This window comes from Apium graveolens, chromosome 6, assembly GCF_009905375.1.
Source record: "Apium graveolens cultivar Ventura chromosome 6, ASM990537v1, whole genome shotgun sequence".
Lineage (NCBI taxonomy): Eukaryota > Viridiplantae > Streptophyta > Magnoliopsida > Apiales > Apiaceae > Apium > Apium graveolens.
The window spans coordinates 170,226,257-170,298,345 of record NC_133652.1 but is presented as its reverse complement, the minus strand read 5'-3'; the positions used below and the strand labels follow the sequence as shown (position 1 = coordinate 170,298,345).

Below are 72,089 nucleotides of genomic sequence, written 5' to 3'. Positions count from 1 at the left end.
CAAGACATATGACCGGAGATAGAGCCCTACTATCAAATGTGGTTGAGAAAGCTGGCCCTGTGGTTACCTTTGGAGATAACAGCAAAGGTCTGACTGAGGGATATGGCTGTTTGCAAGCTGGTAATGTTATCATTGAAAATGTGTATGTTGTACAAGGACTTGAACATAATATGCTTAGTATTAGTCAGTTCTGTGACAACGGCTACAATGTTTTATTCGACAAGCTGAAGTGTCAGATTCTGCACAAGAAAAGTGAAAAACCCTCCTTGATGGGAATCCGGAAAGGAAATCTGTTCGTAGCTGACATGAACTCTGGAAGCAATCCTGAAGTCAATTGTTTCTATGCAAAGGCATCGTCAGATGAGAGTTGGCTATGGCACAAGAGACTTTCTCATCTCAATTTCAAAATAATGAATTCTCTTGTCAAAAGAGAATTGGTCAGAGGTCTGCCTCAGCTGGAATTCTCCCCAGAAGGACTATGTGAGGCTTGCCAGAAAGGAAAGTCAAAGAAAGCAAGTCATAGAGGCACAGACACATCCTCCATAACTGGTGTTCTGCAATTATTGCATATGGATTTATTTGGACCAGTTAATGTTCTTTCGATGTCAAAGAAGTGTTACTGTCTTGTGATAGTTGATGACTATTCCAAGTATACGTGGGTTTTATTCCTTCACTCTAAGGATGAAACACCACAAGTTGTGATTGATCTTATCAAGTTGATCGAGTTAGATTCTAATGTCCCTGTTAGAGCAATTAGGTCAGATAATGGAACAGAATTTAAGAATTCACTTCTCAATGGATTCTGTACAGACAAAGGGATTACCAGACAATTTTCAGCTCCTAGAACCCCTCAGCAAAATGGAGTGGTAGAAAGGAAGAATCGTACATTGATTGAAGCTGCAAGAACTATGTTAAGTGAATCAGGTTTTCCAATGTACTTTTGGGTTGAAGCTGTCAATACTGCATGTTATACTCAGAATCGAACTCTAATCAACAAAGACTTCATGAAGACTCCTTATGAGATAATGAATGAACAGAAACCTTCTATCAAATACTTTCATGTATTTGGTGCCAGATGCTTCGTGCTCAATGATGGAGATGATCGTCGTGGTAAATTCGAGGCAAAGGCATATGAGGGTATTTTTGTTGGATATGGAAGAAGATCATACAGGGTGTATATCATTGATCAACACAAAGTAACTGAAAGTGTCAATGTTACATTTGATGACACTAAACTCCCTAGTATCCAAATTGAAGATCCTTTTGAGAAACTGAAGTTTGATGATATGTCAAATTCAGAATCAGAACATCATCAAGAACCTGAGGTTGTTGCTGGTGAAGAACCTGTTAATCATGATGATACTCAAGGTAATGGTGATGGAAACATTGGCAATAATGGAGATACCACTGCTACTGACGAAGAATCATCAAGTCAACCTGACAACAACTCAGGGGGAGATGCTGAAGGATCAACTAGTAGGACACAACATCCCAATAAATTTCAAGGCGAATCATTAAGATCAAATCTTCCAAGACAGACTGTCTGGAATAAAGCTCATCCTTTTGAGTTGATTATTGGTGATCCAGATGTTGGAGTCAGAATAGACGTGTTACTCAAAATGAATGTTTGTTCTCAGGATTTCTTTCTGAGATGGAACCTAAGAAGATTGAAGAAGCACTGACTGATCCAGATTGGGTGATTACTATGCAAGATGAACTCAATCAGTTTGAACATCAACAAGTCTGGAAACTGGTACATAGACCTACACACAAGAAAGTTGTTGGTACTCGGTGGGTATTCAGGAATAAACTAGATGAAGATGGTGTGGTTACAAGAAACAAAGCAAGACTGGTAGCTAAAGGATATTCTCAAGCTGAAGGCATTGATTATGATGAAATCTATGCTCCAGTGGCTAGACTAGAGGCCATCAAGATATTTCTGGCATTCGCAGCATTCTCAAACTTTAAAGTTTATCAAATGGATGTCAAGAGTGCCTTTCTGAATGGAAAGCTGGATGAAGAGGTGTATGTAGAGCAACCTCCTGGTTTTGAAGATCCAGATCATTTGGATTTTGTCTACTTTCTTTTCAAGGCTATATATGGTCTCAAACAGTCTCCGAGAAAATGGTATGACACTCTCTCTGAATTTCTTATTGAAAATAGCTTTATTAGAGGTGTCATAGACAAAACTCTTTTTTCTAAAAAGCATAAGAATGATACTATATTAGTCCAAGTCTATGTGGATGATATAATATTTGGGTCTACTAATGATAATCTCTGTAAGAGATTTGCTAAGTTAATGCACAACAAATTTGAAATGAGTATGATGGGAGAGCTGAAGTTCTTTCTTGGATTACAAGTAAATTAAAGGTTAGATGGAACTTTTATTTGTCAATCCAAGTATCTCAAGGAACTCCTCAAAAAGTACAATCTAGAGGATTCTGCATCAGCAAGGACTTCATCAACTACAACTGTCAAGCTTGGATCATGTGAAAACTCCATTAAGGTAGATGTCATAAGCTACAGAGGTATGATTGGCTTGTTACTCTATCTTACTGCAAGTAGACCAGATATTATGTATGCTACATGCTTATGTGCAAGGTTCCAAGCGGATCCTAGAGATATTCATCTCGTTGTTGTTAAACGAATCTTGAGATATCTTAAGGGAACACCAAATCTAGGTATTTGGTACCCTAAAGAATCTGGTTTTAACCTTGTTGGATATACAGATTCAGATTACGCAGGAAGTGTTGTTGATAGGAAAAGCACCTCAGGGAGTTATCAATTCCTAGGTAGCAGACTAGTCTCATGGTACAGCAAGAAACAGCAAACAGTTTCCAATTCAACGGCCGAGGCTGAATATATTGTTGTTGGAAGCTGTTGTGCTCAGATCTTGTGGATTAGGAATCAGCTACGGGACTATGGCTCTGTATTGAACAAAATACATATTCTATGTGACAATACAAGTGCAATAGCCATCACCAAAAACCCTGTGCAGCATACAAGGACCAAGCACATTGACATCAGGTATCATATTATTAGAGAGCATGTCATGAATGGTACTGTTGAACTATTTTTTGTTCCAACAGAAGAACAAATAGCAGATATTTTCACTAAACCACTTGATGAATCCACATTTACCAGATTAGTTGGTAAATTGGGTATGTTGAATAGCTTTACTGATTAAACTAGTTAATATCTGAGATCTGTTCTTGAATGAATTTACAAATGAATTTTTCATGAATGAAAAATTCATTTGCAAATTTATTTTATCATATTTATCATTTTTTCTTGCTTATTTCTATGTAAGTTTTATTATCTTATCTTATTTATTTATTCTACTTTTAAATTTTAATATCTCAGAATAATTTATTTTCTCTAAAAATATTTTTCTATGAATTTTATTGGCTAAAATTCAACAGAAATCTGTTTTTGGAATAAAATATAATTATTTCTGAGTATTTTAATTTTGTAAATATATTCTGTAACTGTAATTGTAAATTCTGTTTATAATTGTTTTATTACTGCAATGACAATCGGCAAAACAATTGAAATTGTCTTGCTGAAAGTCATTTCAGTGTATATGTGTTTAATTTTATTTTCAGTTTAATTTTATACTGGCATGACAATCGGTATGACTATCAATAGTCTTGCCAGTAATAAAATTTATATCAGATATATTTCTTTTTTATTTTGTACTAGAATGACAATCGGTATGACTATCGATTGTCTTTCTAGTTTATTTAGTTTAATTCATATATTTTATACTGGTATGACAATCGGTATGACTATCAGATTGTCATACCAGTTATATTTTTCTTTTTATAAATTCCAAACATTTGCCTGGTATGACAATCGGGAAGACAATCGGTATGACTATCCTCGATTATCATACCAGTTGTCCTACTTATTATTTTTTTTTTGTTTTGTGATTGTATTCAGTTCTAAATCGATTCAACAACTTTGTTTCTCTCTCTCTTCGATCAAATCGCCATTGTTGTCTTCTTGCTCGAGTTTTTACTCAACACACTTAACTGTTATATATATACATATTCGTGTGTATACATACAGTGAGAAAGTGCTGCCCATTTTTTTATTTTATTTTCACTTCATTTTTTTTCTCTTCAAAATCAGTTTTTGTTTGTTTTTGGGTATTTTTATTTAATTTTGTGTCTTGTGCATTTTTCAGATCTAATATTGTGAGTTAAGAACATTAACGAGATACATTACTTTCTAAATTTTTCGGATATAATTGATTTAATTCGAATTTTCGTAATATTATTCTTAAAATTCAGAAAGTGTATGTTTTATTATATTTTTAATGGCTCTCAATTTCCAAATTTTCTCGCATAATCATGTTGGTTATTTTAATCCAGAAAAATGTGATGTGGAAAAATTTAAGTCGTGGATTAGATTTTTAAATGACCATTCGATTGTTAGCTCTGCTATTAAATCAAATGTGTTATTAAATGTCGATCTGCTTAGACTGATTTGCACAACCTCTACTGTGGCCGATGATTCTAAATCTTTTTCATTCACCGTGGCAAACACACAGTATGTAGTTGATGAAACAGTCATCAATCGAGCGTTAATTTTTCCAAAGGACAATTTCTGTAATTTACCCTCTGAAAATGATATTTCAAACTTTTTCCATGCCATTCACTATCAGGGGGTGATTAATTTAACCAAGTTATCTAAATCCAATTTGGTTTCTGAATGGGATATTTTCTTCGATCACTTCCACTCTGCAGTATATTGGTCTTGCGGTTGTTTTCAATCAAAGGATCAATTTTGGCAAACTACTTTTACCCATTCTTCTGAGACGTCTCACTAAAGCTTTACGTGATCATTCTACGAATCGTAGGGTTTCGTGCTACTACGCTCGTTTTCTTATGCTTATTGCAGAACATCTTCTCACACCTGAGCATAAAGCTCTTTTTGCTAACTCATCAGTAACTGAACCCCCTCCCGTAAGCAAAAAGATTTACACACGCCAAGACACAACCTTCAAATTCATGCAAGTTCCAGTACTTGTATCTGCTTTCATGGCCACTTTCATTACTTTACCAATTTTTAATCTTCCCGGTCATGAACAGCAAGCTCAACCTCTAGTGGTTCAAGCCACCCAGGCACAAACATCTGATGTTCTTCCACTGCAGGTAATAATTCCTCACTCTCAAACTATTCCTACTTCTGTTGAAAGACCCCCAATGGTTGATAGGGCTGACCATGAAGTTGTAGAACCGCAGCTTCAATCCCAGGTCAGAGAGCCAAACATAGAGTCACAACCTATCTCAAACCCTCCCTCACTGTCAAAAATGTTACCGAGAAGGTTAGTAGGATAGTTAGTTGTTGGATGTGAATGAACCCTCAGCTCTGCCTCCTCCCAAGAAAAGAAGAACATTTACTGAGGCATCTGAAAGCCCATCCTTGTCCTCCCAACAGGACATGGACTTTGATATGGCCAGTGAACAGTTACTAGAGACATTCTCTCAACAGGATGAATCTATTGAAATTCGCCATAGGGCCATGGCATCTTATACTGAGTCAAGCACACTTCCATTACTCAGAATGGAAGCATACAAACCAATAGATGATACTCAGGACACAGAGCGAGGAGTACACATTGAGTCGGTTACAGTGCCTGCCATAGTTACGGCAGAAGAGCAGTCACATGCTTCTGAGGGAAAATCTGACTCTCAGCCACCTTTAATAGAGTCATTTTCTCCCCTCCCAGATCAAACACCTCTGGCTCCCTCACGGGATTCTCCACTCGCAGATTTATCTGGAGAAAGTGGAGGGGAACTCGGTCAATCTATCCTTGAAGCAATTCAGACATCTATTTCACATGAAAAGATAGGTTTGACTGAGGATCGGGACTCGCGAATTCCCATTGCACCACCACTGACCTCTCTTGAAGAGGCTAGGGTGATTTCAATTGCAGGTACAGAAGATCAGCAACAGGATGGCTCCTCACGAGCAATTATATTGAGAGATACACAAGCACGTGAGTTGAGTGAACCAAACATGAGAGATATTCAGGTGAGCACACACACAAACACAAACACTGAAAATCTGTTAGCTCAAATTGCTGCTCTGAAAGAATAACTTGCAAAAAGTCAGGCTGAGGCTCAAACATTCAAAGCACAAGTGGTTGAACGGTCTTCTTCTTCCACCTCTGTCAACAATCAGCTGGCATTCATTAGAAATGATATCTCAGCTTTGAATTCCACTGTTGTACCAAAGCTTAACTCAATCCAGGCATCTCCAACTTTATCAGCTGAAGACATTTCAAACTTCTGCTCTCTCCATACAAGAATGACTTCTCTTGAAGACCTGGTTGAAATGAATCATTCACTGGACTCCTCCAGATTTCTAAAGATAGAGACGGGCATGGAACATCTCAATGAAGGGATGAAGCACTTGTATTTCATGATCAAAAATTCTCACTGCCCTAATGAAGAACAAAGGACTTTTTTGAAGGGCCGTCTGGTGGAGGCTCAGGCTCTGGAGGTAATGGAGGTCAGGGAGGGTCTAAAGGAAAATCTGTAGAGGATTCCTCAACTAAGGGGGAGAAGCAAGGGAGAAGTGGAAAGGGAAAAGAAAAATATTCTTCTGTTGGAGATACAAGGAAGGCTGATGATGTCTACTATAGTGGAAAACAGGATGACTTTGATATTTTTGACATTCCCACTGAACCAGTCTTGGAAGATAAAGATGGTTTCTTTGAAGCTGAGGAGGAAAGTGATTTTGAAGAATGGGAGGAGGAAGCTCAAGTGGATCCTGTTTTTGAGAAAGGGAGAAGTGGAAAGGGAAAAGAAAAAGATTCTTCTGCTGGAGATACAAGGAAGGCTGATGATGTCTACTATAGTGGAGAACAGGATGACTTTGATATTTTTGACATTCCAATTGAACCAGTCTTGGAAGATAAAGATGGTTTCTTTGAAGCTGAGGAGGAAAGTGATTTTGAAGAATGGGAGGAAGCTCAAGTGGATCCTATTTTTGAGAAAGAGTTTCAGCAGCAGCAGTAAGAGTTGAAGAGAAAAGAAGTTGAACTCAAAAAGATATACCTGATCATTGACATGAGGAAAGACATTCAACGAACAGAAACTCTTGAAAAGCAACGTCTTCATGACATTAAAGCTAAAGAAAGGAGAAGAGATGACAAAGTGAAGATTGGTGAAAAATGGGATGAAGCTAGGAGAGTACTTGATATGCCTCAGCTGAGTACAAACAATGATAGGCAGTTTCTACACCTTCTTGACAAGCTGGAAATCTCTAATCCAAACAATGACGTGTAGATGAATACTATCAAGACTGAAGTCTCAAGGATCATAGCTGCCTTTGACATATCTCTAAATAAAATGAGCATATTTGTATATTGTCGGAGTGAAAGATCTTTCAAGGTATCACTTCATCTGTTTGAGAATCATTCTTTATCAGAAATTTGGGCTCTTCTCAACAAAGTCAAAAGAAACTCAGAATTGAATGAAGTCCTTCGTGAAAGGCTAAAAGAGTTTGCTAATAGGGCTAGTCCTCAAGTGGTCAACTTGCCTTTTCAAGTAAGATTCTTTAAGTCGAACTGTCTTCAAATCTGCCAGCTCGATTCACAATCTCTTAAAGACTACTCTGCTAAGCATCTTGTCTGGATGGAACATCACTTAAGAACTGTTGGATACTCATCTGAGTTGAAAACTAAAGTTGTTAATCTGATTCAAGCTTATTGTGAAAAGAATATTAAAAGGTACAATCAGTTCAAGAATAAGCTAAAGTCAGTTGGAGTTCAACCAGTCAGACCAGCCAGCTTCACTTCAGAAAAGGATCGTGTCTTTGACAAGGAGTTGCTTCAAGATTTGGAAGAAGGTGAATTCGAAAGGGAAGACAACTGAATTCAATTAGCTCAAAACTTAATGTAATATGCTTAGAGCTTTATGAATCAAGATAGACAAATGTAGTCATATGTTCAGTCTAGAGGAACATCTATCTTGTATTCATTTGTAAATTTCTTTTGGAATCTGGAAAATGTTAAATATAATCCAGAACTTTTCTGCTATTTACTTTGCATTTCTATTTATATCTTTTTCGTATTTGTTAGTTGAGTTATCCTCTAGGTATTTGTTATTATTGTCTAACAAACAAATAGGGGGAGATTGAAAGGCATATGTCATAGCTTATTTGTTTATTCGAGGATTTAACTCAACTCAAATAAGGATGTAACAAGTAAATAGTGGTTCTATCGTCAGAGAGATCTCTCAAAGTAACATATGTCAAAGGATTAAGTAACATTGTTCATCTACAGACTTGAGGACTTAATTCACTGGAAGAAGCTCAAGAAATTGATCAAGCCTCAGTGATATAAATCAAGATTGTGGATTTAATCAAGTGACAGAGATCTCGTCAGGGTATCAATTAATTACAGGGATTTAATATGAAGAAAATCAAGACATGAAGAAACATCACAAATATTAGTCATTCATGAATCAGACAGTACATCGAGTGTCAACATTGAAGTGGTGAAATGGATTCATAAGTCTCAATGATTTTCAGAAGATTGTCAGAAGAGTAGTTGTTGTTCAAGATTAGTATTAATTCTCTATTAATTAATTAAGTCATATAATTTAATTAAGAAAATAAATTATATCTGCAAAGATTAATTTATTGATTAATTGAATTAATTGGTTAATTAATTCTGAATTAATATTATGCATTTTTCAGAAATGATTTTGAATTAATATTCAAAATTAAATCAGCAAGACAGATATTTGAACTGGTATGACAATTTGATTGTCATACCGAAAGTCTTTCCAAGTCTTTTTAGATTGTCTTGCGGATAGTCTTTCCAGTTCAATCAATAGTCCTACCGAAAGTTCTACCAGTTCAATCAATAGTCCTACCGAAAGTTCTACCATCTAAAAGGATTGTCTTGCTGAGCTAAAAGGATTGTCTTGCCAATTAAATCAAGGGTTGATTTAATATAAAAGAACAGAAACTGAAGAACACAGAATAGCATTGAATATCACAACAAACTGAAGAACACAGAACAACAGAGAACTTATTGCAATTTCTCAGGACATTAACTTCTAGTATTTATTGTTAAATCTAAACCACTAGAAATCCTTTTCTTGTTCTTGTGTAACTATCTAGCGGATCAAAATCCCTAGAACTTAATCTCAAATTGCTTTTAGCATTTGATCCTTTTTATTTCAAAAATAGAAAAAGTTCATGTCGAATTTATTCTAGATTTGGAATAATTTATTTGAGATTAATCACTTGTAAACGATACCGTTGTTGTAACACCTTTCAAGTTTAATAATAGTTTTATTTAACTTGAATTTTGTTTCACTTTTTTATTCCGCATTTTATTCGATTAAACGGTATAGTTTGTATTCAACCCCCCTTCTACAAACATATTGAGACCTAACAACCAGACATCATGTTTGCAACATTTTTGTGTGCTAGATTTTAAGCAAATCCTAAAGAATCTGTGTCCTTGTAAATTAAGAACTCGACTTCTATCTTGAGAGAATACAAGAAAATCTAGAGGTGTTTTTTGTTACTTGTGAACTAAGGACCCGTGCATGTTTTATAGACTAGCAACACGGGTTTGCAAGACTTGCACTAAAATGTACTAAACCATTTTCTAAAGTAACCTTTTTCTATTTCCATTTCTGGCTTAGCAAATCTGTGTAGAATCTAACAGGTCTGTGACCACCCTTTATCCACTTAATCTTGGCCCTTGATCTTGTATTCTTCAAACTGCTTTGTAGACTTTACAATTCAGAGAACAAATTGTTTGTTGACTTATAATCTTGAATCTTAAACTTTTCTGCATTCTGAATTTGAGAAGTATGTCGAGATCTCCAATTTGGTCTATAGATAAATGACATCTCGATAAGTATAATGACTTATCAAGATATCTGAGTTCTCTATAGTATACTTGACTTGTCGAAGTCTCTAGATCCTTGCATGTGAAATGACTTGTCGATATGTCTGAGATCATTACATGTAGAAATTACTTGTCGATATCTCTGAGATCTCCATATACACAATTTGACTTATATATATCTCTGAGATCTCTACATGAGAAATTGACTTGTCGATATCTCCAATTTTTCACATCTTCATTTGGCTTGTCGATATCTTTGAGTTCTCTACATGCAAAAATGACTTGTCGATATCTCCCGTTCTCTATATCTTCATTTGACTTGTCGATATCTCTGAGTTCTCTACATGCAGAAATAACTTGTCGATATCTCCAGTTCTCTACAGCTTCATTTGACTTGTCGTATGGCGAGTGAAAATCCATTTTTCATTTTATACAATAATGATATATACATTGATTATTGCGTACTTGTTAACACACCCGATTAAGTAGGATTTTATGTAATATTTACATTGATGAATTAAAGTTTAATAATTTTTGTGTTAATTTAGATTTAGTATGACAAATATTACAAGCTTATCATTCATTGCTTTGGACATTTCTGGAGATAATTATTTATCATGGGTACAAGATGTAAAGTTGCACTTGGTTTCAAAGAAATTAAGCGATACAATAAAGGAAGAGAATATATCCACGACTACAGAAAACTTTACCTCTATAATTTTTCTCTGATACCACATGCGTGAAGATTTAAAATCTGAGTACTTAGAAGTCGAGGTTCCCTCTATTTTATGGGAAAATCTAAAGAATAGGTTTGATCACCATAAACTAGTTTATATACCTGTAGCTGCAAATATTGATTGGGCTAAACTAAGACTTCAGGATTTTAAAAGTGTCCGAGCATATAGATCTGTTTTGTTCAAAATAAGTTATAGGCTAATTATGAGTGGTGAAAAAGTTATGGAGTAAAGAAAAATTGATAAATCACTATCAACTTTGCACCCCAACAATATCAGCTTAGGACTGATGAATTGGGAGCGCAAATTTACTAAGTTCCAGGATCTTCTATCAACAATCCTAGTTGCTGAATAAAATCATGAACTGGTAATTAAGAATCATCAATCACATCCAACAGGATCTGCCCCATTACCTGAAGTAAATAACATGTCATTCCAACAGAATGTACGTGGAAAAGGGTATAGAGGTGGACGGGGCCAAGGTCGGTACCGTGGACAAGGTCGGAGCAAGGGAATTTTCGTCCTTATAACAACTCTGACCACCGGAAGTGGCAATCTGAATCACAGAGTAAAATAAAGACACCACTAGGAGAAAAAACTGAAAATGCTTGCTATAGGTGCGGCTTGGATGGGCACTGGACACGTAATTGTCATTCCCCAAATCATCTTGTTAATCTATACCAATCTTCTCAAAAATTAAAAGAGAGAATGGTAGAAACAAATTTCGCCAACAATAGCATGGATGATTTCTGAGAATCACTACTAGAGGAATAAGCATTAATGTTCTGAATGAACCTAACGAAACTCCCATGTGGGAGGTTGAATATTAGTTTAATATAATTACCATACTGGTGTATATTCGTGCTTTATTTTATTTGAACTATGTAGTGTGTAATGTTCCTATCGAATAAATTCTATTTTTTAATTATATATAGAATGGATTCTGAAGATATATGTGTTAGGGCGAAAACACGCGCTAATATTCACGCAAGTATACGCGTTCGCAAGTAATATAGAATATTTTCTAGTTCGTTCCCTCAGAGACTCAGACTAAATTATTGTCTAATTAAACTCACTCACCAATGTATGATTACTTCTCAATGTTAAGACACTAACACTTAAAATTGTTGATTAAATATTAACTATAATTAACTACTTAATTAATCACTTAACTAACACTTCAATTTATCAATAATAAAACACTCATGAGATCACAACTTTATTATTACTTCCTTCTATAGCCATTGTTATTACCTTTAGCATGTGACATTGATGATATTAATCGAATAACACGAAACTGATAAAAGCCAACTTTCATTTACTAATACCATTCTACCAAGCATCCACAATTAAGATAGAAGTTGAATAGTCATCAATTATGTTGAGTTCCTATATGTCTACAGAAATTGACAACACAACGATTTAAGCACAAGTCATTCATTTTGATTACATAGGGCAAATAAAACTGTTAGAGTTACCCACTAATCATGCACAACGTACATGAACCTATGCTAGCATGGCAAGTTCTAAATCTCAAGATCCATCGTCACTTCACAAGAGATTAACACCCTATCTTATATGTTCGCGACGCACATAAGACGAATACGCACAACCAATACTAGATATCATGCAATCATCACACATTAAAGTATTAAACGATTAACTAAAGAATTCCATAATAAATCCGTTGCAACCCCATGATCACGATTAGCCCATAATAGAACTTATCGTCATCATGGGTTCATATAAAATCATGATAAACAAACACAAGAAAATAATAACTAAACTAATTATATTAAAACAGAGTACGTCACAAGAGTAATTAAGTTCAAAGCAAGAAAACTAGCATCCAACGTTACAACGAAACAAGAATCACAAGAAGATATGCTCCCTCTTCGTTGCGGTGTGCTAAATCGGTCTTCTTCCTTATCTCCTTCGCTTCTTGCGTAAAAACACAATCTTCTTCAATCCACACTTGTGAAAATGTCTCAAATCTACTTATATAATAGTCCCATAAAACTCAGATTACATAGAAGTGGAAACCAAACAGAAGTAGAAGTCCTAAAATAATTTGTCTTTTTTCCCGACCCTGCGCGGCCGCTCAGCATAGCTGAGCGGGCGCTCAGCTTGCTGCGCGGGCGCTCAGCTTGCTGCGCGGCCGCTCAGCAATGCTGAGCGGGCGCTTAGACCTCTACTGGAAAAAAAATGATTTTGCTCCGTTTCTTTGCCGTAATCTGCCCGTTTCTTTCCTCTCGCAATGGTGAACACATGCCAAGGCTTATTCTTGATGATTCCTCCCCCGAAATGCAACTAAAACCCTGAAATGCATAAACACTAGAAAAACGCATCAAATACACAAAATACTTGATTTTAAGACACCAATTTAAGCCATTTTAAGACGTTCTAAGTGGTATAAAATGCAACTTATCACACCCCCAAACTTAAATCGATGCTTGCCCTCAAGCCTCACAGACTCAAAAACAAATAAAAACAAATAAAAGCCACATCTTAACGAATGCAGTTAGACAACCAAAGATCAATAAACTCATGCAAAAGGACATACAGCCAGAAACGTGGTGTGTGCAAATGCTTAACAGATATGCTTCGGAACTAGACCAATTACTATGACTAGACTATCCTCAAGGCAATCCTACGATTATACAAAGAATAAAAAATTCTAGGCACAAAGTGATATACAACACTACAAGAACTCTGGAGCTTATTACGGAATCGTGCTTTTTATTTACAACTCAAATGCTTATTTGACCGTGCAATGAGTGAGGTCCACAAAAGACTTATACAATGGTATCCATGTAACGAGCGTTAGGTTAGCGGATCCCAGACTCTAAAAGCCTTAGGTCACTAGGCACAAAGTCCCCTAAGAACTTAATAACTCGAATACCAAAGAGCACACTCTTGATCAATTAGGCATAAACTAAATTTTTTTTTTTATAACTTCTGAGCAAGTGCGTTTTGCTCCTTCTTGCTCAACCCTAGACTACTCGCACCATATGCGAGCCGGCTACTAGCCATTTGACGTCTAGCCACAACTAGCAACAACTTCCATATTTTTTTTCTCCAAAATTTTTTTTTTTTCTTTTTCATGCCTTTATCACTAAGAACCTATAATCGAATTCTAAGCATAATAAGTAGATTGACCTTGAAAACAACCAAATCATAACAACAATCTAGCCCTTACGCATTCTCTAAGACTTAGTGGACTTACAATTGTTTCTAGCATGCATATCAACCTACACGAATTAATATCACTTTAATGCTATCATTACACTCGCATCAATATCACAATTCAGTCGATAAATCATTACAAAAGGGATCATGGTAAATGCATGAGCTACATGACATTCATAACAAAAAAAAACTATATGGCATAAATTATGCAACTATATGAACTAAACTATCATGAATATGCAACTATATGACACACACATAATATTTCTTAACTACCACCCCCAAACTAAAAATCTTCACTGTCCTCAGTGAAAGTAGTAGAAAGGAACACAGGGTATACCTACTCGGAGTCATCATCATCATCACCCTCAGTGGGTGGAGTATCAGGCGGCGGGTATGCAGAGTCCTCACCAAAAACTGGCCACTGGATATCAGCTCCAAGGCCTCGAAAAGCAGTCTCTAACGCAAGGGTGAGCTCCTGAGCAAACCTGTTCTGCGTCTCATACATGGCATCCATCCGCCGTGAAAGCCTCATATACTGAGCGTCAACCATCCCAGCACCCTCCTGAGCTCTCGAAGAACCAGCCTCATCACGTCCTGGCCTAGCCATAGTAGCACCTCGTGCTGGACGCCCTCTTGGAAGACGATAACCCAGCCCATGCTCCCCAGGCTCACCACCGGTCCACTCCTGCATCCCATTCAGAGTGCCAGAATCAATCGGAGCTGCTGGCAACTGCAACTGCTCATGAGCCGGCCAGTTCACTCCCACTGCTCGGCATAGCTTCGTAACCGTAGATGCATAAGGGATGTTCATATGCTTCGCTCCCCTCAAAAACTTCAGAATTCCTTGGTAGATAAACTCACCAAGGTCCACATAGTATTCCTCATTCAGAATTCCCCACAACAACTGTGCTCTCTCAACTGTGACCTCGTGTGCATGCGAAGAAGGCAAAATATTAGCACAAATAAATGCATTCCATGCACAGGCATACCTGTTCATGGCGATCGCTGGAAAGTGACGATACTCATTAGTGCCGGTCCTGCAGGTCCAAACTGTGCCCGGTCGACATTGAGTCGCACAAATCAAATCCAAGTCAAAATCCTCGGCAGTCTTTTCATTCCAGTTCTCCTCCTCGGGCTTCCTCTCTCGCTGTCCAATCACACGGCGAATCGCCGCAGGATTATAATCAACCGTCAGCCCACGGACCACAGAAAACCCATTCTTTTCGGCCTTCGCGTTCGCGTAGAATTCGCGAACAACGCTCATCGGTACCGCTTCGGGTGACTCACAAAAAGCTATCCACCCCTTCTCTGCAATCATGGGCAGCAACTCACCATCCCTCCCCGATGGTAAAAACCCCCTCTCCTTCAGAATCGGCTTCCCCAACAGCCTAGTGTACTCCTCCTCCGCGGCTCTGTCAGTTAACCGAGGTCTTGCAGCAGTACCCCTCGATGAATCAGCAGTAGGAACTGTGCTGCTGCTGTCAATAGTGCGTGCTCTCTTGGGTGCCATTGATTCGTGAATAAAAGTGTGTAAGAACTGATTTTTGATGTTTGTGAGAGGGTTTAAGTGCAGGAAGTTTTGTGGGAGATATGTAGGATAGGTGTATGTATATATAGGGTGTGGATTAGATTAGGGTTTGGGAATTAAGGGGTAAAATGATGGGGTAGTGGGAATAAATCGTGGGTTTATGGGCTAAAACTGTTTTTGTGTTTTTTTTTTCTTGAACTGTAAAAAAAATTCTGGTACTCGACCCATGAGCGGTTGCTCAGCAAAGCTGAGCGGGCGCTCAGCTTGCTGCGCGGTCGCTCAGCAAAGCTGAGCGGGCGCTCAGGGGGTCACTGGAAAAAAAAAATTTCAGCCCGTGTTTTCAAATTTTTTTGTGTTTTTGGATAGGTTATTAACTTCTAAGGGTTCCTGTAACAACAATTCATGGGTTGCCTCCCACGCAGCGCTTCTTTTTCGTCATTAGCTTGACGTTTCGTACCCTTCTCAAGTAGTCAACAAAATGGCACTAACCACTTCTCGGTTTGCCATGTCCCCATAGTAGTTCTTCAACCGCTGACCGTTAACCTTGAATGTTTGGTCCGGATCATTCTCAAAAATTTCCACCGCTCCATGTGGAAACACAGTTTTGACAATAAAAGGTCCAGACCGCCTTGATTTCAACTTCCCAGGAAAAAGTCGGAGCCGAGAGTTGAATAAAAGAACTTGTTGCCTTAGCACAAATAACTTAGGATGTAGCTTCCTATAGTGCCACCTCTTCACCTTTTCCTTATACATTTTGTTATTCTCGTACGCTTGAAGTCAAAATTCATCAAGTTCATTAAGCTGAAGCATTCTTTTCTTACCAGCTTCTTCTAAATCCAGGTTCAACTTCTTCAATGCCCAGTAGGCCTTATGCTCAAGCTCCGCAGGTAGATGACATCCCTTACCGTACACCAACTGAAACGGTGACATCCCAAGTGGAGTTTTGTATGCTGTTCTGTAAGCCCAAACAGCTTCATCGAGCTTTAAAGACCAATCCTTCCTTGACGGACAAACAAGCTTCTCTAGAATATGCTTTATCTCTCTGTTAGACACTTCCGCTTGACCATTTGTTTGCGGATGATAGGCAGTAGCTACTCGATGATTCACATTATAACGCTGCATCATAGAAGTGAACTTACGGTTGCAAAAATACGATCCTTCATCACTTATGATTACCCGAGGTGTTCCAAACCTTGTGAAAATTTGCTTATGAAGAAAATTTAGCACTGCCTTTGCATCATTTGTCGGTAAAGCTTTAACTTCGACCCATTTTAAGACATAATCGACTGCCAGCAAGATGTACTGATTATTGCAAGACGAGATAAAAGGCCCCATGAAATCGATTCCTCACACATCAAAGACCTCGACTTCAAGCATAACATTTAATGGCATCTCATCCTTCCTTGACAAATTTCCCACTCTTTGGCAACGATTACACCTTAAAACAAACTGATGAGCATCCTTGAACAAAGTAGGCCAGAAAAAACCTGCTTGCAGAATACGAGCTACCGTCTTCTCACCACCATAGTGTCCACCATAAACCGTGGAATGACAGTCTCGTAATATCCCCTCCGTCTCACAGAACGGGATACATCTCCTGATGATCTGGTCAGCTCCCTGTCTAAACAAATATGGTTCATCCCACATATACCACTTCACCTCATGCAGAAACTTCTTCTTTTGAGGGGATGTCAAATTAGGAGGCATTATATTGCTGACGAGATAGTTTACAATATCTGCAAACCATGGTTCTTCCTCCTGAATTGCAAAAAAACTGCTCATCCGGAAAAGATTCATTGATTAACGTCCTATCCTGTGAAGTAGAATCGGGATTCTCCAATCTAGAGAGATGGTCAGCTACTTGATTCTCAGTACCCTTTCTATCTTTGATCTCTAACTCAAATTCCTGAAGTAAAAGCACCCAACGAATGAGTCTCGGCTTCGAATCCTTCTTGGAAACTAGATAGTGAATAGCTGCATGATCAGTGAATACTGTTACTTTCGTACCAAGTAGATACGATCGAAATTTCTCAAAACCAAAGACTATAGCCAAAAGCTCCTTCTCAGTAGTGGTGTAGTTCAATTGGGCACCATTTAAAGTCTTACTCGCATAGTAGACCACATGGAAGAGGTTTTTCTTGCGCTGTCCCAGAACTGCGCCTACCGCATAATCACTCGCATCACACATCATCTCAAATGGTTATGTCCAATCTGGTGCTGTAATAACTGGTGCAGTGATCAAACTCTTCTTGAGAGTCTCGAATGCTGCCAAACATTCATCATCGAATTTGAAAGGCACATCTTTCTCAAGCAAATTGCACAACGGCTTAGATATCTTTGAAAAGTCCTTGATGAATCGCCGATAAAAACCCGCATGACCAAGAAAACTACGGATTCCTTTCACAGAATTAGGTGGGGGAAGATTTTCAATGACTCCCACCTTGGCCTTGTCCACCTCCAGACCCTTGCTAGAGACCTTATGCCCAAGGATAATGCCTTCACGCACCATAAAATGACATTTCTCCCAATTGAGCACCAAATTAGTTTCCACGCATCTTTTGAGTACGGCGCGCAGATTATTCAAACATTCATCATATGAGTGTCCAAAGACGGAGAAGTCATCCATGAACACTTCGACATTATTTCCAATCATGTCAGAGAATATAGCCATCATACATCTCTGAAAAGTGGCTGGGGCGCCACATAACCCAAACGAAACTCTGCGAAAAGCAAACGTGCCAAATGGACAAGTGAAGGTAGTCTTTTCCTGATCCTCTGGTGCAATACAAATCTGATTATACCCGGAATAACCATCCAGAAGACAAAAATACTCATGACCCGCCAATCTGTCAAGCATCTGATCAATAAATGGAAGAGGGAGGTGATCCTTCCTTGTGGCTTTGTTCAATTTTCTATAATCCATGCATACTCTCCATCCTGTAACTGTTCGAGTAGGGATGAGCTCATTCTTTTCATTTGCGACCACAGTGATACCTCCTTTCTTAGGTACACATTGTACGGGGCTCACCCACGAGCTGTCAGAAATAGGATAAATGATGCCTGCATCCAGCCATTTCAGAATTTCTTTCTTCACCACTTCCTTCATGATGGGATTCAGTCTTCGCTGCTGTTCCACAGTTGGCTTACTACCTTCCTCTAGCAGAATTTTATGCATACAATATGAAGGACTTATCCCCTTGATGTCTGCTATGGTCCATCCTATAGCCGATTTGAATTCTCTCAAAATCCTTAAGAGCTTGTCTTCCTCACTACCTGAAAGGTCAGATGAAATAATAACAGGTAACGTAGATGAATCACCTAAAAAAGCATACCTCAAGTGTTCAGGTAATGGCTTGAGCTCCAAGGTAGGTGCTTCCTCTATTGATGGTTTGAGCTTCCCTTCAGCATTCTTAAGGTCAGAAGTACCAAGAGATTCAAATGGTATGTCCAGCTTTCGCTTCCAGGGAGAAGCGTTCAGATATTGTAATTGCTCGTTGCCATCTTCATCATCGCTGTCAAAATCCCCCACTAAGGCCTTTTCCAATGCATCAGACATTAGCATGCGATCGAGTTCCGAAGTAACCGCAGAATCAATCACATCCAATTTTAAGCACTCCTCATCTTCTGTAGGGAATTTCATTGCCTTGAATACGTTGAAGGTCACATCCTGATCTTGGACCTGTATAGTAAGTTCACATTTTTGCACATCTATCAAGGTACGGCCAGTAGCCAAGAAAGGCCTTCCCAAGATTATGGGAATCTTCTTATCTTCCTTAAAATCCAGAATAACAAAATCTGCAGGGAAGAAGAGCTTATCCACCTTAACGAGCACATCCTCAACTATGCCCCTTGGGTAAGTAATGGAACGGTCAGCCAATTGTAGCGACATGTATGTGGGTTTTGGATCAGGCAGATCCATCTTTTTAAAGATCGACAACGGCATCAGATTAATGCTTGCTCCCAAATCACAAAGGCACTTGTCAAAAGTCAGATTGCCAATGGTGCAAGGAATGGTGAAGCTTCCTGGATCTTTTAGTTTTGGTGGTAACTTTTGCTGCAGAACAGCGCTACATTCTTCTGTGAGAGCAACGGTTTCAAGGTCATCCAGTTTCACCTTCCTTGAAAGAATAGTCTTCATAAACTTCGCATAACTAGGCATTTGTTCCAGAGCCTCAGCGAAAGGTATATTGATGTGAAGTTTCTTGAACACCTCCAGAAACTTCCCGAACTGTCTATCCAGCTTTTGTTGCTGCAATCTCTTAGGAAAAGGTGGTGGAGGATAGAGCTGTTTCTCCCCTGTATTAGCCTCAGGCAGAGTGTGTTAAACAGTAGTCTTCCTTAGTTCCGCCGCTTTCTCCTTTTGCTTAGATTCTTCATCTCTTATTTCAGCGTCTACTTCTTTTGCCTTTTCAGCATCAGCCACTTTTCCAGACCTTAAGGTAATAGCCTTGACTTGCTCTTTAGCTTCCTTCCTTCCTGGTACTTCCGTGTCACTGGGAAGAGTGCCAGGTTGATGATTGAGCACTGCATTGGCTAATTGACCGATTTGATTTTCCAAGGTCTTGATAGAAACTGCCTAACTCTTGCACAACAGCTTAAGTTCCTCAAAATCAGCACTAGTAGGTGCAGCTGTACTTCCCTGTTGAGGATATGATTGCCTTGTAGCATACTGCTGTGGTTGCTGGAATCCAGGTGGGTTAAACTGTTTACTCACTCCTTGCTGATATGGTGGCTGAATAGCATTCTGATTATTCCCCCAGCTGAAATTTGGATGATTTCTGTTGTTAGGATGATAGGTCACTGGCACAGGCTGCTGTTGTCGCTGATAATTATTCACATACTGAACAGATTCGTTGACAAGAGAACACTGATCCGTAGCATGAGAACCTGCACAAAGCTCACAAACCATAGCTATTTGATTAACTCCATATGTAGCCAGAGAATCAACCTTCATTGATAGCGCTTGGAGCTGGGCTGCAATAGCGGTGGCTGCATCAACTTCCAGAATACCTGCTACCTTGCCTGACGTCATCCTCTGAGTTGGGTTTTGATGCTCATTTGCAGCCATCGTCTCTATAAGATTATACGCCTCAGTATAGCTTTTAGCCCATAAGGCGCCTCCAGCTGCTGCATCGAGCATGGGCCGAGATTGGGCCCCCAAACCATTATAGAAACCAGTGATCACCATCCAATCCGGCATTCCATGATGTGGACATTTTCTCAACATTTCCTTGTAGCGTTCCCAAGCCTCGCACATAGATTCTGTAGGTTGCTGCGCAAACTGAGTAAGAGCACTCCTCATAGCAGCAGTCTTTGCCATCGGATAAAACTTCACCAGAAACTTTTGCGCAAGATCTTGCCACGTAGTGATGGACCCAGCTGGTTCAGAATGTAACCAGTCTTTAGCCTTGTCCCTCAGTGAGAATGGGAAAAGCCTCAACTTGATAGCCTCATCAGTCACGCCATTATACTTAAAAGTGCTGCAGATCTCGACAAAATTCCTTATATGCATGTTGGGGTCTTCAGTTGCCGCTCCTCCAAAAGAAACAGAATTCTGCACCATCTGAATAGTGCCCGGCTTGATTTCAAAGGTGTTAGCTTGAATAGCCGCATGAAGGATGCTTGACTGAATGTCATCAATTTTAGGCCGAGAAAAATCCATAAGAGCTGGATCAGCTTGAACAATACGATCACCCATGTTTACTGTTTCTTTCTGCTCAGTTCCTGAATCCGAATCCTCAAAATCTAACTTTTCCGGAATATCAAGAACTTCGTCTGTCTCCTCAGCTGTATCTAAAGTCCTCTTGCGAGCACGAGAATGAGTTTGCATAAACGCTTGCTAAAGTACCTGAAACACAACCGGAAAAAATAAGTAACTACTACGTCCTAATCACTGAGTCCTAATGACCAATGATGGTAAGTACATAAACTAAACAAATATGCCGAATCCCCGGCAGGGGTGCCAAAAACTTGTTAGGGCGAAAACACGCGCTAATATTCACGCAAGTATACGCGTTCGCAAGTAATATAGAATATTTTCTAGTTCGTTCCCTCAGAGACTCAGACTAAATTATTGTCTAATTAAACTCACTCACCAATGTATGATTACTTCTCAATGTTAAGACACTAACACTTAAAATTGTTGATTAAATATTAACTATAATTAACTACTTAATTAATCACTTAACTAACACTTCAATTTATTAATAATAAAACACTCATGAGATCACAACTTCATTATTACTTCCTTCTATAGCCATTGTTATTACCTTTAGCATGTGACATTGATGATATTAATCGAATAACACGAAACTGATAAAAGCCAACTTTCATTGTACTAATACCATTCTACCAAGCATCCACAATTAAGATAGAAGTTGAATAGTCATCAATTATGTTGAGTTCCTATATGTCTACAGAAATTGACAACACAACGATTTAAGCACAAGTCATTCCTTTTGATTACATAGGGCAAATAAAACTGTTAGAGTTACCCACTAATCATGCACAACGTACATGAACCTATGCTAGCATGGCAAGTTCTAAATCTCAAGATCCACCGTCGCTTCACAAGAGATTAACACCCTATCTTATATGTTCGCGACGCACATAAGACGAATACGCACAACCAATACTAGATATCATGCAATCATCACACACTAAAGTATTAAACGATTAACTAAAGAATTCCATAATAAATCCGTTGCAACCCCATGATCACGATTAGCCCATAATAGAACTTATCGTCATCATGGGTTCATATGAAATCATGATAAACAAACACAAGAAAATAATAACTAAACTAATTATATTAAAACAGAGTACGTCACAAGAGTAAATAAGTTCAAAGCAAGAAAACTAGCATCCAACGTTACAACGAAACAAGAATCACAAGAAGATATGCTCCCTCTTCGTTGCGGTGTGCTAAATCGGTCTTCTTCCTTATCTCCTTCGCTTCTTGCGTAAAAACACAATCTTCTTCAATCCACACTTGTGAAAACGTCTCAAATCTACTTATATAATAGTCCCATAAAACTCAGATTACATAGAAGTGGAAACCAAACAGAAGTAGAAGTCCTAAAATAATTTGTCTTTTTTCCCGACCCTGCGCGGCCGCTCAGCATAGCTGAGCGGGCGCTCAGCTTGCTGCGCGGCCGCTCAGCAATGCTGAGCGGGCGCTCAGACCTCTACTGGAAAAAAAATGATTTTTGCTCCGTTTCTTCGCCGTAATCTGCCCGTTTCTTTCCTCTCGCAATGGTGAACACATGCCAAGGCTCATTCTTGATGATTCCTCCCCCGAAATGCAACTAAAACCCTGAAATGCATAAACACTAGAAAAACGCATCAAATACACAAAATACTTGATTTCAAGACACCAATTTAAGTCATTTTAAGACGTTCTAAGTGGTATAAAATGCCACTTATCAATATACATCGCTGATTATGGTACAACTAATATTATTCTATAAAACCAAAAGTATTTTACCCTTATAACCAAAACAGAAGCTCAAGTTAGAACGATTTCTGGCATATCTAATATAATCGAAGGTTTTGGAAAATATAATTTCATCTTAACTAATAGCACACATATACATATTCCAAGTGCATTATATTCTAGTAAGTCCACTAGAAATCTTCTTAGTTTTAAAGATATCGGACTTAATGGTTTTTGCATCGGAACCACTTCTGAGACCAGTAAGGAATATTTTTTATCACTTCTTCTAATTCTAGCTACAAGAAAATATTAAAAAAGTTTCACTCGCTTTCCTCGTAATTATATATGGTGAAAAATAGAATTGTTGAGTAATACAATGTCATTGCTTCCAAACTCATAGATCCGAAATCATTTACACTTTGGCACGAAAGATTAAGTCATCCTGATGTCTCTATGATGCGTCGTATTATAGAAAATTTTATTGCCAACAAAGATCTTCCATGCTCTACATGTTCTTTAGGAAAATTGATTACTCGACCATCTTCGACTAAAGTTCAGCTTGAAAACCCAAGTTTTCTAGAAAGGATCCAAGGCGACGTATGTGGACCTATCCACCTATCATCTTGCCCATTTAGGTACTTCATGGTATTAATCGATGCTTCACTAGATGGTCTCATGTTTGTCTTCTCTCAACTCATAATGATGCTTTTGCAAAATTACCTGCTCAAATAATCAAATTACCAGCTCAATTCCCAGATCATTGCGTTAAGTCAATTCGTTTAGATAATGTCGGCGAATTCTCATCTACAACCTTTGTCGATTATTGCATGCCTGTAGGAACCTCAGTTGAACACCTAGTTCCTCATGTGCATACACAAAATAGGTTAGCCGAGTCCTTTATCAAAAGACTCCAACTTAGTGCAAGACTGCTGTTGTTGAAAGAAAAATTACCTACATTTATTTGGGATCACACTTTACTTCATGTTGCTTATATTATTAAGATTAGACCAACTTCCTACAACAAACATCCTCCTCTACAACGGGAACTTGGTCAAATTTCTAATATTTCTCACTTCAAAACTTTCAGAAATATTGTATATGTACCGATTGCTACACAGCAAAGATCGAAGATGGGAGTTCAGAGAAGAATAGGTATCTACGTTGGTTTTGATTCCACATCTATAATTAGATATCTTGAGCCTCCGACTGGAGATTTATTTACCGCAATATATGCAGATTATCATTTTGATGAGTGTATGTTTCCTTCTTTAGGGGGAGATAAACATTCAAATAAAGTTAATCCTGACATAACATGGAATGCATCGGAATTACATTTTCTAGATCCACGTATCGGTCAATACGAACTTGAAATTAAAGGAATTATCCACATACAAAACATCGTAAACCAAATGCCTGATGCATTTAACGATTCTAGAAATGTAAAAAAATCTTATTTACCTACAGTAAACACTCCAGCTATAGTAGATTTACCAATTCAAAAATTAGATACAAAAGAATTGGTAACAGAATCAAAGTCGCGCCTAAAGCATGGTAGACTGGTCGATGCAAAAGATGTTGCACCACGAAAACAAAAATTAAAGAAAATTGATTTTTGGTTATTCTTCCAAAAAAGCTCAACATCTCAGTTGATTGGAGATGCAGATGCTGGATATTTGTCAGATCCTAATTTTGGAAAATCACAAACTGAATATTTATCTACATATTGTGGTATAGCCATTTCCTGAAAATCCACGAAGCAAACTACAGTGACAACCTCAATAAATCAATCAGAACTAATTGCAATTAATGAAACCAGTAGAGAATGTGTTTGGTTGCGGTCTATCATCAAGAATATTCAAGAATCATGTGAATTACCAGACATCACAGGAACTCCCACTATTATTTGAGGATAATACAGCATGCATAGATCAACTCAAGGAATGATATATCAAAAGAGACATGATGAAGCACATTTCACCAAAATTTATTTACACTCATGAGTTTCAAAAGAATGGTAAAATTGATGTACAACAAATTTGATCATGTGACAACCTTGCTGATTTATTTACGAAATCATTACCAAATTTAACATTTTGAAAGTTACGACATAATATTGGAATACGTCGATTCAAAGATATGTTACAACAAAATTTTAGAGAATGATTAGTTTTTCAGGGGAGATTGTACTGTTTTTTCTTGATCAAAGTTGTAATCCCACTGATTTTTTTCTTTGACAAGATTTTAATGAGTTAGTTTACGATCCATTTCATATAACAATCAAAGCGGGGTGTTACAAAGTGATTGTTACTGTAGAAGCTGGAATAACAAGACTATATATAGGAGTAGAAATTTAGATATCATTTAATGTTGTTATTCTTTGCCTTGATTATAAATAGCTTCATCCGGAAGGAGCAAAACTTGCACCGAGCAATTACAATTTTCTATGCTCTGTATCTTCCTCCTGGTTCTCATTCTCTCACTCATTAATATAATATATAATAAGTCAGTAGCTCATCTCTTATTATTGATAGTATATTACAACATCGTTAATATATTTTTGTTCTTTTTCAAAGTGCGAGAATTCAAAGTTTTTAGCTCTCACAGCAGCTACCCTTGATCTTTGGGATTAAAATAAATTAAAGCAACATTGATATACTTTAACACCAAAAAAATAACATAAATTTATTTAACATTTATTTATAGTAAGTATAATCTAGTAAGAGAAATTCTAGGTCCCAAAAAAAAAGGTTCAGAAATATTGTAAGAAAAGTGGACCCCGTATATACACATGAGCAAAATTAAAACTCCACGGTTGTGTTTGGTTGGGGTTGGTTGGATTGGAAGCCATAAGGATATTTTTGGCTTATGTTGCTCACAAAAAGTTTACAGTCTTTCAAATGGATGTAAAAAGTGTTTTTCTTAATAGAGAATTAGAAGAAGAAGTATATGTTGAACAACCTCCAGGTTTTGTAGATTCAAAATTTCCTCATCATGTCTACAGACTTGATAAAGCACTTTATGGCCTTAAGCAAGCTCCAAGAGCATGGTGTGAGACATTAGCTCGGTTTCTTCTGGAAAGTGGATTCAACAGAGGGACTATTGATAAAACTTTATTCTCTCTCAACCATGGAAAGGACTTACTTTTGGTACAGATATATGTTGATGATATCATTTTTGGTTCTACAAATGACAGTCTTTGTAAAAGGTTTGCCAAGCTAATGCAGTCAATATATCAAATGAGTATGATGGGAGAACTTAGCTATTTTCTGGGCCTTCAAGTCAAGCAGAATGAAGAAGGAACTTTTAGTTGTCAATCAAAGTACACCAGAAATTTGTTGAAGAAATTTGGAATGCAAGATTGTTCAAGTACATCCACTCCTATGGCCACTGCAACAAAATTGGATAAGGATACTAGTATATCAGTAGATATTACTGATTACAGAGGTATGATTGGCTCATTACTCTATCTAATTGCAAGTAGACCTGATATCATGTATGCTACCTATCTTTGTGCAAGATTTCAAGCAGATCCAAGAGAATCTCACTTAACAGCTGTGAAAAGAATTTTCAAGTACCTTACGGGTACAGCTGATCTAGGATTGTGGTATCCTAGGGAATCAGACTTTAAGCTAATAGGTTACTCAGATGCAGATTTTGCAGGATGCAAAATTGACAGGAAAAGCACAAGTGGAAGCTGCTAATTTCTTGGAGGCAGATTGGTTTCTTGGTTTAGCAAGAAACAAAAGTCAATTTCCACATCAACTGTAGAAGCAGAATACATTTCTGCAGGAAGCTGTTGTGCACAGGTTCTTTGGATGAAGAATCAGTGACTGGATTATGGGTTAACATATTTTAAAATCCCTATTTACTGTGATAATTATAGTACTATTGCTATGACAGGTAATCCAGTTCAATACTCAATTAAAAGCACATCGGCATTAGGTACCACTTCATAAGGGAACATGTGACGGAGGGTACAGTGGAATTGCACTTTGTTCCAATAGATCAACAACTAGCAGATATCTTCACAAAACCACTGTGTGAAGCTACTTTTACAAGATTGGTAAATGAACTTGGAATGGTTTCAGGTTCTTTCTCTAAATCTGCTTAGTTTATGTTCTGATACATCAGACTTTATGATCAGTATTTTTAGATATTACTATCTTTGTGTATTCTGTGCTTAAATTGAAATTTTCTAAGTGCTGATTGTTATCTGATGTGAATTTCTAAACTCATAGTGATATGAATGTTTCTGTAACTATTCAATCCAATGAGGATAATTGTGCTAGATGTTGACCTAGTAGTCTTTAATATACTAAAGATCCCATGTTTGAAGTAATTATTTATGTGGAAATTTTTAATACAAGCAAATTCTGATATTGAGATTGGTTAGGTTTATTTTGTGTATCTTATTACTAAGTCAAAAACTAGAATAGTGCTTCTTATCTGTTAAGTTCTGATGTTGGTAAATCTTATGGATGTACTAAGTGCTGATAAACCTCACTTATCAAAAGAAAAGGAAAAAGAAAAAGAAAAGAAATAAAAATCTGGTACTCCTTTGAGATCTAGAGAAAAATACATGTGGAAGGGAAGACACAAGTGCATTGCTGGTATTAAGTAATATGCATTAGAAAAGCAAAATAAATTTTCTTGGTGACTTTTCACATTCTCTGATTACTGGAGAAATACTCTGATAATAGCATAAATTCTGATAAGCAGTCGTGACTCGCTTATACTGAGAAGCCACTGTAAAAAGGAATTTCAAAAGATGCATAAAATGAGCACAAAACAGTTGAGGTGGATTAATGCATAAACTCATTTTAGAGTAGACTTCAAACTAATGATAGATTTTGAGCAAAGTTCTAAGTTATGCGTTATTTCTAAGATGTACTGAAGTGAATCAGACTTTACTCTTTGTCTGATATTTAGCTTAATGAACACACTTACGCTCCATGTGAATGATGAAAATTACTGTGGTGATCAATATTATTTTAGATGAACAGTTTAAGTGTCAATTGCATAAATTATGAGGACAAGTTCTGATGGAAGTTCTGATGATTAAAATCTGTTGAAAAAATATAAGTATTTGTGTAAAGAATTACAGAAATAAACATCATTTTTTGAGTTAAGGAGCCATATTCTGATGACTTTTAAATTCTGATAATAATCAAGTTCTGATGCTGACGTGGCAGTATTTATTTGCTTGGTTTACTTTTAAGTCAATACTTGAACGGTTATATTTTTCAGAATATTAGACTATATGAGATAAAGCAGTAATAATCATTTGTTTAGTGGGAACAGTTTCTTTTTGAAAAACTGAACGTGCAAAGTAATAATTACTTATTTACCGTGCCCATTAACTTTTGTCTTAACTGCTGCATGGCTGACAGGTGTAAGGTCTGTTCCACTTCTCAATAATTGTTGTCACGTGGGTTGTCTAAGTAAAAGAAATAAAAGATTTTCAAATCTTTTATTCACATTTCTATTCAATTCACTCTCTCTCTGTTTCTTATTCTCTCACATTTTCTGACGGTTTTCTATACAGATATTTTCTCAAACACCTTTCAGACACTCTAACTTCTCACTTATTTTTTATGGCGCCCAAGGATTTAATTATTGATGGAGCCAAATTTGTACCAAATAACTATGCTGCAATCTTGAATAAGGCTGAAACTCCATCAGATCTGCACTTTGTGCAAGATTTATTAGCCAATAGTGAGATGGGGTATGCTTTGACCCAACCTCAAACTATTTCAAGCAAAAAAGTGCTGACATTTTGGCGAACTGGGCTTTTTGATAATGGTGGTGTTGCTGGTTCACCAAGCATAATTTTCACATCAGGAGATATCGAGCATGTGGTTACTCCAGGAGCAGTTCGTAAAGCTCTCCACTTACCTGAAGGTTGTACATTCTCAACAGTGGAGGATCCTGTATTACAGCAGCTTATGGCTAGTCTGGGCTATGAGAAAAGTTTTGGAAAGCTAGGTCAACTGAAAAGATCAAATATCAGAAAGGAATGGAGTTATTTCTTTGATTGTATCACCAAGGCATTCGCCAATAAATGCTCCAACTTTGATGTTATTCCCATCATGAGTCAGCAAATCGGGTATGCCCTTATCCATCAAACTCATTTTGATTTTGCAAGTGTTGTGCTAGGTTTTATAGGGGATAGGATGACAGAGGATAGGAATGTAGTATACTTTGCTAGATTCTGTCAGCTTATATATACTTGTTGTTGTGCTGATGAACCCCAACCAGCCAGTGATTTAATTTCACCCTTTAAGCTTGCAAAAAGGGCCTTTAATGATTTGTTAAATGCTGACAATAAGAAACAAGTGTTGAGACCCTTACAGATTCCTCAGTCAGTAAAACAAATATTGGTAAATATTGATCCACAAACTTATACATCTGTTTATCCTGATGTCCAACCCACCAACTCATTACAACCAACACAACAGCCATCAGAACATACCATCTCTCACCAAACTCAAACTCAACCACAACCTTCAGCACATCCAGTGAAGCCTTCTTCTTCAAGAGCAAAGAGGACTAAGATAGTACCTCAGTCACAGCAGAAAAGGAGGATAGTTCTGAGAGATGAGTCAGATACTGAGGAACAGGTTCCACTATCAGAACATGTTGTTGTAGAAGCTGAGAAGATCTCTTCTAAGAAAGATACTGAAACTGGGAGTTCTAGGCCCCTCAAAAGGCTTAGAAAGCTAAATTCTGATGATGAAGCTCCCAAAGTGTCTACTTTAACTAAAAGACTTAAAAAGCAAAGAGCCAGGAGGGCTGTAAGTGAATCATCACATTCTGAAGAAATCCTGGAAGCAGCATCCAGGGAAGGGGGTCAGGAATCTCTGATCCCAACAGAACCTATAGTAATTGAATTACTTCACACTACTGAATCAGCTCACAAGTCTCCTATTCAAGAACAAGAGGATATTCCAGAGAAAGTGCCTACACCTAATGTGTCTCCTATTAATGATCCAGTACATGCTGAAGATCCAAGTACAAGTGATGAAATAGATATTCACAACTTGGTTGTACCTGATGTTCTGTACTTGGAAGCTCCACCCACTCAAGCTACTCCACCAACAACACCACTTCTAGATGCTGATTTCAATGCAGATATTTCAACAACACCAGTTCTGAATCTAGATGATGAAGATCAGATTTTAGGTGGGCATCAAAATTTGGATGTTGATCAGAACTTAGTTGCAGATCAGAATTTAGAGGCTGATGTTGAAACCTCTATAGCCTCACATACTGTTATTCTATCAGAGGATGCTGATATTGCAGGCTCTGTAAGTTCTGATACTGACAATGCTGAAATTACTGGTGAAGCTGCTACAAATGTAGATGCTGATACAGCTGGTCCATCTGGACATGCACCACAACAAGCTCCATGCAAAGCTGATCTAATCAAGAAGTTTGTTAGAGAGGATGCACCAGTACCTTGGAGTGAAACTCCTAGTGGAAAGGAGTGGACTAAGGAGTGGAACAAAGTTAATTTTGTTCCTACTGAAAAAATTATTGCTGAGCACCTGGCCAAAGCTGATGAAATGCTGATAAATGATGATTTCAAGGCACAGCTGAGAGTTACTGCATTGAGTGCTAGGCACCTTCAAGGTCAAAACTCAATAACTCATGCCAAGATAAAAAAATTCAAGAAACTTTGATTCAGCAAGATATGAATGTCAAATTGGAAAAGAACAAATTGTTTAAGCCAGCCTTTAACCGAATTGGGTATATTGAAAAGACTCAGGAGAAGCAACAAGATCAGATTTCTGAAATTCTAAAGAATCAAGCTTCTCAGCAAACTCAACTCAATGAGATCCAATCCTCAGTGGAATTGCTTGTCTCTCTTCTTCTACCTGCTGATTCCAAAAAGGGGGAGAAAGTGATTAAGTCCAAATGCAAATCTATTCAACCACTGAAGGGTAAGGATGATGGAAATTATGACCAGGGAAACTCTGAAAAGGGTAGAGGTCATGGTCAAGGTCAAGGTTCTTCATCTAGGAAAGCTGAAACTTCTACACAGAGAACAAGCTCTGATGCTGATAGAAGAATAAGTTCTGGTAAACAAGTTCTGACAAAGCCTGATGTTCCTATACAGGGTGAAAGTCAAGAATCACAGAAGTTTATGCAGACATTGAAGTTTAAGGGGAAGGAAACAACTGTTTACTATCAAGGCCCTAAGTTATAGAAGCTGGATGAAGAAATTTCAAAAAGACTATTTCTCAAAGAAAATCCAGGAATGGACTTTGAAAGTCTAAAGGAAGAAGAAGCCAGACTTAAAGCAGAAAATGTCACATCCAAGTCTAAAGCTTCTATTGTTGAAAAGAAACTTCCAAAGCCTAAGGGTATTGTGATTAAGGAGAAGACAAATTCTGAGGCAACCAAAGCCAAATCACAAGTGGAGGTAGATACAAGATCCAAGGGCAAAGCAAAAATTGATGAACCTGTAAAGGTATACATGCCAATCATGGATGAAGAAATAATTAATGATGAAGATACTAGTCTGATTTTGAATAAAAAGGATATTCAAACAACCTCTGACAGAGCTCATGTTGTTCAAGATCAGGACTTAGTAAAATCAGATATTATAGTGAAGCAAGCAACCTCTGACATAGCTCAAGTTGGCTTGATATCAGAAGATAAAGAAAAGGAAACCTCTGACATTGCTCATGTTAAACCTTCAAAGATGCTACTACCAGGATTCACAAAAGCTCAACAGACTCAACCTTTGAAGACTACATCAAGTGCTTTTGATGCAAGAGTTATTAGAGGAAAGGAAGCTACAGACAGATTAGGATTGGGTAGTTCTAAAGAGAAGAGAATAAACAATACTACCTATGATCCAACTTCCTTAAGTGAACCAGGAGTAGGAGCAACTCCTGAAAGATTGAATCAACTTGAATCTGTACAAATGGTTTACCACTCTATTTTGAAAGAAGATATCATGTTATACTTTATGACAGATGGGAGGGTATTCCAGATTAGGGAGAATGCTATTCCATTGAAGTATTTTGAAGAACTAGAACATGTTCTATTTCTACATCAAGTGAAAAACAGATCAACAGATGGTGTTGCAGGTTATTTAAAATCAAATATTCAAAGACAGGAGAGGCTTTACTCTGTAAAGTCTGACATCCCATATTGTCCTATGTACAGATCTCACAGTGGAGATATTGTTGAAATGAAGCTTAATACTGCTAAAATCATCACTACATGTTCTGGTATTAAGGGACTTGAATTCAATCTAGAGTCTAAAAAAGCCTATATCATCAGACTGGATCGGGATATAAAGAAAGCAAAAATAAATGATCTCAGGGCTGCTATCTTTCAAACAGGTGAAGATATAGTTGAACTTAAAGATGCAAAAAGGAGGATGAAGAATGAACTTGAATATGCTGAGAGAAGTCTGTTAAGGAACTATCTCAGAACAACTCCTGACATCAAAGAGATCGGAAATTGAAGCCCAGTCAAAGATCTACAACTTCTGAAGGATATACAGACTGAAGCTGGTATCAGACTTTAAGGATGGTAAAGCTGTAAGGACTGTAAGTTGTAGTTATCTAGTCAAATTCTCATGCATTTGTACTTAATGTTTTTGACATCATCAAATATCTGTTGAACTTGTATATTATGCTAATTTACAAGTTGGGAGATTGTTAGATATATTTTTGATGGCATGTCTAATGATGATTTGTGTTTAGTTTTCAGATCTTAACTAACAGGACAAATCAGGACTTAACTGGAAATCAGTACTTAAACTGAAGTCAGGACTTAAGATATCAGAACTTAAGTTATCAGAACTTAAGTTATCAGAAGATATTTATCAGGAGATAATATCAGGACTTAAGGAGACTTTCAGATAAGGAAGGCGGTTGATTGAAGGAAAGAAGATTAAGACTAAAACAAGAAGAGATATGCATAAAGAAGAATTCTATGAAGAATAGAATACTTGGAAGAAAAAATAACTAGTTGATATATTTTAGGATGCAGACTTATGTTCGATATCAATTAGAAGATTATCTTGTAACTGTGTGTCTATATAAACATAGCATAGGGTTTACACTATAAGTGTTATCTTAATCGAGAATATTATTCATTGTAACCCTAGCAGCTCTCGTGATATTTGTTTATCACTGAGAGAGAACGGTTCCATTGTAATACTGTTTTATTAATAAGATTATTCTGTGTTTCATACTTGTGTTCTTAATTCGATTTGATTGTGCTAGACACTGTATTCAACCTCATCCTATAGTGTGTGTGACCTAACAATAATGTAGGTGGTTAAGAATGAAATGGGTGAAAGAATGAAAAAATTTTAAAAAATTAATCATTTTCCACTTAAAATCTCATTCCATTCCATTACATTCATCCCAACCAAATACAACATACATGCATCTTGGAAAAAAATTTCAAACTTTTTTCGGCCCATAGCAATTCTCATCAAGTCTAGTAATCTGAAGTCGCCGATAAGATTTGTACTCCCTCTGTCCCATTCATTTCTATACATTTTCCTTTTTTTGGATGTTCCATTCAATTGTATACATTTCAAACTTACCAAAAATAGTAAAAAAATTATAATATAAAAATCAACTACACCCACTATTTTCTCCCACTACACTCAGTTTATTCATTAAATAATGAAAGGTTCCACCACTACCAACTTTATCTTTTTTCACTAAATTACTCCCTCTGTCCCATTCATTTATACACACTTTCCCTTTTTGGATGTCTCATTCAATTCTATACATTTCAAACTTATCAAAAATAGTAAAAATATCATAATATAAAAATCAATTACATCCACTACTTACTCCCACTACACTCACTTTATCCATTAAATATTGATCGATCCCACCACTTTACCCAACTTTATACTTTCTTCTCACTAAATTATACTTTTTCCTTCTCTCTCATCCCACTATCTTACCAAAATTACCAAAAATAACATTATTTTCCTAATATGTCTTGTCCTCCGTGCCCAAACCATTTGTATACAAATGACTGGGACGGGGACAGAGGGAGTACACTTTTTCTTTCTCTCTCACCTCACTATTTTAACAAAAATAACATTATTTTATTATGTTTCTTGTCCTCCGTGACCAAATCATTTGTATACAAATGGCTGGAAGGAAGCTAGTAACTATATAATATGGGCATCTCCAACACTGATTCAAAAATTTTAATTTGGGATAGATTATCCCAAATTCTTCTTCAACAGTGATCAAAATTTACTTTAAATATAAAATAATAATTTTATTACTTTTGTAATTTTAGTTTATTGAATTTAAAATTAATATGTAATTAATTAATGAATGTTAATAATATTTTACATGTTAGTGAAATGATATGTTTTTAGCTAATTAAGTCTATAATTTTAATATTTTTTAAGTGTAATAAAAGAAATTATTTTTTAATTTAATTAATTTATCATATATAATATAAATAGTTAATCATGTTTAAACATTAAATTTAAGAATAAATAGTTTAATATTATATTTGCGAATTATAATACATAAAAGATAATTTGGATCAAAATTTAGATCACACCTCATTGAGTTTGTCAAAAATTTAGATCAGAATTTGGATATATTGGTAATTGGAAATGTCCTCATAAACTTACTAGTAAGAGTAAAAATACAATTTTAGAAAGAGCAGCATTCCTATTCCAAGTTACATGTTCTGCTTCCGCCAGTCTAAAAACAAGGTTGTACATCCTAAAGCCATTTTACTAGTCATGTATCTCTAACCATTTTCACCCCGTCTCCCTCTCTTTCCATATCAAGTCATGAAAGATCAAAAGTAATTTCAATGCCGCACATCGAGGCACTTTACCTCCTTTTCGCAATCCGCTGCAAATGATGTCAACACATCTTCAGGGGCGACTCCTCACTTTCGGGTTACAATCTTAGTAAGCACAAGAGACAAAACTATAACTTGTATGTTCATGTTCTTATTCATCTACTCTTATTTTAACATTTTTTATAACTTGAGATAACTTCCAAAATCTTGCAGAACTCATCTAGTAGGAAGATATCAACATCCACTACGAAAACATCTACTAAGAATGCAGCATCCAATTAACAATATCACATTAACAGTCTGCAAATGCTTACCATATTAAAATAAAATGGCAACAAAAAGAAATTAAATGATCAAAAAATTAAACATATCCTGCAAAAAAATTTAAACATTAATTCTACCCCAGCTGCATAATCCAAAATATGTACAGTTACTTTATACTTCTTGCAGATCCTTCTAATAATATACAGCTCAAATATTCACGAGATTCAAACAAAAAAAGAACTCCCGAATGGCATTAGCAACAGAACCGTAATTCCCTATCACTGAAAGCATAGCCCTTTTGGTAGCTCTCACTGAAGTGTAGAAGAACTTGAAATTTTCTGTCAGTGGGCTAGGAATAATTTCAGGATCCATAGCAATACTCAAGACCACGAAAAACACAATTTTTTATGCAAGTTCTAAACCCATGAGACTCGTATCGTACACCCGCCTCATGAACAGCAAGAGAAAGATTTCATTCATTTGTATGATATGCTGGCATATCCTAATATTCTAAATCACTGTTCCCTGGTGTTTTAAAGAGGTGGAAATAAAAGGAGGTATATATTAAGATTAAAAGCATGAATATGAAAAAAGGTAACAAGTTTGATAAATAAATGCAGAAAAGATTTTGAAATTTGTGGATATACAAAACAATATTAACTTATTTGCCGTCCAAATAGTCTGTTCATCCCACATTTCAAATGCGCATATCTTCGAGAGCACAACAAAAGAAGATATCTTGTTCTTCTTTTAAGCCCTCCTTTTTTTCTTGAATCTCCATTAGGAAACACAGCGATTAGCGAAGCCAAATTTACTTAATAGGTTAATCCTATGTTGATCAGTGCAGTGCACATACTGAATAACTAGGTGCTACGCTATTTTATTGACATTTAGGCAAAATCTAATACTCCGCCAAAATTACTACATAAGTGTATTGCTTGGCTATATTTGTTGACAGTTAGAATGAATCTACTGTTCCACGCATCCGCACTAATTAATATTAATTTATTTCTGACTTTATCCTTTCATCCTTTCCATATAAAACAATCTTGCTACATTATCTCCTCCACCAATCACACTATTATATGTATACATCTGATTCTCTTCAACCTCAAATATCATGTAACAACCTCACTAGCCATCTCATTAAACCAAAAACCTATTAAATCTTATACCCGAGCCAATTCATTACAACATCTAAACCCTTCTAAAGAAACTAAAGGAACAGATATAAAAATGTAGATTATTAATATGGATCACCCTTTCACTGAGCAGAGGGTCTAATAAAATAGAAAGGAAATAGTAAAAAGCATGCAAATCCACAGGACTCCCTCATCCCAGAGCTAGCATTAAGAGCAACACTCACCTGATAATATCAAACTATCATAGCAGCAATTTGTAGACATTCCACTTGAATCTATAAGAACATAGGCATAATTCAAATTAATTCCAACTCAATTAACAGCACAAAGAATAATATGGGGAGAATAAAAGGGTGCACCTACCTATTCCCACATCTAAGAGAGCAACTTCCAAACAGGCATTAAAAGAAAAACAAAAAAAAGTCCTCCAACCAATAACTTTCAAGTACATAAATCGTTCGGGCTTAAGGTCAATATGGATTTGAACGGTTTCCACCACGGTAGTTCCTATCTGGCCCAGAAGATCCACCATCTCTATAGTTGTCTCTGCGTCCACCACCACCACCACCACCATAGCCACCTCTTCCACCTCCTCCACCTCTTCCACCTCTGTTGCATACAATAGGTAGATTAGATCTCTTACAGTATATGCATAAACCGCACAAAGACCAGACATAAATAATTAAAAACTGTCACCTTTTCCGTCTGCACCTAAGTATAAAGCTAGCTATCAAATAATTACATTTGTAGAATCACTAATACAATTCCATATCCTAAAAAAGGGTAATTAAATATTTACCGGTGCGTATCATTACTCCACACAATCATCATTGAAGGCCAATCTTTTTGCAGACATACATTAACATCAAACACATTAACAGAATTTCACAAAAACTACAATTGCAGAAAGATTTATGATAATCTGGAAATATGTGAGAGTTCAGTCAGTAACCATTTTCTGAGCAACTTAACAAGCAGAAACTAACCCAACTTTATTAAACCATATATTGTCAGAAATCTTACTAAAGTGGCTTTTGCATCGGTCACTAAAAATAGTACTCCAGATTATATATATCATGTCTTTTCCACCATCTCTCTTTCTTAACTTCTTTTATTCATTCACCCGTCCTGATTATCTTCTCAATACTCACTATGTTTTGGCAATTCTAATATATTTTATATCTAATTTCTGAAATATCAAAAATTAAATTATATGAATTCCAAATAGATTTTGTATCAGGGCAACTTTGACTAGCCGCAGCTCCATTATCATGTACTCTGGTGTTACTTGTTCGAACCAGACAGCCAATTCAGTCTCAAACCTCACAGATACGTCTTGACTTCAGCTTGATTGAATTGATCTCTATTCGGATTTAATATGCCCCTTCTACACCAAATAAAAGTTTCCAAAAAGCAACCACTCAATTTGATCTGTTTTGCTAACTTCAGAACAACTGCACTTCACTATAATCTGCCTCAGTAGCACTCTTTTTCAGTGATGGAAGTACTTTAAATTCAACTCGCGTCAGAGAATAGCTAAAAAAAAAGTATATTCAACTGTAGCCTACAGGCTTATAGCCAGTATGTGAATGGTAAAGATCACCTCTTTGCTAGAATATATAGTTCAAAATTAAAATTTTGAATAAAAATCTCAGATTATAAACTACTATTACACTACTGGCAAGCACTACAGTGAAACAATGAATTTATCCTTGTTTATCACTGTACAGCTTGTCATTTTCAATTTAAGCAGTTAGCGATTTTGGCAACTGGATTAATACTATCAAATAACAAATGGCAAATCACGATTTGAAGTAATATTCCAAGGCAAGAAGCTGGTGAATGATGATATAAGCAGACACAGGGAGTACTTTAAGTTTTGTCCACATAGACTAATCAGAAGGTCTGGGCTCAACTGTCCACACCTTGTTCAACAAGAAATTGTCTGATTTGGAATCTGAAGGAAACTGAATTTGGAACAAAAATAGTAAAGACTTTAAGAGTTTAGGTAGCCGGGCTCGTTTTGGGAATTAACGGGTGATAAATATATCATTATACCTTACATATAAACACCAATAATACCTGTATTTTCCATGACAGAACAACATATGTTCTAGCTTCTGATCTCTATGCTATATTCTCACAAATAATTTGTTGTTTCTCACGCTAACTATTGTCAAAAGAATCTAAACTTCTATTTTTGTTTATTTTACTAGTTGTATACAAATCAAAAAAATCTCTTAACTGGGTACTTGTTCTAGATTAAAATTCCATTTATCATGCATAAATACATGATTTAATGTCTTTCACGTGTGCCAGGATACGATGAGGAGAAGGAGAAGTACATGACAGAATCAAGGCTCCAAAAAGGTCTTAGGCATGTATTTCTCCTTAAATACTAACACTTCTCTTAAGCAGAAGTCCTTGAATCATCTCTTTATTTTACTTGTTAATCAAGCGACTTGAACCTTTTGACCCAGGTGGTCTTCTATTACACATTGTACCTCAGTCCTTCCAAACTCCTCAATTTTAAAATACTTCCCAACTCAAACTCTCAAATCACAATCGAAGTTCAGCAGTGCATTAGGCGCACTGAGGCACAAAACCTAATGGGGCCTAGGACAGAGGCACACATACAATTCTTTATAGGCTAGTAAAACTGAAAATGGTTTGATGAAAGGCGACTAGGTTGATGCAGGATGATATTGTTTGGAAAATCCGAAGTGAAAATAAGTTTACTCAATAGAGGTACACAGTTCCACTCATACTAGGGGCTTTTAGATGTGCATTCACCCTCTAGAAATTATTTTAAAGTTACTTCAGAAAACACTATAGAATAGTTTTTATAATTACCCCTGTCGAGCTAATCCACAGCTGCTAATACATATTTGCAGTTTTTCACAAAATTTATCTACATTCACTAAAAATTTATCATGTGGTTTTTCCTTCTCTCCAATACAACAGTGTATATATAATATAATAATGCACTATTTTAATCCACTACAGTTTTCAATAGACATGTAAATGCCCTATCAGCCCCCTTCCACGAATATGGAAGTACCATCCTTGAATCCAATCACAAGCAGATGTAAAAATTTCGGCATAGAAAGGAAAATAACTAAAAGCACGAGATACTATTTGGTATCCGAAAATATCTAGGCTTTACAACTTCATGCCACTGGTGTCAACATATTATAACCTGGAAACAAGTTCAATCCTAAAAGATTTAAAATTCAATACACTGAAGCATCATTTACCCTTTGCATTATGACAGAAGTAACGATTAATTCAGTACGTGGACAATTAGAAAGATAAATTATAGTGGTTTCAACTGTATATCAATAATACAGTCTAAAGGCAATCAGTTTGCACGATATCATTTGTCCAACCATGTTGATCAGAAGAAATTTGCATTGTCCTACTACTCATTTCGTAACTTACAAGTACTTGGCATCGAAAACTTCATTAACTTATGCTATTTTTGCACATATAATCTAATATGTATCAGTACTTGTCATAAACTTGTTTCAACTTTGAACTGTGCAGCTCAAACCCTACATAGCCTGTTTTAATTTTAAAACACATAAGCTAATTGCTGTGACATGCATTTAATCAAAAAGTCATGCATATCAAGTAGACAGGATCCTTAACAACTGCATATTCGCTAGCATATACTCCATACCACTATTTCATGCCTGAAATCTACTAAATCAACAAAATAAATGGTTTAAAATATAAAGTAAAGAGTATCACCGGAAGTTCAGAACCCACATAATTGATATAACTCAAATTGACACACGCTCAGTACAGGAACAAATACAAGTAAGACAACTAATGAACCATAAACTAGGATGGGAAAGAAAAATACTAGCAAAACCATTTATAAAATAAAGATTAGAAAAATTACCCTTGACCGTGTGCAGGAGGAGGCCTTGGTGCCGATTTCTCCGCCATCCCAACTGTGATTTTATAGCCTCTCATGTCATGATCTGATAAAACCAAACATTCATAAGAACTTAACAAAAAAATAATACTTTGAAATAGAAAAATTAAATTCTGATCAAGATATACTATTATAGAAGCCCCCAGCAGAATGAGCTGCAGATGGATCTTCATAGACCACACAACCATCGCCTTTGGATTTGCCTTTTTCATCTGTGTAAATTTTGATGTTCCAGGGCCACTGATCCTTGTAACCTCTCTTTTGCTTGATTCTTGCAACCTAACAAAAGCACGCTCTAAATGTCAATATATATCAGAAGTAAAAATGACAACTAGCACAAAAATGGTACAAATATATGAGTGAGTGAATTGTAGCCAAGGAAAAAAGTAGAGCAGAATATGCTTCCTAATGACTAATGAGCAACCAATGTTTCTTCATAACTGATACAGTTCAGATAAACAACACCAACCATGATCTCGAACAAGATGTTACTAAGAAATTTCATGCACTGCAACTATGAACAAGATTAACTACACCATTTAATGCATCTGATGAATGATTGAGTAGAAGTAATTACTTGTCCAATCATTCCGAAAAGACCTTGCAGTTCCTCAACAGTGACATCTGGAGGCAAATTAGATATGTAAATTCTAGAATTGTCGCAGGTATCATCACATTTATCATCACATTGCTTCACTTTCTCTTCAGTTTCAACGGGAGCAGCACCATATGAACCACCAGCATTTCGTTGCCCACCAGGTGGTCCGCCCCGACCAGCACGAGAGTCAGGAATAGCATCACCACCATATGATGGAGGATACGAAGTAGGCCCACCAGTATAGCTTGTAGGTGGAGGAACTGCATTATCAGCATCATAACCAGGGTTTGCATTGTAAGTGTTCGCGGGTGGTGGGTAATTGTTGCCAGAACCACCATAAGATGGAGCACTCTGATTATAACCACCACCATCTCTTCCTCCATAAGAACCACCACCTCTTCCACTATCAGAGTTATCACCTTTACCTCTACTATCACCATATCTCCCACCACCACCACCTCTGCTGTAATTACCACCCTCACTGCCATGATTATCACCAGAACCAGCAGGAGAAGGTGCACCACACTTGTTACACTTGTCTCTTCTTGCAAAATTCATGTTCCCACAGCTGCACAAGCATATTTAGTTTCAATAATACGGAAATAAATAACATATGTAAATTCCAAAAATCAAAGTAAACATGATTAAACCAAGTGTATAACTTTTCAGCTAAAATAAAAAAAAATTGGGAATACATTGTGATAAAGTAAATACCTTTACACAGTAGTGATTCCTCAAAACTAATACCAACATTATCAAATCCAACAAAATTGGAATTTGGCAAATGCAATCAGTATATAAAGCTAAACAAAATAAAAATAATAGATACTCGGCAGACAAAACAATACCTTGCGTTAGGGCAACGCCAATCACCATCCCTGCCGCTTCCACCACCGCCGCCTCGACCACCTCTGCCACCGCCTCCACCTTGATATCCACCGCCACCGCCGCCTAAATCATTCATAAAATTAGCTTCATATAAAAACAACACAGACATCCATAATCCAAACACATATAAATTAAATTCATTTATTCCGATTTCAACGACAGCACTAACTCTGCGTACCAAATAATCAGTACAAGCGAATTACTTCAATTTAAATCAATTTCAACCTCAAGGCATAAACTCAATCTAACTATCAATCCTTCAAAACATCAAATACAGTTAAACCTCCATAAACTAATAATCTCGCCAGCGCCACATTTTATTAATTTATCAATTATAAATATATTGAAGTTCTTGCAAAGATATAAATTAACAAAATTATATGAACAGAAAAGGAAATTACCTCTACCCTGAGAATTACCACCATAACCACCACCGCCTCTGCCACCGCCGCCACTACCGCCGCCACTTCGATTTCCATAACCTCCACCGCCACCGCCATCACGGCCGCCACCGGCGTATCCTCCACCGCCGCCACTTCCATCGTAACTTCCTCTGCTACCTCCGCCATAGCCTCCGCCATCACGGCCGCCGCCGTATCCTCCACCACCACCTCCATATCCGCCGCCGTAAGAGGGAGGAGCAGATCCGTCGCCTTCGTGACCGTACATACCAGACATGATTATGATCTAGGGTTTCTGAACAAGAGAAAGGGGGAGTACGCTAGAATATGTTTTTTTTAATTATATAATATATATATATATGTATTGTGCTAGGGTTTTATTATATGGTAGGGTACCCCTGCCTTGCCCCCAACAATACGGGATAATAAAATGACGTCAATTCCCTTTTTATCCGACTAGTTTTACAAATTAATATTTTTATATTATTTAAATTTATTATAAATTTAAATAATATATATTTATAATAAAAAAATTAAAATATTATCTTATTAGTATGTTTATTAATAATAATTTAATAATAATATAAATATTTGTTATTGGCGGAATTCGAACCTGAATGATATAAATAATAAAATAAATATTTGTTGTTGGTGGGTTTCGAACCTGAGAGTTTTAGTAGTGTAAAAATAATAATATAAATATTTATTGTTGGCGGGGTTCGAACCTGTGAACTTGAATAGTGTATATTCTTCTAGTATTTGAATCCAACGGTCCTGATCACTTGATTAAAAAAATCTGACGGTCATAAATAAGGATAACGAATATAATTTTAAAATTATTTATATAAATATAAAATAATAATAATAATAAATTTATAAAAACAATAATATGATAACATGTTGTCGTAGTTTAGTAGAATAAGTATAATATATCAAGTAGTTTAACAATTTAGTATTTTGGCGGATATATAAACTATTTTGTTTTAATAATAGGATAAGTTGTGGAATGTGGTTGTAGTTTAGTATGATAAATATATTATGTGTGTAGTAGTTTAATATTTTAGTAGTTTAGCGGATATATAACACTATTTATTTATTTTTTTAATAACCAAAATTAGAGAATAACCGTTGAACCAAATTATAGTCCATTACAATTATTATTGTATAGTATAAATATAATATAGATATAGATTCCTAAATTTCGAGCCGCTTGAGTAAACAAAGGGCCTGTTTGGCACGGGCTTATAAGTGGCCTAACGACTTATAAGCCCGTAACGACTTATAACTCTGTAACAGTTTATCGAAGAGTATTTGTCGACCCAACTTATAAGTTCCTTTGTAACACCCCCAAATCCAAGGTCGTGAATTCGGGTCGTTACGATCACTTATCAATTAAATAATTCTCTTTTCACAATATTAATCGACCTTTTATTCAAACTCACACACGCACAGGTTATATGCTTGGAAACAGTATCAAATAAATCATCTCCACTTATCTACCTGACGGGGCTGGCGCACAAAAAGCCTACGGAACTCACGAGCGTTCCTTACCCGCCTACGGTTAGCAGTCCTGGTATGATCCATGCTGGTAGTCTGTTGTGATATGATATATAAAAGTAAGGGTGAGCATTATAGCTCAGCAAGGTATATATCAACATAATTAAGTATGTAAGGATAAATAAAACCAATAATTATACTTTGTATCTCCAAAGCGTTCTAAAAGTTTATATGCTTGTCAAATTTATAGTATTCTCAAAATCAACTACAATAGTATATCCACTGAATACTTGTATTCATCTCTTTCTCAAAATCATTTTATACCCGTACTCATTTTATTTCAAAATCTCAAGATGTTATTCGAACCAAGATTCTCAAATGGTGTGATATATATTCGTCAACATCCCAATTTAAAACTCAGCCTTATCGGCAGATTTCTCAAATGGATCTTATATATAATCATCAACATCCTTATTTAAACTCAGCCTTATCGGCAGATTTCTCAAATGGATTTAATATATATTCATCGATATCCTTGTTTAAAACTTAGCCTTATCGGCTCTCTGTTGTATATTTCACAACAGTTTTTTTTTCCAAAATGGAAGAAAGGTACTATACTGGAATAAAACACGTATCGGTGATCAGCCGAATACGAAATTTTCTCTACTAGTAGAAGGAATACAAACCTAGCCGCCTTTGGGCTCTTCAAGACACTACACGGTGGTTGCCCATTGCCGTGCAAGTCCGAAAGTCAATGGTCACATAGACCATATAACCGTACAATGCGCCACTCCGCGCTTGCATAATGCGCCACTCCGCGCCTGGTCACTGCCCGATACCACTCTGTGCCGGGCAGACCACATTCCAGTCCAAAAACAATTATATCTTTTGCTCAAAATCCTTTTTCGAAGGAATAGGTTGTTAAAAGTTGACCTTTAAATCAAATGATTTATTCATCACTTTGAATTCAAAATCCTTTTTCGAAGGAATAGGTTGTTAAAAGTTGACCTTTAAATCAAATGATTTATTCATCACTTTGAATTCAAAATCCTTTTTCGAAGGAATAGGTCATTTAAAGTTGACCAGTAAATAAGATGATTTATTCATCACTTTTAACTCAATTGATCTTTGGGAGTTGTCGGAGTTTTGAATTTAAAATCATTTTCAAATCCCTATATGTAGTATGGTGACACATATATTACTCACTTGTTCTTTATTGAACGAGAAAGCAAAATTCTTATGCTTCTAGACTAAGTTCCCTAAGGTTTTGATACATTTCAAATGATTAATCTCTTTCAAGAGTTTTGAATAATTTAGAAAGTACCTTTGGGAACTATGTCTATTTTTAAATAAGTTTTTAGAAGTCCGAAGATACTAAATATCTAAGGTCTCATAATAATTTAAGAGGGATTCAATGAATTGATAAAATCTTATAAATAAAACATCTATATATAAGGTTCAATGAATTAATAAAAACCTTAAATACAAAATATTTCTGAATAAGGTCCAACGAATGGAGATACCTTAATCAAATAATCAAAACCGGATTTGGTATCCTAATATTGCTCTTTGAATAGTTAAATCTTTATTAAATAACGTGAAATGATTTATAAACTATTCAGTATATTTTTAAATACTTTCTGGATATTTAATAATCCCTTAAGTATCGCTTTATAAAATAATCAATCAAGTAAGGGTGTCCCTTAAATGAATAAACCAATATTTCTCGAAGTTTAACTCAAAATCTCAATCGTTCGCTTGAAATATATATTACGCGAACGTACTTTGTTTATCGAAATAGAAATCTTTCGCGTCCGGCTCTCTCCGGAATTAAATCGTTATTAAAATATCTCCGACTCCCATTATCATATATTATATTTGAAATACGTATCAATTTCTCATACTCGTGTAAAACGAAATTTATTTTCGTAAACAATCGCATAATTTGTATGCATTGATATCATAGACAAGCATATATATTTGAACTGTAAATCATGGCATCAATATCACAACAGTATATATATAGCATGGATAGTATGAGATAGGGTTTCGAAAACTTGCCTCGAGTAATCGAAGTGGTATGGTCTCTGGTGTTTGGTTGGCGATCTATAAACAAGAACCAACGGTCTAAGTTAATACGTGATTAACGTCTCGCTCTTATTAAGCAACTTTCGCAACTACTCAAGTATAACGAATCTCCGATCGTCACATTCTCAACACTTATATTCTCACTTTATAACATGGTCGAGTTTTGAAATCGATCGTTCGCTTTAGAAAGTCCATTTCAAGTTTTAAGCTCGAACGTGAGAAAACGCGCGTCAAAACTAGGTTTTTATGCGTTTCTCGATTGCGCTCGCTTTACCAAAACATTTTTATAAAATCGAAAAATTAATATATTCTCAAAATTCTTTTTGGAAAGTCTTCTCTACTGTCATATCCATTTTTCATAATTTTTCCAGAATCTCAAAATTATTTTAAGTCCTTCAAAATCACCATGCTAGTGGACTTAAGTGCAGTTGGCTAATCGCAAAAATGTTTTACACTAAAATGACCATAACTCCTAAACCGTAAATCTCCTCATGATGATCTACACATGTATATAAACTAAAAAACAAGATCTATCTAGTCATGGCTAGTGGTTTTCAATTTTTAACCATTTTCATGGCCGAATATCCTGCAGAAAACAGATCAAGTGCAAGAATGCCCAAACTCAATTTCTACTACTTGATCTTAACACAATCACTACCTATAACCATCATAAACACAAGTACTTCTCAAGATACACCCACATACACCTTATATGCTCTATCTAGTACCACATACATGGATTACAACTCAACATCTCAAGCCTTTAGCAAGAACATAATCAATACAAACTCAAACAAACACAATCCTTTGGATCTTAACACTACAACAAACATAACTCTTAAATCCAACCATAAAACCTTAAAGGGTTGAAATTTATACCTTCTTGGACACTAGGAAGGTTAGTGCTAGGATTATTGAGGCCTGGTTTGCTTAGAAAACACTTAGAAGGGCTAGATACTTAAGAAACAAAACCAAGAAACAAGTTAGAATTTCGGAGTTACTTTTCAGCACCTCATTCAAACATTTTTATAAAATTGAAACAAAATAATATGAGTCTGAAATTTGGTACGAAACTTACCCATGATATAGAGAAGCTATGGTAAAACTTTCATGATATTTGAATGAGTATATTTTGAGTTATAAATTTTTCTTTCTCCCTTGCTCAGAAAATCCGAACTGCTGGAATGAAAAATGGGAGAGCTTTAAGTGAGGGAAAAGGGGTTGTTTTCTTTTGTGGATAAAGTGTGGGAGTGTATAATGAATATATGGGATGTATGCAGCAGATTTGACAATAATTTGGCAAAGGTATGGGTTGGTTTGATTGTGTGGTGAAGTGAGAAAAGGGAGAAGTATGGCTTGTGTACTTGTTTGTCTCCCATCACTATTCAACACTATTCCACTAACTATTCTAGTTAGCTTCTAATCATCTAGTTACACTCCTAACTACTAGTTAGGACTTTGTTATGCATGGCCAACTTGCATGGGATTTAATTTCTCATTCTTTTATTTATCGTAAACGCAATCGTCGTTCCATTCCGATAGCTTCTACGTATAACGACTTGTTTCGTAGCGATTTCTTTTATCGCTAATAATCCTATAACCAATTACATTCCTTCTCTTCATCATAGAAACACCTTGATATATTATTTATTTCACGTAGTATTCCCAGTTCTACGCCATTCTTTACGGATACGAAAACACGTAGTATAATCGTGAATCTTCGAATTCCGTCGGCTTTTACATTCACTTATTTTATCGATAAACAAGAATATGATCTCGGATTCTCAAAATTCCACTATTCATTTTATGATGATCCCCATACGTATTACTTAATCAGCTCAAGTTACTATTCACAGAAGTTTTAAAATATTACAAAAATCAGGGTTCTTACAATCTCCCCCCTTAAAAGGATTCCGTCCCAGAATCAACTCACAAATAGATGGGGGTACCTTTCTCGCAGGTGGCTCTCTAATTTCCAAGTCGACTCCTCGACCTTGGGATATCTCAACAAGACTCTGAATAGCTTGACACTCTTGCCCTTGAGTACTTGCTCTTTTCAACCAATGATTTCAACTGGTTGCTCAATGTAGGACAGATCTAGTACTTACTCATGTTTCACTATATTCTTGGTATCCACATTATACTTTCTCAACATTGGCACATAAAAAATATGTATGAACCTGTTGAAGGGTTGGAGGTAAAGCCAATTCGTATGCCACGGTTCTATTCGTCACAAAATCTCAAAGGACCCATATATCGGGAACTCAGCTTCCTTTTTTTTCCAAATCTCATCAGTCCTTCCCATGGTGACACTTTCAAAAATACCTGGTCACCCACTTCATACTCTCTGTCTTTTCGTGCTAAGTCGGCATATTTACGTTGTCGGTCTTGGGCTGCCGCTAAGCATCCTCTGATCAACTCAACTATGTCCCTCGTTCTTTACACCAAGTCGAGACCTAGTAACTTTCTTTCACCAACTTCATCCCAGTACAAGGGTGAATGGCACCTCCGACCATACAGCGCCTCATGTGGGGGCATTTCTATACTCGCATGATAACTATGATTGTAGGCAAACTCTATCAAAGATAGGTGTTCATCTCAATAACCTTAAAAATCAATTACATAATTTCTCAACATGTACTTCAATGTCTGAATGATTCACTCACTTTGTCCATCGGTTTGGGGATGGTATGCAGTACTCGCATTCAGTTTGGTTCATAAGCATTCCTGAAAGCTCCTCAAAAAAATCTGGAATTGAATCGGGGATCTCTGTCAGATACGATAGCTACAGAGACTCCATGTCTTATCACAATTTCCTTGATGTATAGGTCTGCTAATCAATCCACCATGTAGGTTTTCTTGATTGGAAAAAAGTATGCTGACTTGGTCAGTCGATATATAATTACTCATATTGCATCACGGTTAGCCTTAGCTCGGGGAAATCCTACCACAGAATCCATGGCTATTTGTTCCCACTTTCACATCGGAATTCCTAAGGGTTGTAGGAGCCCCCTAGGTCGCTGATGTTCCACCTTTACTCTTTAACAGGTCAAACACTTACTGACCCAATTGGCCACGTCTCTTTTCATGTTGGGTCATCAATAATATTCCTTTGGATCTCGGTACATCTTGGTACCTCCAGGATGAATTGAATATCTAGAATTATGTCCTTCGCGTAAAATTTCATCTTTTAATTCTCGAACATTCGGAATCCAAATCCGGTTCGCATACCTCATAATTCCCTGCTCATTTTTCTCACATTTGACTTCTTCTCAGTCAAAGATTCTCGCTCTTCATTCGTCTTCTCTTCCTAACAATGTCCCATCTTTTCTAACAATTTTGGTTCTAATTTGATCTCAAATAGTCCATCAGTCCCTTTACCGGTGACTTCACCTCCATCTCCATCTCCTCGAGTTCTCTCACTAGTTCCTCCGGCGTTGTCAACATCTTGAGTCTCTCTTTACTACTAAGGGCATCGGCCACCACATTGGCCTTCCATGGGTGATATAAAATATCACCGACATAGTCTTTCATTAACTCTAACCATCTCCTCTGTCTCATGTTGAGTTCTTTCTGAGTAAATATATACTTAAGGCTCTTATGGTCAGTGTAGATCTCACAATTTTCTCTGTATGGATATTGTCTCCAATTTTTCAAAGCAAAACTATTGCTGCTAATTCTAATTCATGAGTAGGGTATCGTACTTCATGTTCCTTCAGCTGCCGTGTGGCATAAGCAACCACTTTCCCATGCTGCATGAGCATGCATCCTAATCCTTTATGTGACGCATCACTCTAGATCACAAAATAACCCTTTCTATCGGCAATGCTAGCACGAGGGCTGTTACCAAACTCCTTTTCAATTCCTGAAAACTTTCCTCACATTTTTCATTCCACACAACCTTTTCCATTTTGTAAGTAGGCCTAGTCAAAGGTCCTGATATCTTAGCGAAACCTTGTACGAACCTCTCATAAAACCGGTTAATTCCCAAAAAGTTCCTACTTCCGTAGGTGTGGTTATTCTTTCTCATTGGAATACTGCCTCAACATTGGTAGGGTCAACTAACACTCATTCACTGCTCATCAATTGTCCTAAGATCTGAACTTCATTTTGCCAGAATTCGCACCTTGAGAATTTGGCAAACAACTTTCCTATTCTCAATGCTTCTACCACTATCCTCAGATATTTCGCATGTTCTTCATCCGTTTTAAAATAGACTAAAATATTATCAATAAAAATAATGACGCACGCGTCCACTCGATTCACAAAGTCCATGAAAGCTACTGGGGCATTCTTTAGCCCGAACGACATCACCAAGAACTCATAATGTCCATACCTCGTGCGAAATACGATATTTATCCCCTGTTTTAATCTTCAGTTGGTGATATCCTGTTCTTAGATTGATTTTCGAAAAGTGTACAACTCCTTCAAGTTGGTCAAACGAATCGGCAATTCTAGAGAGAGGGTATTTGTTCTTAATAGTCAGCTTATTCAGTTCCCTATACTCTGTGCACAATCGCATACTTCCATCCTTCTTTTTGACAAACAACATTGCTGTGCCTCATGGTGACACATTAGGTCTCATCATTCCTTTGTTCAACAGTTCTTGCAACTGTGAAGTCAATTCTTTCATTTCAACCGGGGCTAGCCTATATGGGGCTTTTTGAAACTGATGTCGTTCCTGATGCTAATTCGATAGCGAACTCTATCTCTCGGTCAGGTGATAATCCTGAAAGGTCTTTGGAAAACACATCCTCAAATTCGTTAACAACTGGTATGTCACGTACATCGGGGCTTCTCTCTTGGTACCCGCCACGTATGCTAAATACGCTTTGCTATCTTTCCTCAATAATTGCTTCGCTTGAGCAATATTCAAAAATTTCTGGGTCTGACGCTGACTCTTAATCATAATTTCCTTGTCGTTAGGCATTCGGATTTTAACTTTCTTTCCTTTATAATCAATCTGAGCACCATTGCTCGACAACCAATCCATTTTTAAGACCACACCAAATTCTCTCAACCTGAAAGGAATTAAGTCCAACTTAAAGTCCTTCCCTCCTAGTTCCCACTTGCAGATTAGATGAATCTCATTAATTGGAACAACCTCTCGATTCACTATTTCTATTCGCAATAATTCTCGCGTTGGAATCACATTAAGTTTTAACTTGGCCAAAAATCTCGCAATATAAAATACTTAGTTGCTTCAGAATTAAACAGAATATTTGCAGTAACCAAATTGAGTAAAAGGTTACCTGCTATCACGCCCTAGCTGGGTTGGGGCAATTGCTAGAACAATGTCCTGGTTGGTTGCAATTAAAGCATCTCAGTAGCTCTTTTCCCAAATTACATACCCCGGGATGTTTCTCCCCACATGACTTATGATCTGGTAGGGGTGACTGGAACTGGTTATGAAACATAGTCCTATATTGACCACCTCCCTGGGCGATACTCTTGCTTACCGGTTGGCTAAACCTGGTACCCACTGCGGGTTGGGACACCGCTCCCCTCTCAGTCCTAATCGGAAACTTCTGGGTATCGCTCTGCCGCCTTGGCTTCCGAACTCCTCTTCTTGCTTTCTTCCTCTTTTTGACTTTGCTCACTCTCTGCCTCTACAATCGAGGCCTTTTTGCACATAGTCTGTTATCTCAAGTAATGACACTCGGTCCTGAATCCATTGTTTCATCCCTTGCTGAAATCTCCTTGCCTTTTTCTCTTTCATGTTCACAAACTCCGGCACGAATCTCGACAGTTCAATAAATTTGGCTTTGTACACAGCCACTGACATCTTATCTTACTTAATCTCTAGAAACTTCAACTCCATCTGAGCCTCCATAAACCTGGGAAGTACTTTTCCCCCATGTGATAATCACATAAGTCTCTAGGGTTCCTTTAGGTTCCCACTAATAATTTTCTTCTCCTTTCAACATATAATTGGTGAACACTATCTTTTGCGTCTCTTCTATGGGCACTATCTCAAAGTTTTATTCCATTTCTTTCAGCCAAGCTCTGGCCTTAACAGGTTAGCAGTCCCTTGAAATTTCTGGGGGTTTTAACCACTTAAAGGCCTTAAAGACATTAGTAACTGGAACATGATCAACCTGGGTTGAGGGTGACAATTTAAATTCTCTCGAAGAAGATTCATAATTTGGTCCATGGGGTTTCCGCTCTGGCCTTCCCCCTCGTTAGTATTCATAGTTTCTTCTTCATTGTAATCCTCTAAGTCGAATTCATTATATTCGACTTCCTCGTGTTCTTGGTTATTTTGGTTTACCAATTCAGCAGGGTTTGCTCTAGTTTCCCAATATGTCGGGGTGGCATTGTTATGCTAATATAAAAGATCACCAATATAAAATTATTCGCGTCTCTACTCATTATGTTAAAGTCGCTTAATAACTCCCTTTGTCACAAATACAATCTTCATTCCTCTTTAGTTACTCGCAACGTTGTGCCCACACACCTGATTTGATGCGTTAACAAAAGACGACATCCTGTCGAGAATATACACGTAGCTCCTAGTGACATCCCACTCTTGGAATTCTGCGTCAGACTTATTGGTCTTCTCCTCCAGTAGTTCGGAGCTTGCTGCGTTGATTGCAGGAGCATGAAACTTTTCAGAAATTATTCTGTCGATTCTCGCTTTTCGTGCCGAACCATAATGGCTTAACGGACGAAATGATTTCATATTATCGCATAGCATTCTCATCTTGGGACACACTAAAATCTTCCTTATAGGACATAGATTCCTCAATGGTATAGTGAATACCCTTCTTGGTAGAATCGTTGTTCGTCATGTATTGAACCCTTATTATCGGAACAATACTTTCAACCAATTCAGGTAACGTAATAACCTTAATAGTAAAAGAATTAAGCATCTTGATTCTTGCTTAATATGTCTCCTCAAAGACACTCTATAAAGAGCTATGAGTGGCAAGACTCGGGTTTTCCAATCAACCCATGGTATTGGGGTATCGTTTTCATCCCGCTTTCTCCGGAGACTTAGCTCCACTTCTATATCAACATTATAAAAATTATGTACAATTTTCTCTTTTCCTCATTCTGTCGATCTTAAACGATTCCATCAATTTCCGTATAACACTTCACATAAACACTTCAACATAACTCCTGGTAGTCCATCAACAAACTCTATCGGCTCAACCAATGGACTCTCTTTTTCATATAACTCTTAGCACTCTTTTCTCGGAGTGCTAAAACTCATTTTCTTCCCTTAATGCTGGCTTTTCAATCGACTGTTAATTACTCAACCAATGCCTCAACTCTTAAGGCTAAGGTCCCCTTGGGTACTACCGTCGCGACTACTCCATAGTAATCCGACTACGAACTCGATGAGAGTTTTTGTTAACTTTTAGATCCTCAGTCTACCCATTTTACTCTTACTGTTTCCAAGACTTATAACCTTTGGCTCTGATACCATTTTTGTAACACCCCCAAATCCAAGGTCGTGAATTCGGGTCGTTACGATCACTTATCAATTAAATAATTCTCTTTTCACAATATTACTCGACCTTTTATTCAAACTCACACATGCACAGGTTATATGCTTGGAAACAGTATCAAATAAATCATCTCCACTTATCTACCTGACGGGGCTGGCGCACAAAAAGCCTACGGAACTCACGAGCGTTCCTTACCCGCCTACGGTTAGCAGTCCTGGTCTGATCCATGCTGGTAGTCTGTTGTGATATGATATATAAAAGTAAGGGTGAACATTATAGCTCAGCAAGATATATATCAACATAATTAAGTATGTAAGGATAAATAAAACCAATAAGTATACTTTGTATTTCCAAAGCGTTCTGAAAGTTTATATGCTTGTCAAATTTATAGTATTTTCAAAATCAACTATAATAGTATATCCACTAAATACCTGTATTCATCTCTTTCTCAAAATCATTTTATACTCGTACTCATTTTATTTCAAAATCTCAAGATGTTACTCGAACCAAGATTCTCAAATGGGTGTGATATATATTCGTCAACATCCCAATTTAAAACTCAGCCTTATCGGCAGATTTCTCAAATGGATTTGATATATAATCATCAACATCCTTATTTAAACTCAGCCTTATCGGCAGATTTCTCAAATGGATTTGATATATATTCATCAATATCCTTGTTTAAAACTCAGCCTTATCGGCTCTCTGTTGTATATTTCACAACAGTTTTTTTTCCAAAATGGAAGAAAGGGACTATACTGGAATAAACAACGTATCGGTGATCAGCCGAATACGAAATTTTCTCTACTAGTAGAAGGAATACAAACCTAGCCGCCTTTGGGCTCATCAAGACACTACACGGTGGTTGCCCATTTCCGTGCAAGTCCGAAAGTCAATGGTCACATAGACCATATAACCGTACAATGCACCACTCCGCGCTTGCATAATGCGCCACTCCGCGCCTGGTCACTGCCCGATACCACTCCGTGCCGGGCAGGCCACATTCCAGTCCCAAAATAATTATATCTTTCGCTTAAAATCCTTTTTCGAAGGAATAGGTTGTTAAAAGTTGACCTTTAAATCAAATTATTTATTCATCACTTTGAATTCAAAATCCTTTTTTCGAATGAATAGGTTGTTAAAAGTTGACCTTTAAATCAAATGATTTATTCATCACTTTGAATTCAAAATCTTTTTCGAAGGAATAGGTCATTTAAAGTTGACCAGTAAATAAGATGATTTATTCATCACTTTTAACTCAATTGATCTTTGGGAGTTGTCGGAGTTTTGAATTTAAAATCATTTTCAAATCCATATCTGTAGTAGGGTGACACATATATTACTCACTTGTTCTTTATTGAACGAGGAAGCAAAATTCTTATGCTTCTAGACTAAGTTCCCTAAGGTTTTGATACATTTCAAATGATTAATCTCTTTCAAGAGTTTTGAATAATTTAGAAAGTACCTTTGGGAACTATGTCTATTTTTAAATAAGTTTTTAGAAGTCTCTTTCGTAAACAATCGCATAATTTGTATGCATTGATATCATAGACAAGCATATATATTTGAACTGTAAATCATGGCATCAATATCACAACAATATATATATAGCATGGATAGTATGAGATAGGGTTTCGAAAACTTGCCTCGAGTAATCGAAGTGGTATGGTCTCTTGTGTTTGGTTGGCGATCTATAAACAAGAACCAACGGTCTAAGTTAGTACGTGATTAACGTCTCGCTCTTATTAAGCAACTTTCGCAACTACTCAAGTATAACGAATCTCCGATCGTCACATTCTCAACACTTATATTCTCACTTTATAATATGGTCGAGTTTTGAAATCGATCGTTCGCTTTAGAAAGTCCATTTCGAGTTTTAAGCTCGAACGTGAGAAAACGCGCGTCAAAACTAGGTTTTTATGCGTTTCTCGCTTGCGCTCACTTTACCAAAACATTTTTATAAAATCGAAAAATTAATATTTTCTCAAAATTCTTTTTGGAAAGTCTTCTCTACTGTCATATCCATTTTTCATAATTTTTCCAGAATCTCAAAATTATTTTAAGTCCTTCAAAATCACCATGCAAGTGGACTTAAGTGCAGTTGGCTAATCGCAGAAATGTTTTACACTAAAATGACCATAACTCCTAAACCGTAAATCTCCTCATGATGATCTACACATGTATAGAAACTAAAAAACACGATCTATCTATTCATGGACAGTGGTTTTCAATTTTTAACCATTTTCATGGCCGAATGTCCTGCAGAAAACAGATCAAGTGCAAGAATGCCCAAACTCAATTTCTACTACTTGATCTTAACACAATCACTACCTATAACCATCATAAACACAAGTACTTCTCAAGATACACCCACATACACCTTATATGCTCTATCTAGTACCACATACATGGATTGCAACTCAACATCTCAAGCCTTTAGCAAGAACATAATCAATACAAACTCAAACAAACACAATCCTTTGAATCTTAACACTACAACAAACATACCTCTTAAATCCAACCATAAAACCTTAAAGGGTTGAAAGTTATACCTTCTTGGACACTAGGAAGGTTAGTGCTAGGATTATTGAGGCTTGGTTTGCTTAGAAAACACTTAGAAGGGCTAGATACTTAAATCTCGAATGTAACTCGAGTTATTCTTGTAAGGTCATTAGATTAGTTTTACTTTCAATCATGTAATGTAATTGAAGACTCAAGAAGGCTATCCAATGGAGATGATACAAAGAAGAAGACGAGGCATACAAGAAGTCTAAACAAAGAAGAAGACTTATGTAATAAGTAGTTGTATTTATTTCCATCACCATATTAGATTGACCTTGATCTTTATCATGAGCTTGATAAAGATCACATAGGATGGGGCCATAACCAAACACATTTACTTTATTGCACTTTACATTTACTTGTTTATTTAATTTTATATATGAGATATATGCCTATGTTTACCATGCGATGATAGAGTTAGGTGAACTTAAATCAATATATGGCGTGCTCTAGAAAATCTAGAATAGGAATCGTTTCTTACCTTAACAATAAATATTATGAATACGATCATGAGATTCTTGTGTTTATGAAACACGTAATTGAATATGAATTTTCAATATTGAGAGAAAGGATGATTCTGTCAACAACAGATTTCTATCTGTAAGAAAGGGTTATTAAGTGACGCCTCTTGACAATGCTCCACCTGATCTGGGAATCATCTGATTATCGATTATTGATTTGAAATATTTAATTTAAAAGGAAGAATCTCTTTATAATATGATTATGATTGTAACGTAATATAATCCCTCTAAAATTAAATAATATCAAGTAGTAATTGGCCAATGACACAACGGGCTTGTGTCGGTCATAGCCTTCCAACATGGTAGAAAGTGGTTCTTATTTTTAAATCATTGTCGTTTCGTGCTACAGCCGAGGGCTTTGATTTCGAAATAAGAAATACTTGTCTATTACATAGAGATGTGTACATTGAATTAGAATCTAAAGGTCGGTACGTGCTACAGCCGTGGGCCGTTGGAGACTGATTCAATTGTACGAAATGTTGGGTTAGACTTGACTTATAATATTGAGTTTGTCGTGCCACAGCCGTGACTCAAATATTCAAGAGGCTAAACTTATATTTGGGAATAACATAAGATGTAATTGACAAGAGTTGTCTGCCTATTGAACATCACATGACGTTTCGTGCCACAGCCGAGGTTGTGTGATGGAATGTACGATCCCTATTCCCACTAGCAATATGAATGCTTAATTTTCACTTAGGGGTTGAAAAAAATTAGATAAACTAGTGGGAGACACTTATGAATAAAGACCTGATTCATATAGTGTTTTGAAATGAAATTGAATATTTGCTAAGTGTTGTTATGTGTTTATCATTTACAGATTTACTATATTTGTCATGTCTTCTGCACTATCACTCCGGAGCATACTAGATGCTCACAAGTTGACTGGTCCTAATTTAGCTGTTTGTTTTCACTGTAACAAGTTGGGGCACTGGAAGAGGAACTGCAAGGTTTACCTTGCAGAATTGAAGAAGAAGAAGGGTAGTAAGACTACCGCTACTGATTCAGGCATGTTCATGATCGAAGTTAATATGTCACTAGGTCAAATTTCTACTTGGGTATTAGATACCGCCTGTGGTTCTCATATTTGCAATTCGTTGCAAGGACTAAAGGGAAGTAGGACTCTTGAAAAAGATGAGGTGATTCTACGTATGGGCAATGAAGCAAGGGATGCGGCCATATCTGTAGGATCATTTAGTTTACATATGCCTACGGGCAAGACTATTATTTTGAATAATTGTTATTACGTTCCCTCTATTGTGAGGAATAATGTTTCTATTCCTATGTTGGATGTGGATGGTTTTTCATTTATTATTAAGAATAATGAATGTTCTATCCTTAGAGATAATGTTCTTTTTTGGACGTGGCATTTTAAATAATGGTCTGTATGTATGTGACGTAGAGCATGATTTACTTCAGATTGAACAAACTAATAAAAGAAAACGAGATGATGAAAATCTGACCTATTTATGGCACTGTAGGCTAGGTCATATTAGTGAAAATAGACTGTGGACATTGCATAAGGAAGGGTTACTTGACCCCTTTGATTTTGAATCATATCCTACATGTGAGTCTTGTCTATTGGGTAAAATGACCAAATCTCCATTTAGTGGACATGGAGAGAGGGCTGCAGATTTGCTAGGATTGGTACACACAGATGTATGTGGACCAATGTCTACGCAAGCCATGGGTGGATTTTCGTACTTCATTACTTTCATAGATGATAGATCTAGATTCGGATATGTGTATTTAATGAAACACAAGTCTGAAGCCTTTGAAAAGTTCAAAGAATATAAACATGAAGTTGAGAAACAAACCAAACACAGTATTATAACTCTTCGATCAGATCGAGGTGGTGAATACTTGAATGGAGAGTTTCTAGATTATCTCAAAGAAAATGGTATAGTCTCCCAGTAGACTCCTCCATACACTCCACAGTTAAATGGGGTATCTGAAAGGAGAAAACGAACTTTGTTAGACATGGTTCGGTCCATGATGAGCTATGCGAATCTTCCAGTATTCCTATGGGGTTATGCATTAGAAACCTCAGCATATTTACTGAATAAGGTGTCTTCCAAATCTGTTCCTCAAACACCATATGAGATATGGAAAGAAAGGAAACCGAGTCTTAAACACGTTAAGATTTGGGAATGTCCAGCTTATGTCAAGAAAGTTGACCCAGATAAGCTGGAATCTCGATCCGTAAAATGTAATTTTGTGGGATATCCTAAAGAGACTTTGGGGTATTACTTTTACACCGATCATCGGGTATTTGTCTCCAGACATGCTACCTTCTTGGAAAAGGAGTTTATCCTTGAAGGAAATAGTGGAAGGAGTTTATCGTTCTTGGATCGCTATTAAAGACCTCCATCTTTCCATTAACGTAAAACTTCTTAAGGTAAACATACTGAGCTACGAATTAAATATTATTTTTTTCGCATGGATCCTACGGAGGGTTTCGGTTTTTTTAAGATTAAATTTACGTTTTCGCTGCGTTTATGTGCTAAAAACCCTTCAAGTCGTTCCTAAATAGTCCAAATATACCAAAACCGACCAATCACTCCAAAATAAATGAAAAACAAACACCAAAAAAATGGGGTACAACATTAATCCTCAGAAAAGAAAGATGATTATTGATGAAAAAATAAAAACTTTACAGAACACGAAGGAATACGTAAAAAAATATGGTCTCGCAGGAGAAAAGAAAAAAGAAGTTCGCATCGGACTATTAGCTTGACCTTTACCCGTAATCATTAATCAGGATTGTTATCTTGAACGACTTGGTTAGTGTATATCATTCTTATTGCAGTCTCATATTTGTAAAAGTTATTATATTACACTTTCTTATTGGTACACTTCAAATTTAGGCTATTTAAATATTTAATTAAAAATCTGAACTTACAATGCAAATGACTAATTTGAAATATGTACATAAATTTTTAAATATTTTAACTTGTATCATCCATTTTTTAAAATAAACAAACATTGAACATGTATCATTGATATATTATATAATAAAAAGACATCATATCAAATCAATATTCCTCTCTCCCGGTTTTGTTTTCCAGAATTACCATTTTTTCTCGATCCTAAAAAAATTGTCTACATTCTATAAGTGTGATCGATAAAATATAAAAAGATGAATAAAATGAAAAAAGAAGGTGAATATTGTTATCCTAGTTCTGTATTATGGTAATTATTAATTTATTTTGGTTAATTGAATAAAACGTGGATTTTAATTGATGGACAAGAAAACGGAACGGAGGAAGTCTTAAATTATGAGTAGCGTTAAATACTCTAAATTAGTTCCCGAATTTGATTCTAAATGACTTAGCACAACACTCATGTTTCAATTTGTAGTAAATCTTGGCGTACATCCTAATTTACTACAAACTTACTATCCATGTTTTAACAAGCAGTTTTCTCTTTTATTCTTAACTTACTTGGCTTTTAACTTTTCTTTACTTTTAAAACTTCCTTAATAAAACAAAAGCTTTTATTTTTTTTAATCAAGTAAATTTTCAATAAAAAATAATTAACATATATTAATATTATAAAATAGTTCAAATATTTATTACAGATATAATAATATTCAATCAAAAAATAAAATATTTACATAGTTGTTACAATAAAATATTAAATAAATAATATAAAATAAATCTATACTTATGTTAATGGTATTTGTTCTTAATGGATTGTTTTGTGTGTATATGTATATATATATTATGTTTTCTCGTTGCAAATTACTAGAAAAAGTTATTTTATCTTAAAAAAAGTTATTTACTTTTTTAATCAAGATTTTTTAATACTTAAATAATCAAGTAGTAAAGTAAATGAAGCAGAGTAAAACAAAACAAAACAAAGTTTTAAAATCAAGAACATGTTATTTTGATTTGATTTAAGAAAAGTGAAGAAAATTTTACATAAAGATCATCGATTAAATTATAATTGAATAATAGAATAAAAGGCCCTCGACTTTATAAATCGTAGAAATATGATATGAAAAAATAAACATTAGTAAGGTATACCAAAATAAAAACATCGAAAACAATAATCAAGTCAAGTGTAGTGCAGATCGGGTTTTCAGTGGTGTGCCATGGGCACACAATAAGAAAGTAGGTATCAAATTTTGATTGATTGCTTTTTAGTTAATATGATGGACCCCTTGTGTGCACAAAAATACCAACAATTAGAAATCACCCAACTCATGGAATAATCATTTGTTATTGTGTGCCCATCACACACTAGACGAATCCATAAAATATAACTAGTATCCTATAAAAGTGGTCGTGAGTTTGTAGTAAATAAGGACGTGCGCTAAGTTTTATTCTTTAATTTGTGGGTACATATTTATATTCACACACATTTTATCTTGTCATCAGAAGGTTGCCAGCATTTTCCTTAAGTAATTGAATTTTTTTCCATATATATATATATCTATATTATCAACAATATACTACAATACAAGAGAAACAGGGTAAGATATAATGTAAGTTAATACATTGGTGAAAAACACTTGTAAAAACATTAAAACCGCTCTCCTTCCCTACCAGAAACCCTAAACTTTATTTTTGAGTTTAAGGATGTCATCAGACTTTTGGTTAATCTTTTATTTTTCTCTTCCGACTTTCTTTGTTTTTAAATAAATCTTCATCGTTACTGAGAGTTTACTACCTCCCACACTTTCTTTGTTTTTAAATAAATCTTCATCGTTACTGAGAGTTTACTACCTCATTCGTGGGTTTTTTCAAGGGTTGTCAAAAAAATTCGAAAAACCTAATATTGGTCTGAAAAATCCGCATTCGCATACGAGAAAAAGCGGATTTTGTCCATATCCGAAAGAAAGCGGTTATTATATGTATCCGAATCTGGGATATTCAAATCTATATATATATGATATTTAACTTATATAAATATATAATTTAAATTTTACTCTATTAGCTTACAGTGTGTGTATATGCATTAAATAATATCAATTAATCATTCAATCATACTGAGACTGTTTCCGTGAATACCCCCGGCTTAGTGCAATAAATATATAGTATGACATATATATATATATGCATATATATATATATGTGTGTGCGAAAAGCAATACCTGAGTTCATGGTTGTATTCACATGAGACTTATTCACAAAGAAAATAACAGTCATTCCAACTTAAAATTCAGTCTGACTCGCTTGACCCGCCGAGTTGACACACTAGGCCGCCGCCAAGTTTCTGCCATTTGGACGAGCTGATGCCACCATGAGATTGTTGATTATCTGTAATTCTTGGAACCACCATTGCCCGCCTAAAACCATCACCGGAGAGCTTGAATCGCCGCCGTTGAATGGAGACTGTCGTGTGGAGCTTCGAATCAAGGATTTAAGTCTTGAAACCGAGAAAAAGGTAAATGAAATAACACGATTAAGTGTTAGAATCATCAAATTAGAACAAAAGATGAGTTTTTCGAATAAATCGATTTTAGGGTTTGTCAATTTGATAATTTTGGGAATAAAAATGCTGAGATTTTGATATGAATCCATAGGACATGAAGAAAAGAGTCTGAATTCATGATCAAAATTAATTATGGAGCGTTTGTCTGGCCAGAATTTGAGATAAATGAACAGGGTTTCGATGTGAGTGGGGGAGAGGTGCATCAAAAATTCAAATTTAAAACAAACGATGGCCATTGTATCATTTGAGTTTAATCGTAAAAAAATTATTGTAAAATCATCGTTAATACGGTAAGGCCATCTAAATATCCAAAAAATCTGATATCCGTTTGAAATATGCGCATTCGTGTCCGAGAAAAAATGAATATTATATGTATTTGAAATAAAGTGGATATTATTCGTATTTCAATCCAAAAATTGCGGATACAAATACAGATAACGGATACGGATATAAGCAGATCCGTATCCAAATTCTTCGTTTGACAGTCCTAGTTTTTTCTACCTATATATTGGGTTTGTTTCTCTCTCCTCGTGAGAGTTTTTATGTTTGGTTCAGTATCTGGGATCTCAGATTTGTAGAATTTTTGGTTTATTGATTTGGATTGTATGGGATCGCAGTTATGGTTGGTTGTTCAGGTACGTGTTGACAAGTTAGGTACATATATTTTTAAAGACTAGAACAGATTGTTAGATTGTCTCTCCACAAAGGCTGCAAAATTCAGCAATGTTAGCGAGGGGTGTGCCAAAATTAAAGATATGATAAATGATCGTAGTTTGGATGAAGAAAAGTCTGATTTGATCTAATTTAACATATTTTTGGTCAATTTTAATTATCTTTATAGATGTCGTATGGTTTTTAATTAATTAATTATTTACCTTCCAAAGAAAAAGTAAGCCATAATGTATAATTAGTTAATGTATAACTTGTTATCACCTTTCACAAAAAAACACGTTTATAATTTGTAAAGAAAACAATTATCAATGAGTGGGATGAAGTGAATATTACAATTACCTAACTGTTAATTTTCTCTTAAGATCTTTTCGTACAAGTCAACCCCGTCTAATTAATATAACAAAACTAAATTAAAGTTATTTTTAATATATATAACATATAAGTTAATATAATGCATACATATTAGAAAGTTAGAATGTAAAAAGTATAATACATACACATTATTTTATACATCACACTACACCATAAACAGCCTATTGCAACTAAAAATAATGTTGGAATAAATCCAAAATATGTTGAAATAGAGTGCACAACAACAATATTGTTATCCTATACCAACATAGTTATATGTTGCCTTTGAATTAAAACATCCTGAAAAAGTTAGTGGGTCCCACATAACACATAAGTTGCCAACTGTGCCATGTCACATGTGCCACGTCACATGTGCCACATCAACACATATGGGGCCCACCTTTGCCACATCAGCATATATGAGGCAATTATTCAACACTTTATAGGAGCAATGGAAAATTTTTAATTTACAAAAATGGTAGTAAATAATAAACGGTATGTAATATAATAAATTGCCAGAATGTGTTGTATCCTCTCCTCTCATTAGCATACATAAAAAACTCTTTCTCTACCCGCCAGGCCAGAACTTAATTGGAAATTTTAAGGGTATCTGCACAGGATCTATATGTAGTAGCAATCTGGAGTTAAGGTTTTACCTTCTAGGGAAGGCAAGAAACATTCTATCCAAACATGAACTGTAAAATCCATGATTTGAAAAAGATGAAAGGGATATCATGTACAAGTACCGAAGTCCTATAACATTATAGCAGTTGGAAGGCAAATTACTCAGAGAGAAAGGAGGAAAGAGCAGGCTCGCTAATTAGGTTACGGCGATGTAGAAACTTCCATGTGGAAAAAACACCAATTCCAAATTCAAAACACAGTATCGAATTTCCATGCAAGACTGAAAATATACTTGATGAATTTGGCTTTTGATGGAAATGAGGAAATTCCAGAATTACCTCATGCCACTTTCTTGTGCAACGTTTAGTGACATCATAGGCTCCATCTCTTGCAATGGCGATTATATAGTTGAGATTTTTCTTCCAGCTTCAAGCAAATAAAAAAGATTTTGAGAAAAAGTAGTGGTTGAGTATCAAAACTAAAATCAGATTGGCAACGATATACCCCTTCTCATATAGTAATGGATTGTCGTAAATTCCCTCACACGGATCAAAATACATCCATCTATATTTAAAACAAAGCAAACGGCTAAGGGTGTCTCCACAACATCTATATGTAATAGCAATTTGGAGATAAGGTTTTACCTTCCCAGGGAAGGCAAGAAGCATTCAGTCCAAACATGATCTGTAAAATCCATGATCTAAAAAAGATGAAAGTAAATTTCATGTACAAGTACCAAAGTCCCATAACATTATAGCAGTTGGAAGGCAAATTACTCTTTAAAGGGATTTTTTTAGCATTTATCAGTCACCCAAGCAGTAATACTATACTGTAAACAAATACGTGGCAGAAGCAGTTCTCTACTTCTCACCAAGACTCTACTATACTAGTTAGTTAAATTATATGTAACGGCCTAAATATTATCAGTAATTATTTTATTTCCAGGTGCCAATATCATCTTTGACCTATCTCTTTGGCCGTAAACAAGTGACCACGAGGTTAAAAACATTGAGATCTACAGAGTGATGCAGGACTGAGAAAGATGAATTTACGAACTAACAACAATATATTCGATAACAACAAAATCAGACCATACATAAATAAAACATAATCGAATGCATCATATATTAGTAGATGAACTCAAATTAAGAGCCTGATAATACCTGGTGAAATTAAAAACCCCCTAATTCAACTCGATTTGTTGAACCCAATTGTGTCAAATCCCCCAATCAAACCCCTAATTAAGAAACTCACAAATCTTAAACAGCCAAATCTTGAAACACCAAATCTTGGAGCTCTATGAGTTACTTAGAATAATCCATTTTTTTAAAACCCCTAAATCTTGAAGAACCATCGAATGTTTTTGAGTGAGAGAGAGAGAAACGGGTTGTGTGTTTGAAAGTGAAAGGGATGGGCTTTGTGCATTTTTTTAGAATTTTGTTGAAGTCCAGGTCCAAAAAACAAGCGGCAATTTTGCTGCTTCTGAAAATTTTAATTGTCTGCCCTTTGATTTATTTTTACAAATATATTTTGATATAAAAATTATTATTTTCTCATAAATTCGTAAATTTGATTTATTAGATATAAATATTTTTGGTATTTAAAATCACTTCGTGAATTGATCTTATTGATAAATTTTGATATTTAGTAAAATGTTTATTATATTTATAAAATCAAGATTTGACCGTTTCGACCGATATAACCGTTTTGACCAATATAATTACTACTTTATTCGTTATGACAGTTATAACCGTTATAATTCAAGTATGTAGATGCCACGTCAACACTTGTGGGCGCCATGTGCCACATCAATACTTGTGCCATGTCAGTTTTGTAGAGCCTAGTTTGCCCCGTCAGGAAAAATGTATTTTAATATAAAAATATGGCAACACTTTCTCATTGTTACAGCAACATAACCACATTTTGAACCTTTACCAACATAATTTTAATGTCTAAGGCAACACAAAAATGATAATGTTGGACTGACAAAATTAAGGATGGCAAATCCAACAAAATCAATGTCAACATCAACTTTAAATGTGGTAGTAGGTCCTTTATGGTGTAGTGTTACTGTGACGGCCTCAACCCCGGGGTCAGGGGATGACGTCACCAAAATACAACAAACTATGATTATAAACTACTAATTAAACTTTATTATATAAACACGACCCCAAATCAGGATCCGATATAGGTTCAAGTATTATTTAGGTTACAACACAACATCTAATTTATTCCACAACTCGACACTCTAAGATAGTACAACAACTCATCAGACCTCAGGGTCTGATACAACTACCTCAGAGGAGCCGAGACTGGAGGGGGCTGACACTCTATTCTGGTCTGGTCTTCTAGACATCTGCAATACATAAAAACAAAATAAGCCGCAAGGGTGAGAAATCATTTGCTCAACAGTACCACTATATGAATAACAAGTGAACAGTATAAATAAAACAGTATAGGAACAGATATCGAAACTAGTTTACGAAAACAGGTAAAACAGGTATAAACTGGATATCAAAACTAGAATGCTTTGAAAAACAATATCATCTGTAGTGTGCTGTAAAAATACCAGAGTCCAATTTTAGCATGCTATTCCTTTTCTAAACCACTGTTCCATTACAGGAACCATAAATCATCTGTCCCGTTATGGGGACCACAAAACCATTTGTTCCGTTACAGGAACCACTAAACCAAAATCAGATATACAATTGGACGAATCCTAGGGACAGCTGATCAGTCTATCCCACCACAATTTGTTCCAGAACTCAGAGACTAGCTAGGTCTCTGTTATGCTGGACTAAGCGGTCTAAATAGGGCGGCAACCGACTTAGCCTCTTACGCAACCCTGCTGGGCCGTTACGGGCCTCTTACGCAACCAACCATCCAATATCTGATCCGTTTTTATCCAGTTTTCAGAATCAATTACACCTATCTCTTTTTAAACAATTATCTCACAGCACACATTCTAAAATCTTTTCCATTTAATCACAATCTAGAGATAGACATTTTCAGAAGTTACTTTTTCCCCAAAACATCAGTTAATAAAACATATTTAAATACGGGGAATACGTAACTTAAAATGTTCTGTTCCAATACGTAATTTAAATTAACAATCATTCATATATACTGAACTGTAAAAGATTTGTTCAGGGGTACTTGCCTTGCAAAGTTTTACACTAACACTGACTCGGCTCTAACCCGGCTACAACTACTGGATCCTTCAACTCGAACCTATAGAATCGAAATAACCTAGGTTAAACGACTGATTATGCTTGACCGGTTATGCTTGACTTATCCTCACTAAACTAATTACACAACGATACGATTCCCGACTCGTACATATTCCTATAATAATATACACATAATAATGGTACACGTAACAATCAGAGTTTGATTTGTATTTATTTAAATATGTATACTCGGTTCGTATTTAAACGTAATTTTTAGAAAATTTTTGACAGCGACTCCTCTATTTATAGACATACCCGTCGAAACATTAATCAACGTCAATTCCCAACAAATCCCATGCGAATCGTCACGAAAATATTTATTTACTACTAAAAATAATTTATACAAATCATTTTATTTATTCAAAATATTTAGGACTCAGAATAAAATCATCACCGTCCACCGTCCGCTCGTAAAAATTCATCGCGGACGGCACCAAAATTTTTTAGTGCCCAAAAAATATTCAGGTATTCGAATAAATTCTACCGATTATAAAAATCATTTTCTGCACGAATTGAATTTAATATCAGAAATTATCACTCAATAATTGTCTCTAAAACAATTTTAGAGACAATCCAAATATTTTTGAAAATTAAGTTTGCTATAAAATCACTTCTAAAAGTGAAACCAAAATAATATGGTGTAACCCACAATCATACAAACAACCCACGCAACCCCACAATCATATATAATAATAATAATAAATAAAACACAGAGATCAATATCAATATATAATTCTTTATTTAATTAATTATGCAATAATTACACATTTAAATATTACAAAAATATCTGAGTCGTTATATCCTTCCCCCCTTAAAAAGATTCTATCCTCAGAATCTTAACTAATCAAACAAGTGAGGATATTTGTCAAGCATATCTGAATCTAACTCCCAGGTAGACTCTTCTACCCCAGGGTTTCTCCAAAGTACTTTAACTATAGGGATAGATTTATTTCTAAGTACATGCTCCTTACGATCTAATATCTGGATTGATCGTTCCATATAGGATAAATCTGATTGAAACTCGATCGGTTTATACTCAATTACTTGGGTTAAATCAGGGATATACGGCTTCAACATGGATACATGGAATACATTATGAATATGTTGTAACTGCGGTGGTAACGCTATCTCGTACGCAACCTTTCCTATTTGCTTCAAAACTTCGAATGGTCCTATATGCCTTGGGCTGAGCTTACCTTTCTGTCCAAATCAAACTAACCCTTTCCATGAAGAGACTTTCAGCAATACCAGTGACCCTATCTCAAAATTCATATCCTTCCGATGTAAATCTGCATTCTTCCTCTGTCTATCTTGGGCGGCTTCCAATCTTTTCCGAATTAATACCATTGCATCTCTAGTTTGCTGCACTAACTCAGGTCCTAGTACTTTCTTTTCTCCTACTTCATCCCAATACAAAGGTGATTTGCACTTACGTCTATATAAGGCTTCGAAGGGTGGCATTCCAATGTTGGCATGGTAGCTGTTGTTATAAGAGAACTCAATCAACGGTAGATGATCATCCCAATTTCCCTTGAAATCCAAAGCACAAACCCTTAACATATCTTCTATGGTCTGAATCGTTCTCTCACTTTGGCCATCTGTTTGAGGATGATAAACAGTGCTCATATTTAACTTAGTTCCTAAACACTCTTGAAACTTGGTCCAAAATCTTGAGTTCAATCTTGGGTCTCGGTCCAATACGATGGACACAGGAACTCCATGCCTGGTTACTATTTCATCCAAATATATTTTAACCAACCTTTCCAAAGAATATCTCTCATTGATAGGGAGGAAATGTGCTGACTTGGTCAATCGTTCGATGATTACCCAAATAGCGTCATGATTTGACTTTGTCCTTGGCAATCCTCCCACAAAATCCATGGCAATATCTTACCATTTCCACTGTGGAATCTCCAAGGGTTGCAACAATCCACTTGGCTTTTGGTGTTCTGCCTTTACCGTCTGACATACGTGACATTTGCTGACCCAATCCGCAATCTCCTTCTTCATTCCTGGCCACCAGAAGTTTTTCTTTAAGTCTTGATACATCTTGGTACTCCCCGGGTGGATAGAGAACCTAGAATTATGAGCTTCTCATAGGATCTCATTCTTCAATTCAGTCACATTGGGGATCCATATTCTTGTAGAAAATCTGAACATACATTTGCTATCTTTTTGAGTACAGACTTCTTCTCCCGTTAAATTATCCAATCCTTTATTCATAACTTCCTCTTGACACCTTCTTATTCTTTCCATCAATTCTGGCTGAAAAGTGATTTCATATAACTGCTCTTTGTTACCTTCTGGCACTCGAACTTCAATTTCCAGCCTTCCCAATTCTCTGGCTAGTTTCTCAGAAACTTCGATCTCATTTAATCTTTCCTTCCTGCTCAAGGCATCAGCTACCACATTAGCTTTTCCCGGATGATAGATGACGGACCAATCATAATCCTTGATCAGCTCTAACCATCTTCGCTGTCTCATGTTTAAGTCCTTCTGAGTGAATATATACTTTGAACTTTTATGATCTGTGTAGATATCACATTTTTCTCCGTACAAGTAATGCCTCCATAACTTTAACGCGGATACTATTGCACCTAATTCCAAATCATGCACGGGATATTTCTGCTCATGGGGTTTTAACTGCCTGGACACATACGCAATAACCTTATCATGTTGCATTAACACACAACCTAATCCTTTCAGAGAGGCATCACTGTAGATCATAAAATTCCCTGTTTCATCTAGTAATGCTAACACTGGTGCTGTCAATAACCTCTTTTTCAGCTCTTGGAAACTTTCTTCACATTTTTCAGTCCAAAAAAATCTTTCATTTTTCCTGGTCAGCTTGGTCAACGGAGTTGCAATCTTGGCAAAGTTCTTCACAAATCTTTGGTAATAACCTGCTAATCCAAGAAAACTTCTAACTTTCGTCGGAGTCTTCGGCTGTTCCCATCTGGATACAACTTCAATCTTCACGGGATCCACTTTAATACCATCTTTACCCACTATATGACCCAAAAACTGAACCTCCTCCAACCAAAATTCACATTTCGAAAACTTAGCGTATAACTGCTTTTCCTTCAGCCTTTGCAGAGCAATCCTTAGGTGTTCGACATGGTCATCTTTGGTCTTTGAATAGATGAGGATGTCATCAATAAATACAATAACAAACTTATCCAGATACTCCTTATACACCCGGTTCATTAAATCCATGAAAGCTGCTGATGCATTAGTCAATCCACACGATATCACTAAAAACTCGTAATGACCATACCTAGTTCGAAATACAGTCTTCGGTATATTATCAGGCTTGATCTTCAATTGGTGATAGCCCGATCTTAAATCAATCTTCGAAAAATAACATGCTCTTTTAAGCTGGTCAAATAAGTCATCAATCCTGGGTAGGGGATACTTATTCTTGATGGTTAACTTGTTCAGTTCCCGATAATCAATACACAATCTCATGCTTCCATCTTTCTTCTTCACAAATAACACTGGTGCGCCCCATGGGGATACACTTGGTCTAATTACTCCTTTATCTAAAAGTTCCTGAAGTTGTTTAGCTAGTTCTTTCATCTCTACTGGGGCCATATGATAGGGAGCCTTTGAAACTGGTTCTGCTCCCGAAATCAGGTCGATAGAAAAATCAATCTCCCAATCGGGTGGTAATCCTGGCAATTCATCTGGAAACACATCTGAAAATTCACTAACTACTAGAATCTCATCCAATCTGGGTGCTTTTTCTCAGTGTCCACGACATGGGCTAAGTACACCTCACATCCTTGTCTCAACAGCTTCTTTGCTTCCAGTACCGAGAGAAATTTCTTTTCCTGCTTCTGTTCTTGGTAAGTTACCCTAACATTATCTTCTGTATATAACAAGATTTTCTTTTTCTTACAATCGATATTTTCCTTATACTGGGACAACCAATCCATTCCTAAAATCACCTCAAATTCTCCTAGCTCAAAGGGTATTAGGTCCACTGAAAAGACATGCCCACAGATTTCTAATTGACACCTAGGGCAAAATTGTCTTACTGAAACTTTATCTTGGTTGGCCACTTCTATAGTCAAAGGCTCAACTAAATCTTCCAACATCAAATCCATATTACTTACACATTCTTTGGATATAAAAGACTTAGACACTCCTGAATCAAATAAAACTTTAACAGGCACAAAATATAGAGAAAGCGTACCTGCAACCACATCCGAATCCTGAGTGTTAGATCTCTTGGTCATCTTGAAGGTTCTGGCTCTTGCTCTACCGGCTTCCGGTCCTTGAGATTCACTACCTCCTACACTGCCCTGAGTAGCCATTTTGTAGTTTTTGGCAATGTACCCAACCTTACCACACTTAAAGCAGGTGACTCCGAGGTTCCCTGAGTTACATTCTGACATATAATGACCCTTTTTATCGCATTTAAAGCACTGGACATCCTTCATGCATTGACCACTATGCTTCTTACCACATGACTTACACTCCACAATTGGCTTGGTTGACTGAACTGGGGCAGAGGCAACTGAGGTGACACCGGAACTGGTATGACTAAAGCCTTGCCTCCTAAACCTCTTGTTCCTATTCTGGCCAAACTTCCTTGGGAACTTCTTACTGGACTCTTCTCGATCCGCCTTAACAACACCACTATCAAATTTCCTCTTCTTATCACTCCTCTCCTTGAAGGCCAATTTCTGATCACTTTCAATCACTAGGGCGGCTTGAACTACAGAGGTATACGTCTTGAGCTGCAGGGCCACCACTCCACTATGAACTTTAGGCTTCATTCCTTATTGAAACCTCCTAACTTTCTGAATTTCAGTATTCACATATCCAGGGGCTAGTTGGGCCAATTTCGTAAACTTGGCCTCATACTCAGCCACACTCTTCTCTCCTTGCTTCAGCTCCAAAAATTCTACTTCCAACTGACTCTGTAAGTAATTCGGAAAGTACTTCTCTAGAAATAATTCTGTAAATCTGGCCTAAGAAACAGGGCCCTCTCCTTCTAGTGCATCTTGGATTCCCACCAAAAAATTGCTTCACCCTTGAGGAAGTAACTAGCATAATCCGTCTTAGAATTATCATTGACCTGAATGAGGGTGAAGGCTTTCTCCATTTCCTTAAGCCAAACTCTAGCAGCAATCGAGTCTACCTCGCCCTTAAACTCTGGGGGTTTGGCTGACTTAAAAAACTTGAAATTAACAGTTTTGGTTTGGCTATCTCGGTTGGGTTTGCTGTTGAAGCTGCAATTATTGTTGGATTAGTTGGTGCTGTTGTTGTATGAATTGCTGTTGCAGAAATTACTGTTGCTGCTGCTGGAATTGTTCTTGTTGCTGAGCCATCTGATTAGACTGTTGGCGCAACAAATCTAGTAATCCATCCATGGCTGGGCCCCCATCAGAATTCCTGTTGGAGGAATTGGATGAGATATTTTTCTTGGGAGGCATTCTCCTGAAACACAACAAAAAGGTTTTATATGAAAATTATGCCCCCGGGTAGCAATATTTTTATGCATCAAGAGAATGTCGTCACAATAAAATATTCCCTTCCTTGTTTAATTGGGGTCCATCCATGATGCATAACTAAATTTAACAAAACCATCAACAAATACAACAATAACAGTAACAGTAATAACAACGGTGCAATAAAAATAAACCAACAACAACAGTATAATAGAAAGAATGATTGTACAACAATAGTACAAATCCATCCAACAACTACAGTACAACACTCGAAATAAACTGAATACACAACAAAATTGGTTGTCATAGCAGCTTTCGCCTAATACAATCTACAGCAACATAATATACATACATAAAGAAA

General features: G+C 36.2%; 1 protein-coding gene, 1 long non-coding RNA gene and 1 other non-coding gene across 4 annotated transcripts; 1 reads left to right on the top strand and 2 right to left on the bottom strand.

Moving 5' to 3' along the window:
- Positions 1 to 20,538: 20,538 nt before the first annotated feature.
- LOC141669451 (small nucleolar RNA R71) lies at positions 20,539 to 20,645 on the top strand. The gene has a single exon (XR_012553736.1). It is a non-coding gene; the product is annotated as a small nucleolar RNA R71 (small nucleolar RNA).
- A 15,441-nt stretch (positions 20,646 to 36,086) lies between these two features.
- Positions 36,087 to 42,169, bottom strand: LOC141664380 (transcription initiation factor TFIID subunit 15b). Of its 2 annotated transcripts, XR_012552001.1 has the most exons (7): positions 41,832 to 42,169; positions 41,391 to 41,493; positions 40,522 to 41,110; positions 40,073 to 40,223; positions 39,909 to 39,990; positions 36,365 to 36,610; positions 36,087 to 36,276 (listed from the first exon to the last, which is right to left on the bottom strand). XR_012552001.1 is itself a non-coding variant. In XM_074470320.1 (6 exons), the coding sequence occupies exons 1-6, from the start codon at positions 42,106 to 42,108 to the stop codon at positions 36,472 to 36,474; spliced, it is 1,341 nt and encodes a 446-aa protein (XP_074326421.1). In that variant the 5' UTR covers positions 42,109 to 42,169; the 3' UTR covers positions 36,278 to 36,471. The 2 variants fall into 2 exon arrangements, 1 of the variants encoding a protein (XP_074326421.1); XM_074470320.1 differs by lacking the exon at positions 36,087 to 36,276 and having other exon boundaries at positions 36,278 to 36,610.
- Positions 42,170 to 62,540: 20,371 nt separating this feature from the next.
- LOC141663635 (uncharacterized) lies at positions 62,541 to 64,480 on the bottom strand. The gene is made up of 4 exons (XR_012551584.1): positions 64,203 to 64,480; positions 63,684 to 63,739; positions 63,544 to 63,603; positions 62,541 to 63,465 (listed from the first exon to the last, which is right to left on the bottom strand). It is a non-coding gene; the product is annotated as an uncharacterized LOC141663635 (long non-coding RNA).
- Positions 64,481 to 72,089: the final 7,609 nt, after the last annotated feature.

Excerpts from the sequence above, each read along its gene's own strand:
- LOC141664380 (XM_074470320.1), bottom strand. The coding sequence starts at position 42,108 with ATGTCTGGTATGTACGGTCACGAAGGCGACGGATCTGCTCCTCCCTCT. Across the intron at positions 41,494-41,831 it reads TGGTAATTCTCAGGGTAGAG|GCGGCGGTGGCGGTGGATAT; the intron begins GTAATTTCCTTT and ends TGAATGATTTAG. Across the intron at positions 41,111-41,390 it reads TGGCGTTGCCCTAACGCAAG|CTGTGGGAACATGAATTTTG; the intron begins GTATTGTTTTGT and ends ATGCTTGTGCAG.